The following is a 72,089-nucleotide window of genomic DNA, read 5'->3' as shown; positions in this document are numbered from 1 at the left end:
CCATAGCCTTGACTAGACAGACCTTTGTTGGCAAAGTAATGTCTCTGCTTTTGAATATGCTACCTAGGTTGGTCATAACTTTCCTTCCAAGGAGTAAGTGTCTTTTAATTTCATGGCTGCTGTCACCATCTGCAGTGATTTTGGACTTAAAAAACTGTAAATGATAATCTTGAATTAGATTTGTAAACCCCTTTTACTGCTTCACTAACATATAGTAAATTATTTGGAAGCAAAATCCTCAAATTTTTGGAGGTCTCTGATTTCCTAAATTCAACAATTTCTAATTATTTCAACTTTAGATAAAAAATAATGGAAACTTCTGTTACGAGGTATTGATGATTGTGTATGAAAACTGTCAGGTAGAAACTGATTTGTGATTTATCCAAACACACACTGTGGTTGATAGAATAATGGTTCCCAAAAATGTCTGTGTTGTAATCCCTGGAATCTGTAATATGACAAAAGGGACTTTGCAGATATGATGAAGTTAAAAATTTTGGTGTGGGAAGATGAGCTTGGATTATTTGAGCCCAAATAAGGGGTCCTTATAAGAGGGAAGCCAAAGGGTCAGGGTCTAAAAAGATGTGATGAGGTAAACAGAGGCTGGAGTGATGAATGATTAAAAAAAAACAATGACTCATGAGCACATTATCATTATGTATCTTTTTTGAATTCCTGCACAAGCTCACCAAATCTCTCAGATGCTATCAAATTGCATTATCCTAAAGGAAAAATATTTAGTTTATGTATTAATTGTTTTATAAAAAACAGAAATGTCATGATAGCCCAATACTTTGCAAACCCCTCAGAAGTTTTGAACTACCTTAGGGAATCCTGTTTTGTGCATATTCCTCTTATTATATAGATCATGTTGTATCATGAAATGTGAAAGTGTTAGTCTCTCAGCTGTGCCCAACTCTGAGACACCATGGATTGCAGCCCACCAGGCTTCTCTGTCCATGGGATTTTCCAGGCAAGGATACTGGAATGGGTTGCCATTTCCTTCTCCAGGGGATCTTCCCAATTGAAACACGGTCCCCTGCATTACAGGCAGATTCTTTACTGACTGAGCTACAAGGGAAGCCCTATGTTGTATCATAATAATCTTAAAATGTGCTGCTTCCCCCTAGTAGACTATGAACATAGTGATATGAGCTCCTGTATCTCATTATTCTTGTGATTTTTAGGATCTAGCAGAGTATCTGACACAAAAATAAGTGCTTAAACTTACATTTCTTGAATAAATTCATCAATGAGTGAAAAAACAAAATCTGTAGACTATTATGATCAAATTCATATCTTGGGATGTGAAGAGCTTTATTCATTTCTTTTAATATTTTTAGACATTGCGATTTTAATTCTTAAACAGCACACTAATTTTTTAAATAAAGACATAGACAGAAAACTACAAAGTTGCTTTCCAACGAAAGTTCTAAGAAAGAACAATACAATAGAGTAGTTTGAAAACAAAGTCCCGTCTGTGAGAAAAGTCTGGTGATTTTTAAGCATCAACCATCAGCGTGTTGGTTAGTGGCTAGGGATGAAGACAGCGATTTAAAAGAATATTGCTCTTATCATTTTATGTCATTACAAATTTTTTCCTATTGTTTTCCTTTACAAGCAAAACTTTGCAAAGCTTGAGATAGGAAAAAATAAGAGGTTATGTGAGAAGCTAAGAAAAAGTTTTTAGACATTTTCAACAATTATTATCTTTTATTAATGTACATGGATTCTCTCCTTGGCCAAGCTCTGGTCAGGCTCTCTGAACTTTCTTCTCAAGGAGACCCTGACTTTGAGTTTCCATGTTCATTTCTGCGTCTTCCAATTTTAGCAAGAATTCTGCTAAGGCAGTTTTTAGCTAGAATCCCACATCCTCCATATCTAATCACCCTTGAAATCTACTAGGGTTCCTCCTCATCTATTACCCCTAGTCCCTCCCCCCCATTTGTTCCCATCTGCCTGCTTTTAACAAGAACGCTGTCAAGTTAATTGGCCAGGATTTTTCATGGCTCCTAACATTTCCTTTTAGTAATTTACTTATCCTCTGGTCCTTGGCTATACATTCCCATTTTTCCTTGCTGCATCTTGAGTTGAATCCAACTTCTCTGTCCCCCTGTAAGACCCCAGGGCAGTGGTCCCTCCACCTAACCAATGGTCCGCCTTAAATGATGTCTGCCTTACCATTTTTTAACAAATATCATGAATACTTTTTCTTTAATGTGATAGAATTCTTTGTATCTCTATGGCATATGTTGAGTTCAAATATAATGATACTAATTAGAATCAACCTCCTTTTCATATTTCCTCTATTTTGTTGGAAAAATATTATCTTCACTCCCTCCCACATTGACAAACATGATATATATTAAATGAAATTATTTTGTCATAAATGTATAGATACCATGGTCACAGAAACTATGACAATTTGGCTTTAAGAAAGGAGATTAAAAGCATATGCTCTCCCACAGAGTTTACAGAGAATGAATTATAAGATTAATCTGGCTTGAGAAATAAAGTGAAATATTTGGGAATAACTATTTTCATTCTATCTATATTTTTAGGTATATAAAATCATTTATTTTTCTAACACAAAACTTTCAAATCTACAGCTTAAAATAAGCGCATAGATCACACATGGCATTTTCAGAGATACTTTCAAAGAGATTGTGAAAAGCTCTCTTCCATTTGCTTATGTGATTGAAATGGAAATGGGACTTACTTTTTTTTTTTGAATACCAGAAAGAAGAAAAAAACAAAAAAAAAAAAAACAGAAAGAGCAACTTAGTCTCCATGAACCAGCAGAAAGGAAGCGTTCTTGCTTTTCTTCCCTTCTTCCAATTCTACTCTGACTCCATTCCCCAAAACCTAAGCCACAGACATAAACACCATTTGGCCAGCTATGGCACTGGGCCATTTTGATTCCCAAAGAGGCAGTAGATACATCTCACCTTGAAAGTAGCACACGTTTACCCCACTGGAAAGCATACATGAGCCGGACAGTCCCTTGGAAGAACAACCATAGTTATTTATCAGCCACCTCTTATTTAATTTATTTCTTTAAGTATGGCATTAAATCAGTCATTGTTTTCTTGAGCTTATTTTTTTCTCTATCTAGGCTGTATAATAGTGATTTCTGCTTATTGAGGTCTTTCTCATTCTTCAATGCCCCCCTCCATGAAAATTTATTGAAAATAATCTTCAAAAATCCATATAGTTGTGATCAGAGAAATGTTTACATTGCACATTGGGATATGAAATTTTTAAAAGAGAAAATACAGAGACCATTATGTCGAAGTTGGCTTCTATTTTCTGAAGTCTGCAGGCTCTCCACATCCATGTTCATTACTTAAAAAAGAGAGCTTGCTATTAACAGCTGGATACCTCTCTGTTATGAAGCAACACAAAGATGCTAAAAGCAAGCCAGTGAAATCCTTGCCAGACACCCTCAGTGTGAATTAATCTCCTGCTCTCCTGTGACTTGAGAGTGTCTTAGCTTAATCCCTGGTTCATGACGATCCCACATGCCAAGGGGTAACTAAGCCCATGCACTGCACTACTGAGCTTGTGCTCTAGAGCCACAACTACCGAAGCCCACATGCCCTAGAGCCCATTCATAGGAACAACAGAAGCCGCCACAATGAGAAGCCCGTGTACCACAATGAACAGTAGCCCCCACTCACAACTAGAGAACGCCCGCATGCAGCAACAAAGACTGAGCACAATCAAAAATAAAATTAAAAAATAAATAGAAACAAAAAAGAAAAGAAAATAACATGCTAGGGATTAAGGCTGCACACAAGAAGTTATTAGTTGAAAGAAACTCAGAAAAAGAAAGAATAAAGTGGTGATGCAAGTGAAAGTCAAGGCCCTGGTTAATATTTATTAAAAAAAGGATTGAATGAATGAATGAGTGCAACCATGACCTCTTTTTTGCAATCTGGACTTGTCTTTAAGAGCCTAGCAGACACCACTGTAGAAATGTCTTACTTCAAAGGCAGCAGGTCTCAAAGTGAACTCATTGATTTTTTTCCTTTTCTGTTTTTTGATTTGGTTGTAAGTATCTCTTAGACTGGCTTCCCTGATGGCTTGACACTTAGAAAAATGCATCTGCAATGCAGGAGACACAGGTTGGATCCCTAGAGATCCAACAGTATCCCAGAGGAAGATCTCCTGGAGAAGGGAGGTGGCAACCCACTCCAGTATTCTTGCCTGGGAAATCCCATGAACAGAGGGCCCTGTGGGCCAAAATCCATGGGGCCACAAGGAGTCGGACATGACTGAGCACACAATACACATCTCTTAGACTGGAGATCACACACCATTTTGGCTTCTGCTCAACCTAACTTTGAGTTTGTATTTGCCAAAGTCCTGTGGCGCCACCTGTCCCGTTCTGCTCCATCCCACAGACAGAGGCTTTTCAAAGCTTGGTCACGTTGCTGGAGGGTCTTCATTGCTTCCTCTAAGTTTCCGGGCTGTTTGTGATTCATCGTCACCACCGTAACCAAAGTTAGAGTTCTCAACCCTACCTCATCAATTGTCCTTCTCATCTTCAGTGGCTGAATCTTCGTTCATGCTGCTGCTGCTGGTGCTGCTGTGCCCAGCCATGTCTGACCCTTGGCAATCCCATGGACTGTGGCCTGTTAGGCTCCTCTGTCCATGGGATTTCCTAGGCAAGAATATTGGAGTGGGTTGCCATTTCCTCCTCCAGGGTATCTTCCCAACCTAGGGATTGAACCCATGTATGTCTCTTGCATCTCTTGTTTGGCAAGTGGATTCTTTACCATTGAGTCACCTGGGAAGCCCTTTCCTTCATAATCCCAAACAGATTGTCAGTCTCAATTCATCTCCTGCCTACCTTCTATCATCTGCATTCAGGCCAAGACTTTACACAGAATCAGAACAATCTGAGACACTAGTTCTTGGACCCCGTTCCTACTCCCCTGGTCAGACTCTCTAGAGAAAATCTGGAAACTGCATTTGTAATAAGCTCTCAGGCACACAGAGGTTAGACTAGATTAGGTAAGAGTAGATTCTTTTAAATCAGAGTATAGTTGCTTTACAATGCCATGTTAGTTTCTGTTGTACATCAGTGTGAATCAGCTATATGTATACATACATGCCTTCCATTTTGAGCTTCCCTCCCACCCGCCCCGCCAACTCAATCCCACCCCTCTAGGTCACCACAGGGCACCAAGTTGAGCTCTCTGTCGCACTAGATGTTAAACTGCTCAAAGGAGCTGTCTGCTATTTCACTCTCCTGATCACACTTTCTTTCTGCCTAGAATGCCTCCCCAGCTCCACAGATCAAGATTAGTGTGTTTCTTTTTCCATTCCCATGACTTTCAGTTACAAAACAGACTCACAAACACAGAGAACAGATAGGAAGCAGACTTGGTTGGTCCTGTTTATTGATGAGAATATTGAGGCACAGGAGAGGAAGCAGCTTAACCGACTCTAGTTTATGCTATGCTATGCTATGCTAAGTCGCTTCAGTCGTGTCCGACTCTGTGCGACCCCATAGACGGCAGCCCACCAGGCTCCGCCATCCCTGGGATTCTCCAGGCAAGAATACTGGAGTGGGTTGCCATTTCCTTCTCCAATGCATGAAAGAGAAAAGTGAAAGTGAAGTCACTCAGTCGTGTCTGACTTTTAGTGACCCCATGGACTGCAGCCTACCAGGCTCCTCCGTCCATGGGATTTTCCAGGCAACAGTACTGGAGTGGGGTGCCATTGCCTTCTCCAAACTCTAGTTTACTTTGGGGCAATTTAGTAAAAGTGCCCCTCTCTCTTATTTGGGTATTTCATACTCAAGGCCTCACAATTAGACCATTAGAACATCTGAGTAACAGCATGAATTGATTGTTTTTGTCATTGTTGTTCAGTCTTTAAGTCGTATCTGACTCTTTGCGACCCCATGGACTGCAGTACACCAGACTTTCCCTGTCCTTCACTATCTCCCTTAGTTTGCTCAAACTCATGTCCATTGAGTCGATGGTGCCATCCAACCGTCTCACCCTACAAAGCCCCCTTCTCCTCCTGCCCTCAATCTTTCCTGGCATCAGGGTCTTTTCAAATCTTTCAGCTCTTCATCAGATGGCCAAAGTATTAGAACTTCAGCTTCAGTATCAGTCCTTCCAGTGAATATTCAGGGTTGATTTCCTTTAGGATTGACTGGTTTCATCTCTTTGCTGTCCCAGGGAATCTCAAGAATCTTCACCAGCATCACAGTTCAAACGCATGAGCTTTTCAGTGCTCAACCTTCTTTATGGTTCAACTCTCACATCTGTACATGACTACTGGAAAAACCTTGGTTTTGACTATATGATCTTTGTCAGCAAAGTGATGCCTCTGCTTTTTAATACACTGTCTAGATTTGTCTTTTCTTCCAAAGAGCAAGCGCCTTTTAATTTCATGGCTGCAGTCACCATTCACAGTGATTTTGGAGCCCAAGAAAAATAAAATCTGTCACTATTTCTATGTTTTCCCGATCTGTTCACCATGAGGTGTAATATTAAATATTATAAATGAAAAAGAAACTCCAAAGAATTTATTGAAACTTATAGGACATGTTGATCAAACTATGAAGAATAATTTTCACTCTAAGTTTGACTCAGTTTAAGCTACTTCTGCTGCCTGTAAACTTTGAAAATAGCTGTGCTTGTCATTTAGAGACTAAAACACATGGCAAATTTTTCAGTCCATTTTCCATCTTTTAAATTCTTCAGGAAAAATAGTCAACATTATTTCACTCTGTCACATCAGTGGCATTGGAGTAGAAGGAAATTTATGTTTATAGGATGATTTCATGCTCGGTGTATCTCAAAGTATGATTCAAAGTCATAAATTAAGTAGAAATTATACTCAATTTAAATAAAAGTAATCTTGTTTCTTCTAGAGAGAGCAATGAGTGAGAAGATTTTATTCCCTGAAGGATTTTGCATTTTACAATCATCGTGTTATCAGTTCTTAATTTGTTAAATTTATAGCACTGAGGAAGTTGACACTCTTAATAGTCAGAAACGTGTGCTTATTCAAGGAGCTTTATGCAGACCTGGTAATTTTTTTCAATTTACTCGTATTGAGTAAATTTAATATTTATTAGTCTAATAAATAATTATTTCTGTCACTATATAAATGTATATTTATCTACCTTTATATGTGTATGACACATCTTTAATATTTGTTTCAACAGGATGAAGCAATTGCCATTGCATAATTATTTAACTCATTGTATACTAACATCTACATAAATTATCAAGATGCCAACCTGGATTAATATATAGGAAGAATGAATCCTGAAATGACCAAAGGTCATTTCACAGAAAGGTATCCACCAACTGGCAAAGCTTTGCCATCCTTAAAAATGCAGAACCGTTTTTGAGATGTTCAGGGTAGTCACTAGTGCAGGTATTTTTGTACTGATGTGCACCATTCCATCACCCAACCGTGGTTCCTCTGACACAATGAATAACCCATGTAGAACACTGTGCTGTTTACAGAATGCTTTTACAATTCAAGATGCCAATCCTGTGAGCTAGGTAACACTACCAGTCTCTTTCACACGAGGAGTTTGATGTACAGAGAGAGATTGACAGATACATCTAGGGACCCATTCACGCTCCTAAGTCATAAACTGACATTGGCACCTGGGACCTCTGGCATCTGTGCTCTTTGCAAAGATTTTGCTGTTTATAAATGCTCTGTAACTGTACTGCCTTACATGTGTACCCAAACTAATGCTTGGCTTCAGGAGGAATAGTTCATAATATGAAAGTCTCCTGGTTGATTGCCTACAAATGGAGGCAGAGAGGAGCAAAGAACCTGGGATAAAGCAATATAGTGAAACTTGGAAATCTTTCAACAATGAGTAATTAAACAGTTTTTTCTTGCACAATTTCAGAATTGCTCACATGGTATTTTTGGCTAAAAAGATTAGCTGCAGACAAAGGGAATGCATATCATCAATGACTCAGAAAAATAAACTGCTCCAAAAATCTTTCCATTTTTACAGACCAGAGCTTATTGAATCAGCTTTTGTGGTCATTGATATCCATGCAATTACTTTCAGTTCTTCATCTTTCATAAGACTTCCTGTTTTCAGAACATTTACAGGATGTTCTTAAAGCATTCATGGCAGGAAAGACCCTGGGTTTAATTTCTTGTAGAGTCTTCAAGCTACAGTTGGCTTAAGTAGCTTGTTCTGGATGGTAAATTTCCAAATTTTGAAACATCTTTGGGTGAAACAAGAATTGAAAACTTTTAAATGAACATCTTCTGGTCAAGGGAATTTCCCTGGTACTGTCAGAAAGAGTTAGCTCCCCACAAGTCTGATACCAGAAGAGCTCTTTTCATTTATTTTCTATCATCTAGCCAGTGTCATATTCATTTGGCTCTTAGCGATAAGTGTGAATTAGCACTAGGTCCTCCACCTGTCTGACTATTCTGAAGTGTCAAATCTTATTTTATCATTTGGGTAGGTGTTAGAGACCAGTTCAATTATGTTATACATTTGGCAGTCTTGTCATGTCCTTTCTCATTCCCATGTGTAAAATTACTGAGAATAAAGCATTGAATACGAATATGGCTTTGTATGTACAGTTAATTTTGATAGTGCTCTGTTCTTGTGACTCACCCGTGGATACTGACCTGTAATTGTTAGTAGTGAGTTACAGACTACACTGCCATGCTTTATATATGACAGAAACATAACTTTTTCTAACTGAAAAACGCCATTTGACCATTAGGCCAGTGAATGGCCATTCCTGTAGAAGCACAGGTGACAACAATGATAGAAAATCATTAACAATGACATTTGGGTCTCAAACTGTGTACTTTATGAAATGTTCCCCTCAATTGAATAATTTCCTTCAAACAGAAAAAGACCAGCTAGGATGAACAGCCTTTAAATTTTCCTATTGTAGACTTAAAAATATGCACAGCCTAAAAGCTGAGAGTTCTGCTTTACTCCTTGGCAGTTTCTAGCACTTCAAGCCTGCTGCTGCTAAATCGCTTCAGTCGTGTCCGACTCTGTGCGACCCCATAGACGGCAGCCCACCAGGCTCCCCTGTCCCTGGGATTCTCCAGGCAAGAACACTGGAGTGGGTTGCCGTTTCCTTCTCCAGTGCATGAAAGTGAAAAGTGAAAGTGAAGTTGCTCAGCCCTGTCTTACTCCTAGCGACCCCATGGACTGCAGCCCACCAGGCTCCTCCGTCCATGGGATTTTCCAGGCAAGAGTACTGGAGTGGGGTGCCATTGCCTTCTCCGACTTCAAGCCTAGGAGGCGGTATCTCAAGTGACCCTGTGGAAATTATCTGAAGATGCTAAGTAGCACCCATGCATGGAGCTGCTTCTTCCAATTTTAAGGTCTTTTAGGTATGACGTAGAGATCTTTACCTGCATTTGAAACATATCTTTGCCACTCCTAGAACATAATGGGGCCATGATGGCTTAGTCATCCAATAAACAGAACTCTAAAAAAAGTGGAAGGTGTTGGAGGAAACCACAGACAGCATCTTCAGATGGCTCCTGAAAACAGTAATTCCCAGGTCTCACGGTTTGTTAAGGTCCAGGACCACACTCTTCAATTTGGCTTTCTTTTTTTAAAGCGTATTTTTTTTTTTAAATATTTATTTTAGGCTGCATTGGGTCTTACTTGTGGCTCTTCATTTTGGCACTCGGGCTTCTCTCCAGTTGCTATGGAAAGGTTTAATGGCTCTGAGGCATGTGGGACCGTAGTTCCCCAACCAGGATCAAACCTGCATCCCCTACACTAGGAGGAAGATTCTTAACCACTGGGCCACCACGGAAGTCCTTTGTGACTTAGCATGCATGCACACAGGATACAGTTAGCACATGGAAACTGGTCAGCTGTCTCTCGCCAGCAGACTGACCTACCTTGAACCCAGAGCCCAAGTCGTGAGTGTTTGAGGGAGTCACAGAGGATGGTGGCTCAACTGTGCTGCCAGGACAAAGCAGGGACACTTGTCATGTCTCTACCCCTTAACGCCCCCCCCAAATATTAATTAAACAGGAAAACATAAATCAAGCCAGTCTTTAACACAACTATTATCCATATATTTCCAGCTAAACCTCTACTAATAGACCAGTAGGGTCAGCCAAATTGTACATTAAACAACCACCTGTAGATGAGAAGACTGTTCAGGATGGAAGATCATTCTTAGGCTCAGAAATGGAGCCACTAAAGGAGTCACTTTAATGCCCTAGTCATCCTGTCTCTCTTCATGCCTTTCAATTTGGTGATGCCTCTCTACTAGTTATATGCTTTCTGTCTATCTTGCAGGCTTAATGAGTCATCATACAATTATTTAAACAGACTCTATTCTGATTTTCTCTCTAAATATAGGAGAACACATCTCTCTCAGTGACACAGTATTGCTCTGTCTTTACCATCTGCCAAAACCATTATTCAAATGACTCATTACTTTATTCATTGCTCATTTATAGGGTGTCATTAGTAATAATAAATATCATTTTACCTAATCAGTCTTTAATTATGGCCATGTCTATCCTAGAAATGAAGTAATATTCACAAACCCCTCAAAATTTATCTAGAACATTCACAAAAAGCCATTTTCTATGTTTTAACACAAATATTAAAAAAGTAACAGACTAAATGATGCCATCTTGCAGATGAAATCCTCAACTATGTGCATTTTGTTTACTGAGGTAAACAGGAGATCAAATCAGTCAATCCTAAAGGAAATCAACCCTGAATATTCATTGGAAGGACTGATGTAGAAGGTCCAATTTGTTGGTCATCTGATGCAAAGAGCCAAGCCATTGGGAAAAACCCTGATGCTGGGAAAGATTTAGTTCAGTTTGGTTGTTCAGTTGTGTCTGACTCTTTGCAAACCCACAGACTGCAGTACGCCAGGCTTCCCTGTCCATCACCAACTCCCAGAGCTTGCTCAAACTCATGTCCATTGAGTTGGTGATACCATCCAGCCATCTCATCCTCTGTCACGTCCTTCTCCTCCTGCCTTCAATCTTTCCCAGCATCAGGGTTTTTTCCCAGTGAGTCAGTGGCCAAAGTATTGGAGCTTCATCTTCAGCATTAGTCCTTCCAATGAATATTCAGGACTGATTTCCTTTAGGCTTAACTGATTTGATCTCCTTGCAATCCAAGGGACTCTCAGGAGTCTTCTCCAACGCCCCAGTTCAAAAGCATCAGTTCTTCAGCACCCCAACACCCCAGTTCAAAAGCATCAGTACTTCAGCCTTCTTTATGGGCCAACTTTCACATCCACACATGACTACTGGAAAAACCATAGCTTTGACTAGATGGACCTTTGTTGGCAAAGTGTCTCTGCTTTTCAATATGCTGTCTAGGTTGGTCATAACTTTTTTCCAAGGAGCAAGCGTCTTAATTTCATGGCTGTAGTCACCATCTGCAGGGATTTTGGAGCCCAAGAAAATAAAGTCTGTCACTGTCTCCATTGTTTCCCCATCTATTTGCTATGAAGTGATGGGACCAGATGCCATGATGCTTGTTTTTTGAATGTTGAGTTTTAAGTGGGCTATTTCACTCTCCCCTTTCACTTTCAACAAGAGACTCTTTTAAGGCAGGAGGAAAAGGGGGCAACAGAGAATGAAATGGTTGGATGGTATCACTGACTCAATGGACATGAGTTTGAGCAAACTCCAGGAAATAGTGAAGGGCAGGGGAAGCCTGACATGCTGCAGTCCATGGTGGTACAGAGTTAGACCTGACTGAGCATGTAGAGTCGGACATGACTGAGAGACTGAACTGAACTAAACTGAGCATGTGTTCATGCCCTGAGGTGAGTGAGACAGGAGTTATCCCACCACCCCCATCTTCTAGATGAGAAGAGGAAAGAATGCAGCCTGGCCAATGTCACACAGATGTGATGTGTTTGCCCCCATCTTATCCTGCTAAACTGAGACATCACCCACTTTAACAAGGCCTCAGATTCTGAAATTGCTGTTCTCCACCCTTTACTCCAGCCCTCTACCCACTGCTCAGAGTCTCATGCTTGTTCTAATTCTGCTTTGGACTAGAAGAAGACACAGAATATCTCCTCTGAAAGCACTGTACTTATTTTCCATAAACTGTTCTTCGTGATGGCCTCAACATTTTCTGCCAGTTTCCACTTTGTCATTGAGATCATTTCACTGGTCTACATGCTGCATGGTGCGTCTCTGTCTTCAACAGCTCGTGAGATCCCTGTGCCTATTGCGAGAAAAATAGAGTAGTCAAATTTCCTCACTGAAAATCCATAATTAAACCAGAAGATTTAATTTCCTGCTCATGATCAGTTGCCCTTGAGGTGACATTCTTTTGCAAAGGAAGGTCAGTGTCTGTTTCTGCACACTCCTGCTTCCATCAGATCTTTATTGCCCTCCTGTTAGACAAAGTACTGGCCACAAGTCAATATGTCCCAAGGTAGAGTTCAAGTAGGATAAAACTACTGCTTAAGTCTTCAGGCTTGAATAACTCCAAAAGCAAGTTTCATCTGATTTCATAATCCCCAAGTATATTTTATCTACTGGACTTGGACTTACTGATAGAGGGAGAAAAAAATTAACACACTCAAGGAATGTAATAAAGACCAATTTTGGCAACTCTGAGTAAAGAAAACACCATTAGTCATTGGTTTTCTGGAACAAAAGTTTGATTTATTTTATTTTTAAAAAGTCCATCTACATTCCACACAAGGCTTAGAACTCTTTTTCTATGAAACATGGGAAAAGCTATCTTGATTACAAAGGTGCTCTTTCTCAATGCTCCCAGGTCATAAAATTGTCACTCAAGTGAGAGCCATGTCATTGTATATATTTATATAAATATGTCATATACATAGAATGTCCCATATATATATGACATTGGACTTCCCTGGTGGTTAAAATGGTAAAGAATCTGCCTGCAATGCAGGAGACTTGGGTTCAATCCCTGGTTTGGGAAGATCTCCTGGAGAGGGGAATGGCTACCCACTCCAATATTCTTGCCAGGAGAATTCCATGGACAGAGAAGTCTGGGGACTACAGTCCATGGGGCCCCATAATGCAGGAGACACAGGTTTGATCCCTGAGTGGGGAAGATCCCCTGGAGAAGGAAATGACAACCCACTCCAGTATTCTTACCTGGAGAATCCCATGGACAGATGAACCTGGCAGGTCCTACAGTCCATGGGTTCGCAAGGAGTTGGACACGACTGAGCGACTGAACAACAGCTACCCTCAGTTAGGCATACATGAGGATCAATAAAACACTACAAGGCTTTCACAGCTCTACAAGGCCATGATAATATTTTCCATTCACTTTTTTTTTGTTCCTCAGACAGTAAAGTCTCAATTGTCCTATCTTCAAGTTCACTGATACTTTTCTTCTGACAGTTTAAATCTGCTGTTGCGCTCCTCTATTTTTTTTTATTTCAGTTATTTTACTTTCCAACTTCAAGATTTTATTAGTTCTTTTATGTCATTTCTATCTCTTTATTGATAGTCTCTATTTGGTGAGAAATTCTCATACTTTCCTTTAAATTTCTAGATGTGGTTTTCTTGATTTCACTGAATGTATTTATGATGGCTGAATTAAAGTCTTTGTTTAATAAATCAAATATCTGAGTTTCTGTTTTTTCTTTCCAGTTATGATCCATACCTTTCTGTTTCTTTTCACATCTTCCAGGTTTTATTTTTTTGCTAAAAATTGAATATTTTAAGAAAAGAATATGTCAAATCTGTACATTGGTTTTCCCCTCCTTCCTAGGATTCAGTGTTGCTGTTGTTGCTGTATATTTGCTTAGTAGTTTTTCTGGACTAATTTTATAAAGCCTGCATTTTTTGTTGTGTGCAGCCACTGGAGTCTCTGCTTGGTCCGTGGTCAGCTAAGTGCTTCCCTGGTGGCTTAGCCATTGAACAATCTTCCTGCAATGCGGGAGACCTGGGTTCAATCCTTGGGTTGGGAAGATCGCCTGGAGAAGGGAACGGCTACCCACTCCAGTATTCTTGCCTGGAGAATTCCATGGACAGAGGTACCTGGCAGGCTATAGTCCATGCAGTTGCAAACAGTCAGACACGACTGAGTGACTTTCACTCACTCAATGATTGAACAGAGATTTGCTTAAATGCCTTGTGCCAACAAGTCCTTCAGTCTTTGTCAAAGACACCTTCAAGGCGCCAGCTGTTTATAACCCTGTCTAAACCTTCCTTTCCTGCTTGCCCAGAGTCTCACAGTTAATCGGAGTCAAGAACATAGGGCTCTCTCAGGCCTTTCCTGGGCGTGCACTAACCTTGCTCATGTGCACGGACATCTAGATAGAATTCCAGGAATACGTCAACTTAAAAAAAAAAGCCTTATAAACACTTCATTTCCTAGGTTTTCCTTTTACAGTTTTTATCCAGTCTCTTGTTTGCTACAACTGGGACTGCTGCCTGGAATAGCTGCTCTGTTCAACAACTGCTGTTGATTATTTTAAACTAACGCCCTGGGGCTAGGACTGTTCACCCTGCTTGAACCCTGAATTAAATCAAATAAAATCAAGCTTAGAATGGGCCTTTCCCAGTGATTTGCCAGACAGTATGAATAGTGGCAATTCTCTGGGGATGGAGATTTGGGACAGCACCAAACCCATTTTTACCCTCTCTAGGAGCTTCCAGGCTGCTGGTTTTCATAGCTACCATCTTTGCAAGGCAGTTGGTTTCAAGACTATTGCAGAGAGGGAGAGGGAGATTGGAATAGGGCAAATAAGAATTGGACCATACAGATGAGCGCCAAAGAATTGATGCTTCTGAACTGTGGTGCTGGAGAAGACTCCGGAGAGTCCCAGGGACAGCAAGGAGATCCAACCAGTCCATCCTAAAGGAAACCAACTCTGAATATTCATTGGAAGGCTGATGTTGAAGCTGAAGCTCCAATACTTTGCCCACCTGATGCGAAGAGCCAACTCACTAGAAAAGACCTTGATGCTGGGAAATGTTGAGGGCAGGAGGAGAAGGGAGTGACAGAGGATCGGATAATTGGATGACATCATCACCGACTGAATGGATATGAGTTTGAGCAAAGTCCAGGAGAAAGTGGAGGAGAAGAAAGTCTCCAAAAGAGACTGGCCTGCTGCAGTCCATGGGGCCCCAAAGAGTCAGACACAGCTTAGCCACTGAACAACAATAGCAACTCACTTTCAGCTATATACATTGCTTATTTTCCCAAACAGGTTGTTGTAATGAGAAATCCTGAGGCCAGGAGTCACTGTTAGCCAGGGAAGGTAGCCCAGTGCTGCTCTGCCAGGAAAGATCCTCTTGTATACACATCACCCATCTTCAGATAAACCAGGGAAGTGGTCCTCTCATTGAGAGAAACAAGGAAATGGAAAGCGAGATGAAAGAATTTAATCTCAGGCTCAACCCATAGAGACTAAGTAGCTGAATAGGGAACTAAAGCTAATGTTTCCTCAAGTTCTCAAGAGTTCTTGGCCATAGACAGTTGAGAAGAAAGAAGATGAGGGGCAGACGGAATTCTGCAGCAACCAGCAGGACACTGTGGTCCCCATACCTTTGTGAGAGAATGGGGAAATGGAGGAGGAAGGAAGAGAAGAGAACTTCCTTCAAGAGTTCAGTTGAATACTTGATGTTTGCCCACAGAAAGCCACTTCCACCTAAGGGACACGGTTGGGTTGATTTTGTGTATGAAATTCTCCCACTAATTATCTTCAGACTTACTTTTCTTTTAATTCAATATATATTTTTTTTTTTTATATATGGGGTTCATTATACTATCTCTCTACTTTTGTGTATGCTGATATTTTTTTTTTTTTGTCTCTGCTGTGCTTTCTTTTTTTTTTTTTTTTTGCACATTTTTAATTTTTAATGTCAAGCTTAAAAAAAAGTTCCAAAAATAATACAAATAATATCCATATAACCTCTGCCCAGATTTTTCACTTGTTCTTATCATTTCACCCCATTTCTTTATTATTTGTCTGCTCCCCACCCAAAAAGTTTTTTTCTAAACTCTTGGAAGGCCTGCTGCAGATATCATGGTTTTTATTCCCATGAAGTATCCCACATACTTCAGTACATATTTCTGAATTTCCTAAGAATAGGGATATTCGGTTAATAACTGTAATAGTACAGTTGTCAGCTTCAGTAATTTAACATGGATAAAATACTTTTATTAAATCTACTGTCTGTATTCTAATACTGTTAACTGACCCTCAGTGTCCTTTTTTAGCACTTTTTCCCTTCTAGTACAAGATCTAGTCCAGGATCAGATATTGCATTTCATTGTCATGTTGATAAAGTCTCTTTTAATCTGGAACACTTTTACAGCCTTTCTTTGTTTTTTATGATATTGTCATTGTTAAAGAATACTGCCCCTACTTTGTTTTTTTTTTTTTTTGACAGCTTTAATTTTTCAGCACTTTATTTTTTTTTTTATTTGATAAATTTAACGCCTTTTATTGCCATACCTCATTTTACTGTGCTTTGCTTTAGTGAGCTTTATAGATACATGTTTTTTTTTTTTTTTTTTTCCTTGTTAATTTTCTGTTTAGTTGATCTATCCATAAGTGTGAGTGGGGTATTAAAGTCTCCCACTATTATTGTGTTATTGTTAATTTCTCCTTTCATACTTGTTAGGATTTGTCTTACATACTGCGGTGCTCCCATGTTGGGTGGATATATATTTATAATTGTTATATCTTCTTCTTGGATTGATCCTTTGATCATTATGTAGTGACCTTCTTTGTCTCTTTTCACAGCCTTTGTTTTAAAGTCTAATTTATCTGATACTGAGTATTGTGACTCCTGCTTTCTTTTGTCCCAATTTGCATGGAAAATCTTTTTCCAGCCCTTCACTTTCAGTCTGTATGTGTCCCTATTTTGAGGTGGGTCTCTTGTAGACAACATATGTAGGGTCTTGTTTTTGTATCCATTCAGCCAGTCTTTGTCTTTTTGGTTGGGGCATTCAACCCATTTACGTTTAAGGTAATTACTAATAAGTATGATCCCGTTGCCATTTACTTTATTGTTTTGGGTTTGAGTTTATACACCATTTTTGTGTTTCTGACTAGAGAATATCCTTTAGTATTTGTTGGAGAGCTGGTTTGGTGGTGCAGAATTCTCTCAGCTTTTGCTTGTCTGAAAAGCTTTTGATTTCTCCTTCATACTTGAATGAGATCCTTGCTGGGTACAATAATCTAGGCTGTAGGTTATTTTCTTTCATCATTTTAAGTATGTCTTGCCATTCCCTCCTGGCTTGAAGAGTTTCTATTGAAAGATCAGCTGTTATCCTTATGGGAATTCTCTTGTGTGTTATTTGTTGTTTTTCCCTTGCTGCTTTTAATATTTGTTCTTTGTGTTTGATCTTTGTTAATTTGATTAATATGTGTCTTGGGGTGTTTCTCCTTGGGTTTATCCTGTTTGGGACTCTCTGGGTTTCTTGGACTTGGGTGATTATTTCCTTCCCCATTTTAGGAAGTTTTCAACTATTATCTCCTCAAGTATTTTCTCATGGTCTTTCTTTTTGTCTTCTTCTTCTGGAACCCCTATGATTGAATGTTGTAGCGTTTAATATTGTCCTGGAGGTCTCTGAGATTGTCCTCATTTCTTTTAATTCGTTTTTCTTTTATCCTCTCTGATTCATTTATTTCTACCATTCTATCTTCTAATTCACTAATCCTATCTTCTGCCTCTGTTATTCTACTATTTGTTGGCTCCAGAGTGTTTTTAATTTCATTTATTGCATTATTCATTATATATTGACTCTTTTTTATTTCTTCTAGGTCCTTGTTAAACCTTTCTTGCATCTTCTCAATCCTTGTCTCCAGGCTATTTATCTGTGATTCCATTTTAATTTCAAGATTTTGGATCAATTTCACTATCATTATTTGGAATTCTTTATCAGGTAGATTCCCTATCTCTTCCTCTTTTGTTTGGTTTGGTGGGCATTTATCCTGTTCCTTTATCTGCTGGGTATTCCTCTGTCTCTTCATCTTGTTTAAATTGCTGAGTTTGGGAGTCCTTTCTGTATTCTGGCAGTTTGTGGAGTTCTCTTATATTGTGGCGTTTCCTCGCTGTGTGTGGGTATGTAGAGGTGGCTTGTCAAGGTTTCCTGGTTAGGGAAGCTTGTGTCGGTGTTCTGGTGGGTGGAGCTGTATTTCTTCTCTTTGTTCAGTCGCTATGGGGAGGGAGGGAGGGATGCTGCAAACAAATGACACTGGCGTCGCCGCAGTGCTTCAGCCACACTGGGTCTGCCCGCTCTCACGGCGCGTGTAGCCTCCCTGCCCACACTGCTCAGGCTCTAGGTTGTTCTGCCGGGAACAATCCGAGGCTGGGCCTGGGTTGCATGCACCTCCCAGGTCCAAGCCGCTCAGGTTCAGGCACTCAGGTAGTCCTCAGAGGCGCAGACTCAGTTGGGGCTGCGTTTTGTGCTCCTCCCAGGTCCGAGCAGCTCAGGTGATGAGGTGTTTGGCAAGCGCCAATGCTGCGACTTATCGCCTCCCCGCCACTTGGTTATCTGGGTGTAAAACCGGCACACCTTCTCAGGCAGATGTTGACCGTCCAGACCCCCAATAAGTTTTAGTTAGCAAAGAAGCCAGTTTTATAGATAATGTCTCTCTGGGGCTGCGATTGCCCACTTCCGGCTCTGGCTGCCTGTCACCGGAGGGGGAAGGTCTGCCGCCGGCTACCTCTGTTTAGTCCTTTGTTCCGTGCGCGGGTTGGCGGTGTCTTAGGTTAGGGCTGGCTTTTCGCATGGTAGATATCCCACAGTCTGGTTTGCTAGCCCAAATTATTTCGCTCAGATAGTGCTCAGGGTATTCAGGCCAGATTCTTACTCTCAGCGATGCAGCCCGCGCCGCGCCTCCCTGCCCAGCCCCTGCTTGCTAATGGCGGATGCAGGCGTCTGCGCTGCTTCTCCGCTGGAGGAGTTACCGTAGGGCTCGCAATCTGCGAGTTTTAATTGTTTATTTATTTTTTCTCCCTGTTATGTTGTCCTCTGTGCTTCCAAAGCTCGGCACGGATTCGGCAGTGAGAAGGTTTCCTGGTGTTTGGAAACTTCTCTCTTTTAAGACTCCCTTCCCGGGACGGAACTCCGTCCCTCCCTCTTTGTCTCTTTTATTGTCTTTAATATTTTTTCCTACCTCCTTTCGAGGAGTTGGGTTGCTTTTCTGGGTGCCTGATGTCCTCTGCCGGCATTCAGAAGTTGTTTTGTGGAATTTACTCGACGTTTAAATGCTCTTTTGATGAATTTGTGGGGGAGAAAGTGTTTTCCCCGTCCTACTTCTCCGCCATCTTGGCGCCTTCCCCTCAATATATTTTTAAGATTTATTTTTAATTGGAGAATTATTGCTTTACAATGTTGTGTTGGTTTTTGCTGTTAAACAATGTGAATCAGCGTAAGTATACACATATCGCCTTCCTCTTGAACCTCCCTCCCACCCACCTCCCACTCCACCCCTCTAGGTCATCACAGAGTACCTGGTTGAGCTCCCTGTGCTATACAGCAGCTTCCCACTAGTGATCTATTTTACACACAGTAATGTATATATTTCAATGCTACTCTCTCAATTCATCCCACTGTCTCCTTCCCCCACTGTGTGTGTGTGAGAGAGAGGGGGAGAGAGAGAGATGTGGACCATTTTTAAAGACTTTATTGAATTTTTTACAATGGTTTTTTGGCCAGGAGACACGTGAGATGAAACCCACATCCTCTGCACTGAAAGGTGAAGTCTCAACCACTGGAACACCAGCTCAGTTCAGTCTCTCAGTCATGTCAAACTGTGACCCCATGAATTGCAGCACGCCAGACCTCCCTGCCCATCACCAACTCCCAGAGTTCATTCAAACTCACGTCCATCGAGTCGGTGATGCCATCCAGCCATCTCGTCCTCTGTCATCCCCTTTTCCTCCTGCCCCCAATCCCTCCCAGCATCACAGTCTTTTCCAATGAGTCAACTCTTCGCATGAGGTGGCCAAAGTACTGGAGTTTCAGCTTTAGCATCATTCCTTCCAAAGAACACCCAAGACTGATCTCCTTTAGAAAGAACTGGTTGGATCTCCTTGCAGTCCAAGGGACTCTCAAGAGTCTTCTCCAACACCACAGTTCAAAAGCATCAATTCTTTGGTGCTCAGCTTTCTTCACAGTCCAACGCTCACATCCATACATGACTACTGGTAAAACAATAGCCTTGACTAGACAGACCTTTGTTGCCAAAGTAATATCTCTGCTTTTGAATATGCTACCTAGGTTGGTCATAACTTTCCTTCCAAGGAGTAAGAGTCTTTTAATTTCATGGCTGCAGTCACCATCTGGAGTGATTTTGGAACCCAGAAAAATAAAGTTTGACACTGTTTCCACTGTTTCCCCATCTATTTGCCATGAAGTGATGGGACCAGATGCCACAATCTTTGTTTTCTGAATGTTGAGCTTTAAGCCAACTTTTTCACTCTCCACTTTCACTTTCATCAAGAGGCTTTTTAGTTCCTCTTCACTTTCTGCCATAAGGGTGGTGTCATCTGCATATCTGAGGTTATTGATATTTCTCATGGCAATCTTGACTCAGCTTGTGCTTCTTCCAGTCCAGCGTTTCTCATGATGTACTCTGCATAGAAGTTAAATAAACAGGGTGACAATATACAGCCTTGACGTACTCCTTTTCCTATTTGGAACCAGTCTGTTGTTCCATTTCCAGTTAACTGTTGCTTCCTGACCTGCATATAGGTTTCTCAAGAGGCAGGTCAGGTGGTCTGCTATTCCCACCTCTTTCAGAATTTTCCACAGTTTATTGTGATCCACACAGTCAAAGGCTTTGGCATAGTCAATAAATCAGAAATAGATGTTTTTCAGCGGATGTTGGCAATTTGATCTCTGGTTCCTCTGCCTTTTCTAAAACCAGCTTGAACATCAGGAAGTTCACAGTTCACGTATTGCTGAAGCCCAGCTTGGAGAATTTTGAGCATTGCTTTACTAGCATGTGAGATGAGTACAATTGTGCAGTAGTTTGAGCATTCTTTGGCATTGCCTTTCTTAGGGATTGGAATGAAAACTGACCTTTTCCAGTCCTATGGCCACTGCTGAGTTTTCCAAATTTGCTGGCATATTGAGTGCAGCACTTTCACAGCATCATCTTTCAGGATTTGAAATAACTCAACTGGAATTCCATCACCTTCACTAGCTTTGTTCATAGTGATGCTTTCTAAGGCCCACTTGACTTAACATTCCAGGATGTCTGGCTCTAGGTGAGTGATCACACTATTGTGATTATCTTGGTTGTGCAGATCTTTTTTGTACAGTTCTTCTGTGTATTCTTGCCACCTCTTCTTAATATCTTCTGCTTCTGTTAGGTCCATACTATTTCTGTCTTTTATCGAGCCCATCTTTGCATGAAATGTTCCCTTGGTATCTCTAATTTTCTTGAAGAGATCTGTAGTCTTTCCCATTCTGTTGTTTTCCTCTATTTCTTTGCATTGATTGCTTGCTTATATCTTTCCTTTGCTCCTTTGCTTTTTGCTTCTCTTCTTTTCACAGCTATTTGTAAGGCCTCCCCAGACAGCCATTTTGCTTTTTTGCATTTCTTTTCCATGGGGATGGTCTTGATCCCTGTCTTCTGTACAATGTCATGAACCTCCATCAGGCTAGTTCACACTGTCTATCAGATCTAGTCCCTTAAATCTATTTCTCACTTCCATTGTATAATCGTAAGGGATTTGATTTAAGTCATACCTGAATGGTCTAGTGGTTTTCCCTACTTTCTTCAATTTAAGTCTGAATTTGGCAATAAGGAGTTCATGATCTGAGCCACAGTCAGCTCCCAGTCTTGTTTTTGCTGACTGTATAGAACTTCTCCATCTTTGGCTGCCAAGAATATAATCAATCTGATTTCAGTATTGACCATCTGGTGATGTCCATGTGTAGAGTCTTCTCTTGTGTTGCTGGAAGAGGGTGTTTGCTATGACCAGTGTGTTCTCTTGGCAAAACTCTATTAGCCTTTGCCCTACTTCATTCTGTATTCCAAGGCCAAATTTGCCTGTTACTCCAGGTGTTTCTTACACCAGAGAAATCCAAATTATTTCTTTTTATATGCAACTTTATCAGCATCATTTTCAAATGTCCAGTTGTCCATGTGAATTGAGAAAAAAAAATCTCTGGAAACTTGAATAACGCAACAGATACCTCCTTAAGTTATATTATTATAACTCAGAAATAGGTGAGCAAAACAGAGAATATTTCTCCAGTGTCAGAGTTGATTTAACTAACAGTTAACTAACACTTTGCAAATGGGGTGTGATTGCTTTTCATCCTTTAGTACACACTTGAAAGGGACTCCTGATGTTGATGTTGGTATAATTGTTGACTTTGTCCTGTGCAATTGATTTTCATGTGGATTTAAGCTGGCTGACAAGTGACATGACAAGATATACGGCTCACTTCATAAGAACTACTGATTAATGAGACTGATTAATGTTTGAATTTGATTTGTTTCAAAAAATTGGATCAGCAAGGGGTGACCAAAGACTTCTTAGTGTCAAGTGTTTAATTTTACAGCACCCTGGAAATGAGTGTATTTTATTTTGAGACTCTTGGTAAATATATCTACTGTAACCATAAGATAGAATACAGTTAATATTACTAAAGTCAAAGTGGAATGCAGGAAAGAGGGAGATGGATTTAAATTTTAAAGTTGTTTGTATCACTCAGATATAATGGGTAAAACATCTGTGACTGAAAAATGCTTGAGGATGAAATTCCTTTGGAAGATTCGTCCTCTTAAGACAGTCCCTCAGAGTCTGAGATTTATGCCAAAATCCATTCAGCCTGGAGTAAGGCAGTGAAAGAAATTTCACAGGAAACAGAGATACAAAAGCATTCTCTGATTTGGAAGTAAGGAATTTTTTCAAAGAGATCAATTTTGCACATTCTTTAAGGAAATGTCTTTAGGGAAGAGGAGTACAAATTTTTACCCAAAGACAAGGCATTTTGCCAAAGTATGGGAAGAAGCCTCTAATTTATAGAAACTTAAGATCCCAAGGGGTTTCTTAGATGAGAAGAAGGGCCAGCTTCAAAATGATAACTAAATGCAGAACATGAAGGTAACTATCTTTGTAGCCAGACCTAAGACCTATATACCTGGAGGAGGAATCGGGACAATTAGCAAATGTATATATTTTATTATAATTCTAAAATTATATATTTATAATTTTATATATTATATACAGTATAATTTTATACTACAAAATTATAATATAATTATAAAATTACATAGATATAATTTTATTTTAAGGAATATAATTTTTTTTAATGTGGAGAGGTATTTTGCAACTATGTCAATATCTTATTTCTCATGACACTTTCAAGTTATTCCTTTATGATTTAGAGTTATATGAACTCAAGTTTTCCTATTTTATTTAATGAGTTTGAATCCATTATTATCATTACTTATTTCTATACCTAACTGTCCCTGACTTGGACAGTGGAACATTGTTCTTTGAGTACTTCCTGGCATATGATATTCCAGGTTCGTCTTGTACTGTCTCCACCCCAGCTTTGGGTTCAACCATTTCTCCAAGGTGTCCTGTTTTCCTGGACTCATTAAGAAAATGTTGTATTGGAGTACAGCCAATTAACAATTTTGTGGTAGTTTCAAGTGAACAATGAAGGGACTCAGTCATACATTTACATGTATCCATTCTCCCCCAAACTTCCCTCCCATCCAGGCTGGCACATAACATTGAGCAGAGCAGTGCTGTACAATAGATCTTTGTTAATTATCCATTTTAAATATAGCAGTATGTCCATGACCTTTCCAAACTCCCTAACCATTTTTATATGTTATATACAATATAATTTTATATTATAAAATTATAAAATTATATGGATATAATTTTATTATAAGGAATATAATTTTATTGTAAGGAATTGGCTTGCATGATAATGCAGGCCGAGAAGTCCCACCACCTGCCATCTGCAAGCTGGAGAGAAGGCAGTTGCATGGTTGGACCACTCAAGGTAGCTGTCCTCTTCTTGCTCTCTGCCCTTCCCCTGCCCAACCAGTCTCTGCTTCACCCATGCCCCATGCACAGGACTCACCTTCCAACATACTTGCCCCTGGGGTGCGCCACTCTGCTGGTTTCCCTGGTAACTATTAGGCCAGCCTGACATCAGTTCCCCCTATGACGGGCAGGCTCCCCTCCCTCTTGGGATCGAGGACAGCCACCATGTCCTGCCAGTCTCTCTAGGACCCGCTTCAGACGTGTAGGCTTCCCAGTCTATTAAACCATTGATGTCTCTGTTGCTGACTCCAGGCTGTTTCTTCAGTCTTCAGGCTGGGCGAATGCAGGTTTCTAGGGCCTGTGCGGTGCAGGTCAACAGCAGTGGTGTGGTTTCAGCCAGTTCTAAGGCCGGAGAACAAAGAGGGCCGTGGTGTAAGTCCCAGCCTGAGGGCAAGAGAAGATCAGTGTTCCAGCTTACTGGCATGGAAGAGAGAGAATTCTCCCTTCTGGTCCCCTCTTTGCTCTACGCAGATGCTCAATGGATTGGATGATAGCTACCCACATGAGGAGGGGGAGAGGGAGATGTTGGCTCATGACAGGAGGGGTGCATACTCTAACCTGTGTGAGAGGCCTTGAGAATGATAATAGTAGTTAATAATCATTGCTAATTCATTGTTTATTGTTTAATCCACTGTTTGAGGGTAGTTTTTTGTGCAGCAGCACATTCTATCACCAGGTAGCCCAGTGGGAAAGAATCTGCCTGCCAGTGCAGATATGGGTTTGATCCTTGGGTCAGGAAGATCCCCTGAGAGATCTCTCCTCCCCTGAGAAGAGAGATGGCAACCTACTCCAGTATTCTTGCCTGGAAAAATCCCATGGATGGAGGAGCCTGGTGGGCCACAGTTCATCTGATCACAGAGTCAGACACGACTGAGCAACTGAGCAAGGATGATACACACAGACTAAGAACAATGAATTAGAGCAAGCTTGACATACAGAGAAGGAAAGGAGTCTTTGTCAAATGATACTGAAGGATACTTCTCTGCCTTAGATTTTGTTTCATCCACACAGCTCCTTGCCAGAAACACAGTAACAATGTAATATAACTTTAAACTAATGTGTCCAGGTTGTTGTTTAGTACTGAAATCTTTTGCTTTTTGATTCTTTGTTCTATAGGTTACAGCTGTGGCTTCCCAGGTAGCGCTAGTGGTAAAGGATCCGTCTGGCGATGCAGGAGACGCAAGAGACCCAGACTGGATCCCTGGGTCAGGAAGATGCCCTGGAGAAGGGAACGGCTACCCACTCCAGTACTCTTGCCTGGAGCATCCCATGGACAGAGGAGCCTAGCAGGCAACAGTCCATGAGGCCACAGAGAGTCAGACATGACTGAGCAACTAATACTTTCACTTCCGCTTTCCATTGTTTCCGTCTACACTGCAAGCTTTAATTGAGCACCAAATCCCCGAGATACCACCTCAAGGCTGGGAGTCCCTTGCCTTGAAAACATCTCTCCTTTTCTTTCTATCTTCATATACAATGTCTTTTTCTGAAAGTCACTTACTATCCAAGTCAAGATGCAGTGCAGATACCTAAATTCTTTATTCTCCTTAACACCTACAAATCTGAGGGCCGTTGGCTCTCCTGTGCTTCGTGCAAATCTGGAGTGAGTCAGCATTATGAATTGAGCGAGTCCAGGGCCTGGTCCCACATGTCCCACCTGAGCTGGAACACCCAGAGGAGGAAGCGGGGAAGACAGCCTCCTGTTTCACTGTGATGCCACCTCGCAGCCAACCATCCCCTCCTGAGATGCAGATTTCTTTGTGCTCTGATGACTAGCAAATATTGTGTTCCATGAGGCTGATGCATTTCTCAAACTCTGAATACCTCCCACTCTTCCAGGAATGACCATCCAGACTCTTCATTACGGACCTTATTTATATGTGCTCTGACAATATTGTTGATTCCTTTTTTAAATGAGTTTAAGTAGACAACTCGAGATGAAGTATTTGCCTTAGCAATGCATATGCCTGTGAGCCTCCTACGCACCTTATAGTGCATGCAGTTTTCCATGTGTGGGTATCTGAAATTAAAGCTTTCTGTCTGTTATTTTATTGAAATCTTCATTAACTTAAAATTTCTGTGGCCTCTTCACTCAAGAAATATTCATCAAAATACCAGAATGACAGAACATAATTCTATTGACACCTGTGTTTGCCTGATGAGATGTTCCTGGGACGACTGTCCAACTGGTTCTCTGCCTTCAGCTGGACCTACACAACTCTCCCTCCAGCCTCCTGCCCTGTGTTCTTGACCATGTGACATGCAAAGTCCCTTCCTGACACTATCACACACACTCTCTCTTAGCTTGGAATGTGCTTTACTGACACCTCCCTTAGCAATGTTGTTTAAAGTCATTTTAAAAATATTCACTTTTTGGCTGCATTGGGTCTTTGGTTGCAGCTTGTGGAATCTTTCACTGCGGCACGCGGACTCTAGTTGTGGTCTCATGAGCTAAGTAGTTGTGGAGTGTGGGCTTAGTTGCTCTGCAGCATGCGGGAACTTAGTTTCCTAACAAGGGATCAAACCCCTGTCCCCTGTGTTGGAAAGCAGATTCTTAACCACTAGACCACCAGGGAAGTCCTGCTCAAAATCATTTTGATTATTATCTTACACCCCTCAGAAAACAAAATGAATGTGCATTCCAGACACTGAACTTTCAAATCCAGAGGTGGACATATGCCTACTTTAAGTACATCCTATAAGACCAAAGAGAGACCTTGGAGTTAGTGAAGGCTTTGTGATTTGGATCTCTTCTTCAGGATGGATAAGTATCATGGGAAATTTACAGTTTCATCAGAGATATGACTACAATGATATGAACACACGAAAGCTTATCTAAACTCTGCCCAAATTAAAAAAAAAAAAGAAACTTTAAAAATTTGTAAATAAGCTTTATTTCTACTCATTTGGTTGCACAGTATTCAAGCAATATTAGATAAGTACTTCTCTGACTTAAATGGTTAAAGACGCAATCGTTTGAATGAGTGCAAATCAAAAAACAATTAAAACTGCTCTGCTAAATGATCTAATTCATAACTTAATAAAGTGTGGCTGCTGTTTTGATTTTTAAAATTACATGAGTAATTAAGAACAGTGCGTACTTGTCACACACACAGACATACACACAAACCACAGGGGTGATGCATTCCTCAAGCATAAATAATTCTCTCTAAGACTGGTAACCAACCACATATTCTTGTAGTAACTAAACCCTCTGCTTGGTGGCAGAGGGTGTCATTGGAGAAAGCAAACCACTGAACAGATCCTCAGTCTGGTGAGAACTTGTCCGAGAGTGGACTGATTTTACCAAATCAGTAAAGAGGACTGGACACTGAACAAAAACGTATGTCTTACAAAGTCAGAAGCCTTCATTGCAGACAAATGGAAGGCTCAGATGATTTCAGGTGAAAGTGAGATTGGGAAGGAGTGCGATGCTGGAAAAGTAGGGTGATATGATAAGGATTTATGAGGCAGAATATGTGAATAGATGAATAGCTACCACCAAGAACTTGAAGGGAGATGTCTCAGAGACACTGGGCGAGGTGGCATAAGTTCATAAGCGCTCCTTGGTGTGGTACATCAGGAACTCAGGCCTCCGGGTTTGGCTTTAGTGGCATCTCAGTCAGAGATCAGTATCTAGTAATTCAGCTCCTGTTCCTTTCACAGCCTTTCTTTTCAGAACTCAACTGGTTCACATTCTAATTATGAAACTATTGAGACTATCGATAGGGGTGTCATTTTTATGAACTATGGAAAATAATAATAATTCCTGCCTTCAGCCTGTTACATCCCATCTGGAATTGCCTCCTGAAAACCGCTCAAGACTGGCGACCAGAATCTCATAAATTTACCCCGGAGGAGGCAGGCTTCATTATTCCTAATTTAAAATGGTAAGATTTTACACATTTGCAATTCTTATTCCACTAATCTTCACAGAAATTGGCAACAAACTCAACTGCAGCATCCAAGAAATCTAAATGCATGTGACTTCTGTAGTTGTTGTGAATAAGAGTGTGGTGGAGCCTTGCTGACACTGTCCTGGGATGCACACTGAGGTCACATAAGCCAGTAATCAGCAAGAACAGTACTGACAAAGATGCGCTTGACTCTCATAACTTCAGAACTGTTATGTCTTGATGAGCAACTTCTGAGAAATCAGGTTTATGAACTAATACTAATTCAGAAAAAAAAAGTAAAAGAAAAAAAAAAACGAAACTTATTCAGGAGTCTTCGTTTATCAGCTGTGTACCCAGACTATGATTTGGAGCTTCAAAATCATTAATTGGAAAAAAAGAAAGAAAGAATGGATGAAGGAGAGAAAAAGAAGTCTGTTGTTTTCTAATCATCATCATTATCATCATTGAGGAAATAATTGCTAGTATTTGAGATTTAGATACAAATACATTTAGATAGGGGCTTCCCAGGTGGCGCTATTGGTAAAGAACCTGCCTGCCAATGCAGAAGATGTTAGAGAACTGGGTTCGATCCCTGGGTCGGGAAGATTGTTCTGGAAGAGGATATGGCAACCCCATGTATTCTTGCCTGGAGAATTCCATGGACAAGGGAGCCTGGCAGGTATAGTCCACAGGGTCGCAAAGAGTTAGACAGGACTGAATTGACTGAGCACACACACACTCACATTAAGATACAGAGGGGAAAATTAAGGCATAGAACACCGCCACTGAATGGTCTGGGACTCCATGTTTAGGAGGAGTGTGGACCTCTAGGGACGCTAGGAAGCCATCCAGACAGAAGTGAACAAGGGCCCAGTAGTACATCACCGACTGTTGCAAAGAAGAGCGCTCTCCCTCTGGCATCAGAAAAGAAGTCCTTGGAAGCTTACTTACCCTGTGTTCTGATGCTGCCCCCTAAAAAGAATGATGTCTTTTGAGTCAAGGAGAAGGAAATGCAAATTCTGTTGCTAAGAAATGAGATGATACACTTAACATGTTGACTCTTCATCACCTCATTGGGAAGAGCAATGCCATCCTAACAGGACTGCAGTGAAGACTGAATCAGATAAGGATTAAGAAGCATCTTCCAATTCCCTGGCTCACAGCCAATACTCAGTGCATGTGTTTCCTCTGCAAAAGTAATCTACTTAAGGGCAAATGCTTCTCATTAGCTATACCATTACTTTAGAGATAAAGGGTATCTCGATAAGTAATACTGATGATTATATAAATCCAGATCTTAAAAACTCTGAAGGTGAGGTCTAAAAAATTACTCAAATAAGAATATTAGATCATCTCTGAAAACAGTCTTCACTGTGCTATTGTTGTTGGTGTTCAGTTGCCAGTCATGTCCGACTCTTTTCGATCCCTTGGACTGCAGCAGGCCAGGCCTCCCTGTACCTCACCATCTCCCAGAGTTTGCCCAAGTTCATGATCACTGCATCAGTGATGCCATCCAGCTGTCTCATCCTCTGATGCCCTCTTCTCCCTCTGCCCTTGATCTTTCCCAGCATCAGGGACTTTTTCAATGAGTCATCTGTTCACATCAGATGACCAACACACTATGCTATACTTCCTGCTTAATTAAGATATTGCTGTTGTTGGGTTTTAAGATTGCTTTACTTCCAGGAATAAGATATTTGGCATAAACTTTGTTTTCATAATGTGAGAGATCCTGCCTGGCACACAGACACAGACTCTGAATTTTTAAAAGTCATCCTAGCAAATGCTTCAACCATTGAAACAAACTTGAAATTCTCCAGACTATTAATATCTTAATTCTGTGTGTATGTGTTAGTTGCTAAGTCATGTCCAACTCTTTGCAACCCCATGGACTGCAGCATGCCAGGCTCCCCTGTCCCTCACTATCTCCTGGAGTTTGCTCAAACTCATGTCCATTGAGTTGGTGATGCCATCCAACTTCTCATCCTCTGTTGTCCCCTTCTCCCCCTGCCTTCAATCTTTCCCAGCACCAACATCAACAGAAATGCCACTGGAACCAGTGCTACTGTTGTTTTTAATACAGGTCCTAGAAAATGACCTGACACAGAAATGCAAGCATCTCACAAAATAGAATGGATGACCACAGATACAGATACTATGTCATGATAGCTACTGTTTTTAATAGCAACAGGGTTTAACTGTTGTGTACATCTGAGGCTGTGCCTCTGTGTCCACACGAGATTATTGGAATAAATCCAGAGACCAACATATTTACCTGAGGGCACAGGGTTTGTAATGCATGCCATCTCAACCCCAGAGATTCCTTGGTATATTGATCTTGCCTCCTTTCCTCTACTCACTATTGATGCAAACCAAAACTAGAGAATTAAAGATGGAAGGAGCCATGGTGTCCTCCCCATCCCTTCTCTAATTGTTGGAGGTTGAATACGTGTTTTGGCTGAGGTCACGCAAGGTTTTCCAGCACTCAGTCTCCCAGGACTTCTATGCCCATGAGTGAGTTACCTGCTGGGCAGTGAGATCTTCCCAGTCTCCAGGGTGGGTTCCTCTTCCTTCATGGGCCTTCTCCAAGAATAAAAATGTTCCCTTCTCTGAAGTGCTTATCCTTACCAGCACAACCCTATTTCTTAACTCAAAGTGAGTGGCTCTAACTCAGAAAACTGCTTTCAAATTTTAAATATCTTCCATGTAGCTCCAAACTTCCTATTGGGAGATAATTCTCCAAGAGTCTCTTGTGCTTCTTCTTGTCTTACAATCAGAAACACTGACTGTATTGGTTTCATACCATCTTTTAAATTATTTGTATAGTGAAGAACCTTAGAATATTGAGATTGTGTCTTCCTCTAGGCAAAGGGCTGGGTTCTTTACCATAAGAAAAATACTGTCTCCCTCCCAGGACAAAGTTCCAGCAGGTTTATTGCCCATTATCAAAGATTTAGGTTTCCCAAGCTTGGAGTTTTTCCCCCCATAATGTGCCCTGTGGCATGTGCAGGGTCGCCTGACCTTCTTCATAGCTGAGAAACTGATGGGAATGCTGATGCGTCATCTATTGCTCTTACTATGAGTAATACTACATAGTTTTTGTCTCTGAGTCAGAATCCTGTGTCATTTACCAGCATCCATGAAACTTGTTGGCTGACAAGTCAGATAAAATTTCAGACCTTTCATAGTTATTGACTTGACTTTGTCATGACTTAAAGTTATCTAAGTTACAAATGCCTTCATTAGGACATTTGGTTGCATATTTTTTGTAGAAATAAGAATGACTTATTTGATGTCAAATTCTAGCCTTGGATTTATTGATTTGGGATTGGATGTAGTATAAATAATTCTGTTTGATAATTACCCTTCCAAGGGCTTCCTTGGTGTAAATTCTGTAAAGAACCCACCTGCAATGTAGGAGACCTGGGTTTGATCCCTGGATTGGGAAGATCCGCTGGAGAAGAAATGGCAACCCATCCAGTATTCTTGCCTGGAGAATTGCACGGACATAGGAGTCTGGTGGGCTGCAGTCCATGGGGTTGCAAAGAGTTGGAAACACCTGAAGGACTAAGCACACAGCACGGGTCCTTACAAGGGGGAGGATGAGGGATAGTTAGGGAGTGTGGGATCAACACACATAGATAGGATTTTTAAAATGGATAACCAACAAGGACCCACTATACAGCACATGGAACTCTGCTCAGTGTTGTGTGGCAGCCTGGATGGGAGTTTGGGGGAGAACAGACGCATGTTTATGTATGACTGAGTCCCTTTGCAGTTCACCTGAAGCTATCACAACATTATTAATTGGCTATACTCCAATACAAAATAAAAAGTTAAAAATAAAGTCTACCCCCACTGAAATTTTCTTTGAAACTTTCTCCCTCATCATTTCTAATAGGCTGTTCCCCAAATACTTGTCACCTCCATTACACAAACATATTCACCTCACTACTAGTTTATATGGAAAAAGCTTGACTTATAGCCTATTTCAGAGACTGAATCATTTTTAGCTTATTGCCTTGTCAAAGTCCCATTGAGGTTGTGAGTATTAAATCCACTTGTTCCCATCTCTGGGGACTTATGTAGTGGAAGCCACCTGGGTAATATTTTCTTCCCAATTAAATTCATTTACTTTATCCAGCATGAAAAATTTTTATTATAAGTAGTCAGAGACTTATATGCTATCAAGACACTCAAGGGACTTACAAAAAGTGTCAAGAAAAAAATGCCTCCTTTGAAAAACATTAGTTGGGGAAGCTTTATGACCCTTTTATATTTTGCCAGCCAGAAGTTCTGGCAGTTTTCCCATTAACTTATGGAGCCCAAGGCAAGTGGAGCCTGGAGATGCCTAGATCTAATCACTGCAGGGTTCAGTTTGTGCCCAATTAACATGAACAGTGTTAAAGGCTGGCCCTCGGCTGTACCAAAGTTGCAGTGTCACTGAACTGACCAGCACTGCACCAGTCCCCAGAGGGGACGTAGTCAGCCATGTGTGAATGGAGCTCTGTTTCTGGGTAGGATTATGCGTTGTTCCTGTGTTTTCATTGTGAACACGGAACTGGATAATGGCAGCAGTCTTTGTGCAAAGGGTAGGTTATAAAATTGGACTTTAATTTCCATTTTCCAGGTAACTGAGGCAAAAGTAGATCTAACTTATCCAGTTGTGATGGAGTAGACAGAGCAAAATTATCTCAGGAAAACAAATCACTATCTTGTTTTGAAAAGATTTCCAGAGAAAGAAATCCATCCATCTCCCTGGGAGTTGGCACTGCCTTATATAAGCAATCAAACTATCTTCTGTCTATTCGTTAATTTTCTAGTAACAAACACATCGTAGTGACATGTTTGTGACATTAAAACTGGTTCACCAAAAAGCATTTCAGCACATCCCCCAAATAAATGAAGGGGCTTCCCAGTGGTGAATTGGTAAAGAATCCTCCTGCAATGCAGGAGATCCAGGTTCAATCCCTGGGTCAGGAAGATCCCTGGAGAAGGAAATGGCAACAAATGCCAGTATTGTTGCCTGGGAAACTCCATGGACAGAGGAGACCAGCAAGCTACAGTCTATGGGGTCACAGAGTTTAACACAGGTACAAATGAAATGAAATGTTAAATATTAAATCCAATTACCATTGACAGAAGTAGTTTTGCCTGAGGCAAATGCAGACCAGCTATCCATTTACACTTCCTTGACTTAACCATTCTTTACATGATCCTGTACAAGACTAGTACACTAAGGAGGTTTTTATTTTTATTTTTTGTGAGTCACTGGTGCATCGGAGAAGGCAATGGCACCCCACTCCAGTACTCTTGCCTGGAAAATCCCATGGACGGAGGAGCCTGGTGGGCTGCAGTCCATGGGGTCACTAGGAGTTGGACACGACTGAGCAACTTCACTTTCACTTTTCACTTTCATGCATTGGAGAAGGAAATGGCAACCCACTCCAGTGTTCTTGCCTGGAGAATCCCAGGGATGGAGAAGCCTGGTGGGCTGCCGTCTATGGGGTCACACAGAGTCGGACACGACTGAAGTGACTTAGCAATAGCAATAAGTGCATAGTTATTCTTCCCTGCCTAGCTCAATCTTGCAAAAGTCTGAAAAAAATTCATTAATAAATCTATTAATCAATAAATATCTACCCAATGCACATGGTGTGCTGGATTCTGGGGACAAATGATGAACCGTATTGAAATGATTGCTGCACTCAGGCAGTAGTCAGTCTTACAGAGTAACAGTTGTCAGTGACCGAGCCCCTGTTAGGTGCCTCATTGGGTACCATGTTTACATCCCAGGCATTGAGGAAAGCTATCTGCCATCACCCCCATTTTATAGGTGGAAAAACTGAGGCCCTGAATTTACACGACCTTTCTAAGATTTCCCAGCTATTAAATATCAAAGCCTGGCTTTGAATTCTATTCTGTCTGTCTCACTGGGTGCTTTTCAATATTTTGATCCAGATGAAATAGTACATAAACTAAATATTAGTAAGCTACTCATTACCCCTACATTTAAGTAGATTATTTACTCTAGAGTCCTTTGTCTGTGTTCTTTTTTACAGAAAAAGTCACTGAACTTTTATAAAGTCGACTTCAGTCTCCAACAGTTCTTTCCTTAAATTATTGTTCTCCCTCCAACAAAGGACACAAACAAAAGGAAGGGAAAACAAAAACCAAAATTATCATTATGAGAAAATATATTTTCTAGTTTAACATCTTTCCTGTGCATCAACTCGAAAGATAGCCTCATGATTCACTTGTAGCTAAAACACTATTAATTTTATTGTGTTGTGTTTGTGACATTGGAATTTCCATGAAATTTTACATCATACACTTCTAGACAAAGAAGTAGCCATAATAAACACAGAGCAAGAATTTTTATGAGACAAACACTTTTGAAAGCAATTAGTATTCATCTGACTGAGGTTTAATTTAGAATATATTTCTTTCATCAAACATCATTTTCTTCAATATTTAGCCAAATTTATTTTCTCATGTAATTCATGAACATATTTTCTCCCCATCACAATTTTTCTTCTTCAAAACAATTTTTTCCCAAATGAAAGATTATTTTGTGGATGATGCCATTTTGGTTGTTATTTACTGGAGAATCCATGGCTTCCTTAGTAGTGATGAGTAGTGACATTTCACAGACATTTAATATATGACATCTTCTACTAATGATTATTAAGTAATGATGATGATTGAGATGCTTGCTTTTAGATGTCAAGTCCTCTAGTCCATGGAATGCCCAGATATTTGGTTAAGTATTATTCCAGGTGTTTGAGTGAGGGCATTTGGGATAAAATTAATATTTAAATCAATTAAATATTGTAAAATTAAGTGAAGCAGATTGCTCTCCCTAATGCTGGTAGGCCTCATCCAATCAGTTGAATGCCTGAATAAAACAAAAAAGTTGACCCTTCTCCAGATAAGAGAGAATGTCTCCTGTCTGACTGCTTTTTGAGACAACAGTGTTTTCCCACCTTTGAACTTGACTGAAGCATTAGTTCCTCATGCGTCTCAAGCCTGTTGTCTTTCAAAACTGGATTACATCATCTGTCATCCTGATTGTCAAAACTCTGGACTCAAGCTGGAACTGCACCACCTTAACATAAAGCTGGAGACTCAGGAACCCTGGTGATGTAGTTCCAGTCTCAGTACAAAGGCCTGAAAAATAGGAGAACTGAGACTGAGGAAGAGTCAATGTTTCAGTCCAAGTCCAAAGGCAAGAATATGAATATCTTTATTCAGTTCAGTTCAGTCGTTCAGTCATATCCAACTCTTTGTGACCCCATGGATTGCAGCATGCCAGGCCTCCCTGTCCATCACCAACTCCCGGAGTTTACTCTGACTCATGTCCATTGAGTCGGTGATGCCATCCAACCATCTCATCCTCTGTTTTTCCCTTCTTCTCCTGCCTTCAATCCTTCCAATCATCGGGGTCTTTTCAAATGAGTCAGCTCTTCACATTAGGTGGCCAAAGTACAGGAGTTTCAGCTTCAGCATCAGTCCTTCCAATGAATATTCAGGACTGATTTCCTTCAGGATGAACTGGTTGGATCTCCTTGCAGTCCAAGGGAATCTCAAGAGTTGTCCCCAACACCACAGTTCAAAAGCATCAATTCTTCGGCATTCAGCTTTCTTTATAGCCCAAATTTCACATCAATACATAACTACTGAAAAAAACATAGCCTTGACTAGATGGACCTTTGTTGGCAAACTAATGTCTCTGCTTTTTAATATGCTGTCTATGTTGGTCATAATTTTTCTTCCAAGGAGTAAGCTTTTTTTTTTTAATTTCATGGCTGCAGTCGCCATCTCCAGTAATTTTGGAGCCCAGAAAAATTTTCCACTGTTTCCCCATCTATTTCTCATGAAGTGATGGGATTGGATGCCATGATCTTAGTTTTCTGAATGTTGAGCTTTAAGCCAACTTTTTCACTCTCCTCTTTCACTTTCAAGAGGCTCCTTAGTTTCTCTGCTTTCTTCCATAAAGGATGGTGTCATCTGCATATCTGAGGTTATTGATGTTTCTCCCGGCAATCTTGATTCCAGCTTGTGCTTCTTGCAGCCCAGAGTTTCTCATCATGTATTCTGCATAGAAGTTAAATAAGCAGGGTGACAATATACAGCCTTGACGTACTCCTTTCCCTATTTGGAACCAGTCTGTTGTTCCATGTCTGCTTCTAACTTGTTGCTTCTTGACCTGCATACAGATTTCTCAGGAGGCAGGTCAGGTGATCTGGTATTCCCACCTCTTTCAGAATTTTCCAGTTTATTGTGATCCACACAGTCAAAGGGTTTGGCATAATCAATAAAACAGAAATTGATGTTTTTCTGGTATTCTCTTGCTTTTTCAATGATCCATCAGATGTTGGGATTTGATCTCTGGTTCCTCTGCCTTTTCTAAATCCAGCTTGAGCATCTGAAGTTCATGGTTCATGTACTGTGGAAGCCTGGCTTAGAGAATTTTGAGCATGACTTTGCTAGCATGTGAGATGAGTGCAATTGTGCAGTAGTTTTGGCTTCCCTGGTGGCTCAGACGGTAAAGCATCTGCCTGCAATGCGGGAGACCCGGGTTCGATTCCTGGGTCTGGAAGATCCCCTGGAGAAGGAAATGGCAATCCACTCCAGCACTCTTGCCTGGAAAATCCCATGAATGGAGGAGCCTGATAGGCTACAGTCCATGGGGTCGCAAAGAGTCAGACATGACTGAGTGACTTCACTTTGAACATTGTTTGGCATTGCCCTTCTTTGGGAGTGTGATGAAAACTGACATTTTCGAGTCCTGTGGTCACTGCTGAGTTTTCCAAATTTGCTGGCATATTGAGTGCAGCACTTTCACAGCATCATCTTCTAGGATTTGCAATAGCTTAACTGGAATTCCATCACCTCCACCAGCTTTGTTCATAGTGATGCTTACTAAAGCCCACTTGACTTTACATTCCAGGATGTCTGGCTCTAGGTGAGTGATCACACCATTATGCTTATCTGGGTCATGAAGATCTTTCTTGTATAGTTCTGTGTATTCTTGCCAACTCTTCCTAATATCTTCTGAATCTGTTAGGTTCAAACAATTTCTGTCCTATATTGAGCCCATCTTTGATTGAAATGTTGACTTGGGATCTCTACTTTTCTTGAAGAGATCTCTAGTCTTTACCATTTTATTGTTTTCCTCTATTTTTTTGCACTGATCACTGAGGAAGGCTTTCTTATCTCTTCTTGCTATTCTTTGGAACTCTGCATTCCAATGGGTATATCTTTCCTTTTCTTCTTTGCTTTTCACTTCTCTTCTTTTCACAGCTATTTGTGAGGCCTCCTCAGATAGCCATTTTTCTTTTTTGCATTTCTTTTTCTTGGGAAAGATCTTGATCCCTGTCTCCTGTACAATGTCACGAACCTCTGGCCATAGTTTTTCAGACACTATCAGATCTAATCCCTTAAATCTATTTCTCACTTTCACTGTATAATCATAAGGGATTTGATTTAGGTCATACCTAAATGGTCTAGTGGTTTTCCCTACTTACTTGAATTTAAGTCTGAATTTGGCAATAAGGAGTTCATGATCTGAGCCACAGTCAGCTCCCAGTCTTGTTTTTGCTGACTGTATAGAGCTTCTTCATCTTTGGCTGCAAAGAATATAATCAATCTGATTTTCGTTTTGACCATCTGGTGATGTCCATGTGTAGAGTCTTCTCTTGGTGTTGTTGGAAGAGGGTGTTTGCTATGACCAGTACGTTCTATTGGCAAAACACTATTAGTCTTTGCCCTGCTTCATTCTGTAGTCCAAGGCCAAAATGCCTGTTACTCTAGGTATCTCTTGACTTCCTACTTTTGTATTCCAGCCCCCTATAATGAAAAAGACATCTTTTTTGGGGTGTTAATTCTAGGAGGTCTTGTAGGTCTTCATAGAACCATTCAATTTCAGCTACTTCAGCATTATTGGTCAGGGCATAGACTTGGATTACTATGATATTAAATGGTTTGCCTTGGAAACGAACAGAGATCATTCTGTCATTTTTGAGATTGCATCCAAGTACTGCATTTCAGACTCTTTTGTTGACCATGATGGCCACTCCATTTCTTCTAAGGTATTCCTGCCCACAGTAGTAGATATAATGGTCATCTGAGTTAAATTCACCCATTCCAGTCCATTTTAGTTCGCTGATTCCTAGAAGGTCGACATTCACTCTTGCCGTCTCCTGTTTGACCACTTCCAATTTCCCTTGATTCATGAACCTAACATTCCAGGTTCCTATGCAGTATTGGTCTTTACAGCATTGGACCTTGCTTCCATCACCAGTCACATCCACAACTGGGTGTTGTTTTTGCTTTGGCTCCGTCTTTTCATTCTTTCTGGAGTTATATCTCCACTGGTCTCCAGTAGCATATTGGGCACCTGCTGACCTGGGGAGTTCATCTTTCAGTGTCCTATGTTTTTGTTTTTTCATACTGTTCATGGGGTTCTCAAGGCAAGAATATTGAAGTGGTTTGCTATTCCCTTCTCTATCTTTATGACTATATCCTATTGATTCTGCCTTTCTAATACAATGATGAGATAAGCAAGATAAGAATGTATTTGTACTGGGGTGATAACAGTAGTTGATTTGGGCTCATTAGACAAGTAAATTTTTAACCAAAATTTTCAGTTTTTTAACTTCTTGCCTCCTGGGAAAAAGTGATTAAGATGCTTACATTTGAGTTCTTGTAACCATCTTTCATCAATTCAACCGTATCTGTTACTAATCTACTCTTTAAAAGACATTTTTGCCAGATCTTTATATATGAGAATCTTTGCCTGCAGGTAGTATGCATTCAACAAAAATAAATAATACATTACACAGGAAAGCAACATCAAATAAGTAGTAGCTGAATTAAACAGTGTATATAGCAGTTGAATTAAAATGTGAATAAAGAAAAAGAAACAAGTGATCATATATAAAGAAACAAGAAATTTTTATTAGTGTAGACATCATTTGAGAACTGGGTAGGGCCAAGTGAAGAGCTATGAACATGTATGAATGTATACAAGATAAGATCGATTTCTCAGTAACCCTAGTTCTTTTAAGATGAAACTGTAAAACTCATATTGAAGTCTTCACAAGTTTATGGCTTCTGAAATGATGTATTATAAATTCAAAGGCAAGACAGTTTGCTTTTACCCTGGAAAATAAGGAGAGTTGACCTATTTGTCACGCATTCCTTCGTCACAGGAGTTGCACTCTTTTTAAGCTGTCAAAGTCTTTTTTTTTTTTTTAATCGTCTACAGCTAAGGATTCAAGGAGATGCAAGAGGTGTATACATCTTCATTTCAAGCTTGCACAGCCATTTTCCTGGTCAATACAACCGAAAACGCACAGTTTGCAGACCCTGATGGACTATATCCACCAGGCTTCTCTGTCCACAGGACTTTTCCCGCCAAGAATACTGGAGTGGGTTGCAATTTCCTCCTCCAGGGGATCTTCCTGACACAGGGATGAAATTCACATCTCCTACAACTCCTGCATTGCAGGCAGATTCTTTACCACTGAGCCATCTGGGAAGCCAAAAGTATACAATGTTTCATTTAATAAACTTATCTTGCCAGAATTTCCAGGAACTTGCCCAGTGACAAAATAAATCTTTTATCATTGCCCCCTTGGCACTTCTTACAATACATCACCAACTTCATGTGTGTAAGAGGCAGTTTGCAGCAAACTCTCTGGATCATTCAATATCTAAGAAGCTTCTTTTCTTAAATTTTTTTAAAAAACTTTAAAAATTATTTAATTTTAAAATTAAAATATTGTTTTAATTTAAATTTTTTTTAAAAAATGGGTTCCTTCTGTTTTTAAAAGTACTAACAAGCAAATGGTTTTTGAAAATTCTCTGAAAATTCTCTGCAATTTATAAAATTGCTCATAACCTTTGGAATGTATGTGCTATCACCATAGATGATTAAACCAATGTGATGTAGAATGCCCCTTAAAGGTAATCCTTAAACTCTCCCTTAATTTAATCCTAGTGTTTATTCAATAATGACGTTTGTAAACTTCTAGATTTCAAGAAAATTTTTTTAAAGGTCTGGAGTGTTCAGAAAATGTATTCTGTATCACATTGGTTTAATCATCTATGGTAATAGCACATACATTCCAAAGGTTATGAGCAATTTTATAAATTGCAGAGAATTTTCAGAAAATTTTCAAAAACCATTTGCTTGTTAGTGCTTTTAAAAACGGAAGGAATCCATTTTTTAAAAAGTTTAAATTAAAAAATATTTTAATTTAAAATTAAATAATTTTTAAGTTTTTTAAAAAATTAAGAAATGAAGCTTCTAGATATTGAGTCTTTACGTTCAAAATTGAAGCGGCAGAAGAAACTGTTCCTAGGATGCAGCGTGATACATACTAAAATAAAGATATGCACAAAGACATGTGTTCTGGAAGGCTAAAGAAAGAGCAGGGAGAATGATCGAATAATAGCCCAGTGGGAAAAAAACAGGGAAGGCTTCTAGAAAGGGTTCAGTTCAGTTCAGTCGCTCAGTCGTGTCCAGCTCTTCGCAACCCCATGGACTGCAGCACGCCAGGCTTCCCTGTCTATCACCAACTCCTGGAGCTTGCTCAAACTCATATTCATTGAGTTGTTGATGCCATCCAACCATCTCATCCTCTCATCTCATCTCTCCCCTCTAATCCTCTGTCACTCCCCTCTCCTGCCTTTAATCTTGCCCAGCATCCGGGTCTTTTCCAATGAGTCACTTCTCTGCATCAGATGGCCAAAGTATTGGAGCTTCAGCTTGAGCATCAGTTCTTCCAATGAATATTCAGGACCGATCTCCTTTAGGATGGACTGGTTGGATCTCCTTACGGTCCAAGGGACTCTCAAGAGTCTTCTCCAACACCACAGTTCAAAAGCATCAGTTCTTCAGCACTTAGCTTTCTTTATGGTCCAACTCTCACATCCATACGTGACTACTGGAAAAACCATAGCTTTGACTAGACAGACCTTTTTCACTTTGCCAACAAAGGTCTAGAAAGTGTTAGTGCTTAAGAAAAGATGCAGGAGATAAATGAGAAATGATGGAAGTACCAGCATTTTAGACAGGAGCAAGAGAAGTTAAATATATGAGCAAGTTGGCCCATCCAGCATAACCAGTTCCCCTTCATAACACCCTGATGTGTTATCGTGGTCTTCTTTTTCCAGCTCTGCACAAGTTCCCAGGTAGCACCATTTACATACTGCACAAGAAGCATGCAGGAAAGGCCACTCGATGTTGTCCAAAAATCTTGAACAATGTGTATACATCAAGTAAGTCAAGTGTTCTCCATCATTTAGGCACATGGGAAGTTACCCAATGAAGAGTCCAGACAATTGGAAAGCACTGGCGATAACTGCATGGCATCAATTCCCCAGTGTTAAGAGGACTGGTCCTCCTCTTTCACAGACAGCCTTCTTCCGATAATATCTGAAATAACATTGTCTCAGCTTTGTCATTGCTTATAAAGTTTATTCATTTTGAAATTAAAATACTTGTCACATGGATTATAAATTCACATTTTAGTATAAGTTATTTTAAGATTCTTCTCTCTTAACAGCATTTGTGGAATTTTATGGTTTTTAATATTTATTTTTTTGGCTACATCAGGTTTTATTTGTGGGTGCAGGCTTGTCTTTAGTTGCAGCACGTGTGGAGTTGCCCAGTGGCAAGTGGGATCTTTGTTCCCCAGCCAGGGATCCAACCCATATCCCTGGCAGTGGAAGGTGGATTCTTAACCACTGGACCACCAGGGAAGACCTAGAAAATGTTTTTAAAGACATACAATTTAATAGCCATAAGTGATTTTAAAACAATTTCATCTTAGATTTTTGTCTTAACAGAAAATTTGAAAATACTCCTTAGAGAGTAAAATCTTTCTCTCCTGGCCCAATTTCTCATCTTTCTTTCTTCTCACTACTTTTAGTGTGTGGATCATCTTAACTTCTTCCAAAAAAAAAAACTATTCTGAAACTCTTTTCAGATGTAATAGACAGTAAAGTATAATTTCCTCCAGGATTGAAGTCCTCATCTCCTTGACAATTTGGTCTGTGTTTAAAACAAAATAAAAGAAAAGGTTATAATTTAAACCTTTAAAGATTTATGAGAAGCGTACTGTCTGTTTGGAAAAACTGAAAGCTGGAAAACCAGATGAATTGAGGAAGGTGTTTTTATACCTCATATTTGTGCTTTCCAAACCCCCCAGGTTTGCCAGCTTGCGTGGAACTTCTCCTAACAAGCTTTGTGGTGAGAATTTTGACACTTTCACTCTGGTTCTTATTGGAAATACCACAGTATAAGCCTTCTGTGCAATATTTCAGCAATTGTCCTGCCAATTCAGGAATTATAGAATGAAAAAGTTAGCCAAACACTTCCAGAATGTTAAAAGGCTTTAGTATGAAAGTAATAGTCAAGCTGTAACTGCTCTCCAAAATCCCTAAATTGAAGATAAATATATCAGGAAAGAATGCTTTTAGCTGAAAGTAACAGAAAAATGGACTAACACAGACTTAAACAGGAGACATTTGCTGTTTACTTAACTTCCAAATTAGGTAATATTAGTAAATCATCCAGAACTGGGAGGGCTATTCTACAACGTTGATGCTATCAGTCTCTCCTCTCTGTCACTTTAAGCATCTGAAGCTTTCATGGAGACTGACTATAAATTTGTTGTCTAATTCAGAGCACTTTTGAGTGTGGAAGGGGGTCAATTATCAGTAATTACAATGAGGTGAAGAAGTGAAAGTCATTCAGTCATGTCCGACTCTTTGCCACCCCTTTGGAATTCTCCAGGCCAGAATACTGGAGTGGGTACCCTTTCCCTTCTCCAGGGGATCTTCCCAACCCAGGGATCAAACACAGGTCTCTCGCACTGCAGGCAGATTCTTTACCAGATGAGCCACAAGGGAAGCTCATTACAAGGGAACTAATTACAATACTGATATTCTAATAATCAGTCATTACATTGTGCAGCACGATTCACTTGGGACTGCCTTAGGCAAATCAGAACACATGATTACACATACCCCTGCCCGCTTCGGGCCAGTTCCCTCATTGTCTCAAAGTGGCTGCCACTGTTTCAAACACTGGTCCTCTCACCATATTTAAATGCAAGAAGCAAGGGGTAGAAGACATAATAGCAAGCTTGCTTTCCAGGCTGGCTCCTTTTTCAGAAAGAAGCTGCTTTCTTAGAGGAGCTCAGTAGATATATATACTTAACATCTCTTGTATCACCATCAGATACAAAGCTCCTGGCCCAGAGGGCGCCTCCCCTGGAGGGTCCACAAGAGGTCAAGGTGGGGATTAGCTTTCAGATGCACTGCTGTTTCTATGTGGTCTTAACAAAAGGCCTCACACTCCCAAACTCCATCCTGGCTGGGGGAGCGGGGGTCAGGAGTCGGGGAGGGCAGCCTTCTTTATAGTCAAGAGCCAGGTGAAGGTGCTATTTCACTGCACTAAGAAACACCTACAACGACGGCCTATCTCAAGTAGTTCCGCAATGCAAGCCCTTGCAGAGGCAGCAGGTGACCACAGAGCTTTCTCCTTAAAAAAGCTAAAAAATTAATATGAAAAAGAATGGCAATATCAACAGAAGTTTTAAGCACTGGTCCTAAAGTGCTTAAAAGCCAGAGCCTTAAAAGTCGAAGGAGCGTCCGGGGCTGTGCACGCATCTTCCTCTGCATCTCTGCGCTCCTGGTGCCAGGCTCGTGGCCTGGATGCTGCAGAACCACACAGTGTCTGCAAGCCTCTTCCAGACGCCGGCCTGCTGGCGAGTCCCTCAGTTCCGGAGACAGTCTCCCAGCAGTGCTGACCATGGCAGAAAAATGTAAGAAGAGCATCTCTGCCCACGTAACAGGAGAAAAAGATATCAACTGAGATGGGTCTCTCCAGCAACACGGGTGTCCTGGAGCCAGCGTGCACCTGCATCTCCAGAGCTCCAAAGCCACTGTGCAGACTTAAGAGTGGGAAGCGCTGCTTGACTTCACCTTCTGTGAGTCGTGCCCTGCATCCCAGAGGACAGACAGCTGTTTTCCTAAATCTACAGCAAAGGGGCTTGAATGGTCCTGCTGCAAAATCCAGAAAGAAAATACTGCACAGCTAGGGTTGACAAAACACCTAGGCTTAGCCCAATAAGAAAACTAATAATTAATTTAAATGATCAATTAATTAATTAAATGGAAGCCAACATAGATGTCTGTTATTGTCTAGTCTGGTTATAGCATTGTACGTTAAAATGATCACATTCAAGGTGAGACAACCTTACTATTTTCAACTTGTGATACTTAGCTCATTATCTGATAAAAAATAATCTCAATAATAAGCTGTTATGAGGTCTGTGCTTGGTGATTCTTCAGGAAACAAAATGTTTACTAGACATTTATTCTGTGACTCACAAACCTCTCTCTGTGCTTTAGATTTTGTCTCATTTTATTATCATAACACTCACTATTCTTTAGGGTTTACTAGATTCCACACCCTGCATTAAAGTCTCTAGATGTATTATTAATTGATTTAATTATTATCGTAACCCAGTAAGACTGTTATATTAGTATCCCACTTTTTCAAAGTGAGCATATTGGGCACAGAGAAGTTAAGTAACTTGCCCAAGGTCACACAGTAAGTTCAGAGGCAGAACATTCATAGGAATCTGACTCCAGGGTGTGTTTGTTCCAACCACAGCTGCCTTCCCAATAAACCCCTAACACCATGCTCCCAATTCCTCCCACCCTCCCCTTCCTCACTGTGTCCACAAGTTATCTGTGTCTGCAGAGTAACATCTATATAAATACACTACCATGTGTAAAACAGTTAAGCTAGTGGGAAGCTGCCGTGTAGCACAGGGAGCTCAGCTCCAGTGTTTGCTGATGACCTAGAGGAGTCGGGTAGGAGGAGGTGAGAGAGAGGCCCAAGAGGGAAGGGATATATGTATACATATAGCTGATTCATTTACACATGGCACCACTGACTCAATGAACATGAGTTTGAGCAAACTCCAAGAAACAGTGAAAGACAGGGAATCCTGGTGTGCTGCAATCCATGGGGTCACAAACAGCCAGACAGGACTGAGTGACTGAACAACAACAATGCAACTGATTCACATTGTTGTACAGCAGCAACTAACACAACCTTGTATAGCAACTATGCTGCTGCTGCTAAGTCGCGTCAGTCGTGTCCGACTCTGTGCGACCCCATAGACGGCAGCCCACCAGGCTCCCCCGTCCCTGGGATTCTCCAGGCAAGAACACTGGAGTGGGTTGCCATTTCCTTCTCCAATGCATGAAAGTGAAAAGTGAAAGGGAAGTCGCTCAGTCATGTATGACCCTCAGCGACCCCATGAACTGCAGCCTTCCAGGCTCCTCCATCCATGGGATTTTCCAGGCAAGAGTACTGGAGTGGGATGCCATTGCCTTCTCGAAATAAAACAGTGAGAAACATCCCAAAAGAAGCAGCTAATATAGTATTGTAAAGCAGCTGTCTTCTGTGAACAGAACATAGACTAGATGGGTGAACAAACTACTAATTTTTAGCAAAGGATTTCAAATATAAATATAATATTAAATTATATATTTTAAAAAAAGTTTTTCATAAAGCCCTAATAAATTTTCACCACGAAAAAAAAAAGTTGTCACCACAGCCTCTGAGAAAGGTGACAGACCTTTACACCTTCCCACCAGAAGGATGTGCTGCTTCCTGTGCCCTCTTATTCTGTCCCCGCGTCCAAAGACGACAGTGTCTAGTAGACGTTACCTGAATAAATAAAATGTGAAAGTGAAAGTGGTAGTCACTCAGTCGTGTCCCACTCTTTGCAACCCCATGGACTGTAGCCTGCCAGGCTCCTCTGTGCATGAAATTTTCCAGGCAAGAATACCAGAGTGGCTTGCCATGCCCTCCTGCAGGGGATCTTCCCTACCCAGGGGTCGAACTCAGATCTTCTACATTGCAGGCAGATTCTTTACCATCTGAGCCACCAGGGAAGCCCAAATAAAGTATAAGTATTATTATTTTAATAATAATAAGGAAAAGTAGAAGCTGAGTCAGGCAGAACCACTCAGGAGGCAGTTGACTCTGTCTGCTTCTAAAGTCCAGACACTTGCCCATGTGTTGTGGGCAACATGGAATCCATGACTGCACTGTGCATTTTTCCAGCCTGCACTGCTGGGAGTGAGATTTCAAGACATTCTCCTCAATTCATCTAAGAGCTTCTTTGGAGGGAAAGGGGTGGGTGCTGGGGGAGAACTGACTGGGGGAGTGGGAAGGGTCATTTTATTCTCCTTGGCATCTCCAGCTCCCCACTGTTTGTAACAAACAAAGTACACCCGGGAAAGTTGGTTGGCAGCCTTATAATAGAAACTCCATGGTTTTTTTTTGTTGTTGTTGTTTTTTATAGAAGTTTACCAAGATGAGATCATTTTTATTCTACCACTATAACTTTTGTTTGAGAAAAACACTAGCAAGTATCTCCTTCCAGAAACCTTGCAAATCAATTTGTGGAGTCGCCGAGGCCCTGTGGCCATCTGTTACGCAGATGCAAGAGTTGTTTATTCATACTTTCCCATTCATCTGTCTTGTGTTTCCTCTTGTCCATGTCTCACTTAAGGTAAACAAAAACCTGTCAGAGTGTGACAAAAGCCAAGACCTGAATCTGCCTGTGCCCAGAAGGAGAGTATCTGTCAAGAGAGGGAGGGAGCACAGAGTATGCTGGGCTTAGTCACTCAGTCATGTCCGACTCTTTGTGACCCTATAGACTGTAGCCCACCAGGCTCCTCTGTCCATGGAATTCTCCGGGCGAAAATGCTGAAGCCAGTTTCCATGCCCTCCTCCAGGGATCTTCCAGACCCAGGGATCAAATCCAAGTCTCCCACATTGCAGGCAGATTCTTTACTGTCTGAGCCACCAGGGAAGCCCAGCACAGAGGGTGAAGGCAAGAAAACCCCCTTCTTACTCTTCCAAGACAGAAGGTCATTTAAAATTTCTGATTACATAGTCCTCCATGTCTGACCTTCAAAATGCCCTTTGGATGGCAAAAAAAAATTAGGAGTGTCATGCAAAGATTTCCAACACTATATTACTTTTTCTATTATTTAAAGAATTGCTAGTTCTTTTACCTAGGCAAAAAGGTTTGCTTCTCTAATTCAGAGAATGAGTTCATGGAAATGCATAGGATATCCAGGTCCCATCCCTAGGTTGGGAAGATCCCCTGGAGATGGAAATGGAAAACCACTCCAGTATTCTTGTCTGGAGAATTCCATGGACAGAGGAGCCTGGTGGGCTATAGTCCATGAGGTCACCAAGAGTCAGACATGACTGAGTAACTAACACTTTCACTTCACTTTTACCTAGGCAAAAAGTTTTGCTTCTCTAATTCAGAGAATGAGTTCATGGAAATGCATAGGTTTTCTAATAAAAGAAATTCTCTTATCAGCCCAGAAACCCTGGAGAAGATATTCTTAGTAATTTTCACCATCTTTTCCTAACGATAATTTGAATCCATTCCCTCCAGTTAAATATCATTAGTGACAGAATAACCAAAGCAAATTGAGTTAATCAAAGTGAAATTAATTATTCCACATACCTTAAAAATTTAGAACTTCTGTGATGGCCCAGAAGGTAGAGAATCTGCCTACAATGTAGGAGACCTACGTTGGTTTGATCCCTGGGTCAGGAAGATCCACTAGACAGGGGATGGCAACATGCCCAGTATTCTTGCCTGGGGAATTCCATGGACAGAGGAGCGTGGCAGGTCACAAAGAGTCAGATGTGACTGAGCAACTAACACTTTCACTTTTTCAAAAACTTTAGAGGAAGGACTGAATTCAGGAAAGGCTTGATCAGGACTTAAGCAAAATTACTATGTTATGGCTTCTTCTGCCTTTCACCCCTGCTGCCCTCTGCGTGCATCTCGTTCTCATGTGTCTCATACATTAGCCAGATGCACTCTGCAGAGGAAGAGGATGGCCCCTTTCCCATCCAGAAGACTCAGCAAATATCTGACTTTATATATATTCATTAACTCTGTTGGTGATACATTCATTCTCCAACCAACCACTGCGGCCAGAGGAAGCCAAGTCTCTGACTGACCAAGCCTGAATCACTCAAAATTTCTAGAGATCAAGCTGGGGATGGAGAGGTAAGTCTATCTGCTGGAACCACTAGTAGATCCCCAGGGGAAAAAAAATATCTGGAGCTATATGGTACTGGAGAAGACACTAGAGAGTCCCTTGATAGCAAGGAGATCAAATCAGTCAATCCTAAAGGAAATCAATCCTGAATATTCATTGAAAAGACTGATACTGAGGCTGAAGGAAATAAATTTCTATTTTTTAAGCACCCCTAGTCTGTGGTTCTTTGTTAATAGCAGCTCTACTTAATTCATCCAAGACAATAGAGCAATGGTGCAGCTTTTGCAGAATGCAAACATATACAGTCCTATGGGATGGCAAGATATAGAGGGTCATCTGGAAGAATCAGAGAGCTGAGCTGACAGCTAGCAAGGAAATGGGGCTTTAAGAAAATGGATTTTGCCAACAACCTGAATATGGGCTTCCCAGGTGGCACAGTGGTAAAGAACCCATCGCCTGATGCAGGAGACATCAGAGATGTGGGTTTGATCCCTGGGTGGGGAAGATCCCTTGGAGGAGGACATGGCAACCCACTCCAGTATTCTTGCCTGGAGAATCCCATGGACAGAGGAGTTTGGCAGGCTGCAGCCTATGAGGTCACAGAGTCAGACACCCCTGAAGTGACTTAGCAAGCACATGACAACCTGAATAAGCCTGCAAGTGGGTTCCTCCCCAGAGCATTCAGAAAGGAACCCAGCCCTACCAGCACCTACTGTTAGCCTTCGGAAACTCTAAGCAGACGAGGCCCCTGGGATGCGCTCTGTCAGGCTTCTGGCATAACTGGGAGATAAGAGCTAGATATTTGAAAATATTATGTTTGGGCTAATTTGTTATGGCAGCAATGAAAAATGACTCTCCCTCCATCTCTCATCACCGCCTGCTTTTCCTCTGCACACCATGCACCCTGCCCTGTACGGCTCCCAGAAACAGATGTTCTCTCTAGTGTCTTGGGTTTGATTGCTTTGCCTGGAATGTTCTTTCCTTTGTTTCTGTTCTTTCCAAGGTGCAGCTTCTAATCTGCACCTCTTACCGCACATGCTCAGGGAGTCCTGACTGCGAACTCCATCAGGGTTTCATCTAGGCATCGTTTACTCCAGCACTGTGTGGTGTTCATGTAGGAGCGTGTAGTCCCCTCTTTACTTGCTCAGCTGTCCCTTGAGAATAAGGGGGGAGGCAGATTGGTGGAGTAGAAGGACATGCTCTCATTTCTCCTGCCAGGGCAGCTAAATTGCAACTAGCTGTTGAATGACTATCGACAGGAAGACAATGGGACTCACACACACAAAAAAAAAGATACCACACATTCAAGACAAAGGAGAAGCTACAACGAAACAGTAGGAGGGGCACAATTATGATAAAATCAAATCCTTTACTGGACAGGTGGGTGACTCACAAACTGGAGAACAATTATACCAAAGCAGCTCTCACACTGTTGTGAAGTTTCTAGGCCCCACATCAGGCTCCCCAGCCTGGGGATCTGGCCAAGGGACTGGGAATCCCCAGGGAATCTGATTTTGAAAGCCAGTGGGATTTGATTACAGAGCTTCCATAGGACTCGGGGAAACAGAGAACGAGGGGTGAAATTAATTGAACAAGGAGGCCATCAGATGGAAGCGGTCAAATGCTAGGTCAGCTTATTTAGGTTAATTCAGAACCTAAGCCTGCACCTGCCTCAAGGTTACAAAATCAAAACCCGAGGTCACTCAGTCAAAAGCAGCCGACTTGGACTGTAGCTTTAGCTGATCAATAATTTCCTTACTTTGCTTCTGTCTTTTCTCTATAAAGTTTCCCAGCTCCTGTCCTTGGAACATTCTGGACCACTTTCTGTTCATCACTGTCTGATTGAAATCAATTTTTGCTCAAATAAACTTTTAAATGGAAAAGACCCTGATGTTGAGAAAGATTGAGGGCAAGAGGAGAAGGTGGCAACAGAGGATGAGATGGTTGGATGGCATCACCAACTCAATGAATATGAATTTGAGCAAACTCCAGGACACAGTGAAAGACAGGAAGCCTGGTGTGCTGCGGTCCATGGGGTCTCAAAGAGCTGGACATGGCTTAGCAGCTGAACAACAACAACTGTTTATCTTTGACAAAGGACACTATCTTATTCATCTTTTCATCTCCAGTATTAGTCTCCTATACGGAAGGTGAGCAGTAAATGGGTAGAACTGACGGATCCAGACAGATAAAACTAGTCAAAAGCTTTCATTACAGGACTGAATCTAAAAAAAGATGAAGGCTGGAAACAGAGCTCTAGAGCCCCCTGAAGTGTGTAGACAGCACAGCTCACCCAGCACGGAGGTGGGGATAAGATCTCCAAAAATATATTGAAAAGTGTTCTCAAAAATATTTTCAGTCCCTGCAAATTCCTTTGCTCTAAGATTCCCTTCTGACTTAATAAGTCATTCATTTCTTCAGGAGAGGGAAAATACAGCCTAGAACAAACTACACTGCCTTGACTCTGAAATTCTTATTAGACTTCTTTTCTTTTTTTTCCCCCAATGAGACAATAGAATTGAAATCTGGGCTCTGGAAAGAGGAAAGGGAATTTTCTATATTCCAAAGGCTTTTCATATTAAGAGCAATGTTTCAAGCCTGCTGCTGCTGCTAAGTCGCTTCAGTCGTGTCTGACTCTGCACAACCCCATAGACGGCAGCCCACCAGGCTCCACCATCCCTGGGATTCTCCAGGCAAGAACACTGGAGTGGGTTGCCATTTCCTTCTCCAATGCATGAAAGTGAAAAGTGAAAGTGAAGTCACTCAGTCATCTCCGACTCTTAGCGAGCCCATGGACTGCAGCCTACCAGGCTCCTCCATCCATGGGATTCTCCAGGCAAGAGTACTGGAGTGGGGTGCCATCGCCTTCTCCGTTCAAGCCTGAGCATACACTTTTAACATAAGCTACAGTGTAGCCACGGAGAAGGCGATGGCACCCCACTCCAGTACTCTTGCCTGGAGAATCCCAGGGACGGAGGGGAGCCTCGTGGGCTGCCGTCTCTGGGGTCACACAGAGTCAGACACGACTGAAGCGACTTAGCAGCAGCAGTGTAGCCAATAGAGACATTTTAGTAACCTATCTAATGTCTAAATCCAGTGATTTACAAGAAGGGAAGTTCAACCCAAATGTAGGTGACCTCCAAACCCATGCTTTCTCCTGCTAGAGCATTTTGCATCAAAAGAATTTACTGCTTTTGAAAATAGTGATTTCCCTGTAATTGGCCATATGCAAACAAGGCTTCATGACCTCCTGGCTTCAGTGACGCAGAGCAGATTCTGACATAAACAGGTGGCTTGTCAGGTTACCTTTCAAGTGAGATCTGACACTTAGGACTCCAGAAAGCTATGAAAATGTTGGTTTTCTTATTTAAAAATTAGTTGCAAATGTTGTATCTGTCTCATAGTTTAAAATAAAATCTAAAGCTGAACCACTCTGAATAATTCAATCACACATGTGTGTTTACATGCTAAGTTCCTTCAGTTCAGTTCAGTTCAGTCTCTCAGTCGTGTCTGACTTTTTGCAACCCCAAGGACTTCAGCACACCAGGCTTCCCTGTCCATCACCAACTCCCAGAGCTTGCTCAAATTCATGTCCATCAAGTTGGTGATGCCATTCAATCCTCTGTTGTCCGCTTCTTTTCCTGCCTTCAATATTCCCAAGCATCAAGGTCTTTTCCAGTGAGTCAGTTCTTCATATCAGATGGCCAAAGTATTAGGGCTTCAGCTTGACCATCAGTCCTTCCAATGAATATTCAGGACTGATTTCCTTTAAGATTGCCTGGTTTGATCTCCTTGCTGTCCAAGGGACTCTCAAGAACCTTCTCCAACACCACAGTTCAAAAGCATCAACTCTTCAGCACTCAGCTTTCTTTATGGTCCAACTCTCACATCCATACACAACTACTGGAAAAACCATAGCCTTGACTAGACGGACCTTTGTTGGCAAAGTAATGTCTCTGCTTTTTAATATGCTATCTAGGTTGGTCCTAGCTTTTCTTCCAAGGAGCAAGCGTCTTTTAATTTCATGGCTGCAGTCACCATCTCCAGTGATTTTGGAGCCCCCAAAAATAAAGTCTCTCTTCGCTTCCATTGTTTCCCCAACTATTTGCCATGTAGTGATGGGACCAAATGCCATGATCTTTGTTTTTTTGAATGTTGAGCTTTAAGCCAACTTTTTCACTCTCCTCTTTGACTTTCATCAAGAGGCTTTTCAGTTCCTCTTCACTTTCTGCCATAAGGGTGGTGTCATCTGCATATCTGAGGTTATTGATATTTCTCCCTGCAATCTTGATTCCAATTTGTGCTTCATCCAGTCCAGCATTTTGCATGATAAGAGTACATAAATAAGCAGGGTGACAATATACAGCCCTGACGTACTCCTCCAATTTGGAACCTGTCCTTTGTTTCATGTCCAGTTCTAACTGTTGCTTCTTGACCTGCATGCAGATTTCTCAGGAGGCAGGTAAAGTGGTCTGGTATTCCAATCTCTTTAAGAATTTTCCACAGTTTGCTATAATACACACAGTCAAAGGCTTTACTGTAGTTAGTGAAGCAGAAGTAGATATTTTTCTGGAATTCTCTTGCTTTTTCTATGATCCAATAAATGTTGGCAGTTTGATCTCTGGTTCTTCTACCTTTCCAAATCCAGCTTGAACATCTTGGAGTTCTTGGTTCACATACTATTGAAGTCTAGCTTCAGTCGTGTCCAACTCTTTGTGACCCTATGGACTGTCGCCCACCAGGCTCCTCTGTTCATGAGGATTCTCCAGGCAAGAATACTGGAATGGATTGCCATGCCCTCCTCCAGGGGATCGTCCCAACACAGGGATCAAACCCACGTCTCTTACATTTCCTGCAGTGGCAGGCAGGTTCTTCACTACTACTACCTGGGAAGCCAAATCCATTCAACTAACTGGGAAAACTATATTAGGAATATGAGTTTTTTGACTGAAGAGTAGCAATTTAGTTCAAAGCAAGAAATGTTTTATGTGCTTACTCCTTCCTCAATAGAAAAAATGAAATGTGGACATGGAAATACCATATGCATTGGAATTCCATATAGGTACTTAAATATGTAGTATAAATATCTACATTGTGAAATATCCATGATCAGCATGACAAATACAAGCAGACAAGCAGTATGTGAGGTGTTATTCTGTTTTTATTTGAAGTTATTTCTCATTATATAGAATATAAAAGCCTGAAGGTAGGTGCATGCATGCCTACAATAAATGCTTAGCTTAAGTGTGGTTGTTTTAAAAAAGTGGGAGTAGATTGGGAAAAGGAAAAAATTAGGCATATAATACATAGATAGATAGATATAAGGATATCAATTTAGTTCAGTTCAGTGGCTCAGTCGTGTCCGACTCTTTGTGACCCCATGAATCAAAGCACGCCAGGCCTCCCTGTCCATCACCAACTCCCAGAGTTCACTCAAACTCATGTCCATATGGTCAGTGATGCCATCCAGCCATCTCATCCTCTGTCATCCCCTTCTCCTCCTGCCCCCAATCCCTCCCAGCATCAGGGTCTTTTCCAATGAGTCAACTCTTCACATGAAGTGGCCAAAGTACTGGAGTTTCAGCTTTAGCATCATTCCTTCAAAGAACACCCAGGGCTGATCTCCTTCAGAATGGACTGGTTGGATCTCCTTGCAGTCCAAGGTATTCTCAAAAGTCTTCTCCAACACCAAAGTTCAAAAGCATTATATTACCATTTTTTTTAAGGTTTTAGCCATAAGCTATTGATGCCCTAATTTATTTAACTAAAAATACATGTCATTAGCTTATATAGCTAGCAGACTTCTAGAAGAAGCAAGAGTCCTGATAAACGTCTCGCACACTCTAGAGCTGCAAACTCTGACAGCAGTATCTCTGTGATCTCTCCCCAAGCCTGCTCCAAAGCTACTTGGATCGCTAATCTTTCTTGTCAAAGATCCTCCAAGTTTCACAGGGAGAAGATCTTGGTGATTCCTGGTCTGTGTCTTTGGTCTCAGCTACTCAACATGAGTAGCTTATTTAACTTCTATGCAGAGTACATCATGAGAAATGCTGGACTGGAAGAAACACAAGCTGGAATCAAGATTTCCGGGAGAAATATCAATAACCTCAGATATGCAGATAACACCACCCTTATGGCAGAAAGAGGAACTCAAAAGCCTCTTGATGAAAGTGAAAGTGGAGAGTGAAAAAGTTGGCTTAAAGCTCAACATTCAGAAAACGAAGATCATGGCATCTGGTCCCATCACTTCATGGCAAATAGATGGGGAAACAGTGGAAACAGTGTCAGACTTTATTTCTGGGGGCTCCAAAATCACTGCAGATGGTGACTGCAGCCATGAAATTAAAAGATGCTTACTCCTTGGAAGAAAAGTTATGACCAACCTAGATAGCATATTAAAAAGCAGAGACATTACTTTGCCAACAAAGGTTCGTCTAGTCAAGGCTATGGTTTTTCCTGTGGTCATGTATGGATGTGAGAGTTGGATTGTGAAGAAGGCTGAGCGCCGAAGAATTGATGCTTTTGAACTGTGGTGTTGGAAAAGACTCTTGAGAGTCCCTTGGACTGCAAGGAGATCCAACCAGTCCATTCTGAAGGAGATCAGCCCTGGGATTTCTTTGGAAAGAATGATGCTAAAGCTGAAACTCCAGTACTTTGGCCACCTCATGCGAAGAGTTGACTCATTGGAAAAGACTTTGATGCTGGGAGGGATTGGGGGCAGGAGGAGAAGAGGATGACAGAGGATGAGACGGCTGGATGGCATCACTGACTCGATGGACATGAGTCTGAGTGAACTCCGGGAGTTGGTGATAGACAGGGAGGCCTGGCGTGCTGCGATTCATGGGGTCGCAAAGAGTCGGACACGACTGAACTGAACTGAACTCAACACGAGTTCAGCAAACACTTTCCATGAAAATGAAAACTCAAGGGAAGGCAGGAAGTCGGGGAAAGTTGTCCACAGGACCCCAGGGCAGGCAGGGGGATGCAGACAGAAACTTGAGTTTGTTTCGGTCCAGGCGGGGTGTGTTCAAGGCCTTGGGCAAGCTACTTGAATAAATAAGGTGGAGATTCCAGGCTTGGAGCAAAGCAGAGAAATCAAACGGGGTGCCCAAGGAGAGGGTAATCCGACCAGAGGGGAGTAGTGTTTTCTCTCTTTCAGGCAAGAAAACCTGGAGGGCATTCAACTCAGTAAGGACACGTCAGGAGGAAAGCAGAGAGTTGGAACCTGTGGCAGAAAGAGACTGCGGTAAAAAGAAAGAGTCCAGGAAAAGCAGGGAGTACTTTCGGCAGTGATGCTCATGATCCCGGAGGCAAGGGGAGGGGAGGTGAGCAGAGGGATGTCAGGGAGGATAAGAGGAGAGAACGCTAAGCTTCCATCTTCTTGAAAGATGTGGATAGGGAGCTTGATAGCTCTAGAAACGCAATTATTCTTACTAATATGAAAAGCTATTTCAGATGATCTCCAGGAAGTCAAAAATAAAATATTCAAAGGCAATCAAATATACCACCATAATACTCAGTTAACCTATCATTACTTAAAGTTGTCGGTGCTAGCCCATAATGAACATTATTTTCTATCCCAGAGAAATACCTGTCAGTGTACTGAGGATAAGGGGAAAACCCTTAATCATGCTTTCCTTTGTCCTGGCTGAAACTGTTTTCCACCTGCTCCCTTGCTCTTCTGATTTATCTCAGAGATAATGTGAGCTATTTCACCATGACAATGGGAAGCATTCAGTGTGGTTATCTGTTTGGGATCACCTGATAGTAAACAGTGGTTTCAGAGCTTACCTGCTGGCCCCTGGTACAGACAGCAGAGGGGCCCACGTGGTCATGACATGGTTTGTCCTGAGAACCAGGAATAGATGTCTCACTTGTGAATCATTTTCAACAATGATGAATGAAATGACCCATCTATTCCAGTACTGTCAGAAAAGAGTCATCTTACTTCTTCACCCAAACCATCTTTTCTAAGTCTCTCAGTTCAGTTCAATTCAGTCGTTCAGTCATGTCCAACTCTTTGTGACCCCATGGACTGCAGCATGCCAGGCTTCCCTGTCCATCACCACCTCCCAGAGCTTGCTCAAACTCATGTCCATCTAGTTGGTGATGCCATCCAATCATATCATCCCCTGTCATCCCCTTCTCCTCCTGCCATCAATCTTCCCCAGCATCAGGGTCTTTTCCAATGAGTCATTTCTTCACATCAGGTGGCCAAAGTATTGGAGCTTTAGTTTAGCATCAGTCCTTCCAATGAATATTCTGGACCGATTTCCTGTCTGTAAAACATATAAAATCAGAAAAATTAGTACAAACAGGTATATGTCCTTTTAATTAGATTTATTTTTTTTTATAAAGAAAAATACTTAATCACTCCTTGACCATCTCTGCAACTGATTCCTCTGCAATGTTTCTGAAAGAGAACATACTGAAAAGCTCACTTGAGAAGGGATCCTGAAATAAGGAGTTTGTGTGTTAGTCGCTCAGTCATATCTGACTCTTTGTGAGCCCATGGGCTGTAGCTCGCCAGGCTCCTCTGTCCATGGGATTCTCCAGGCAAGAATATGGAGTGGGTTGCCATGCCCTTTTCCAGGGGACCTTCCTGACCCAGGGAACGAACACAGATCTTCCACATTGCAGGCAGATTCTTTACCATCTGAGCTACCAGGGAATAAGGAGAGAACAGGGTAAGTGGGAGAGAAGCACAGGCAGGAAGGTGAAGAGGGCAGAGGTTTTGCATCCATGAAGGCAGGCAGGCCTCATGATAGTAAAAACCAAACAGAGCAAATCCTGCCTTTGGTACGCCTACCTCCCTTCCTACCACTCTCCTTTCCTGTTTTCTGGTACCTGCTTCTCAGGGTGGTTCTATTCCAGTGGGCCTCAGCCTGGGTGAGCTTGCCCAGTTTACATGGGAAGCAAAGAATGCATACTAAATTTTTTTAAAGTTTTTATTGGAATATAGTTGCTCTACAATGTTGTGTTATTTTCTACTGTACAGCAAAGTGAATCAGCCATACTGTTACTAGACCTAGAGATTGTCATACAGAGTAAAGTCAGAGAGAGAAAAACAAACATATGTGGAATCTAGAAAAATGGTGCAGATGAACCTATCTGCAAAGCAGAAATAGAGACACAGGTATAGAGAACAAACGTATGGACACCAAGGGGAAAAAGGGGAGTGGGATTAATTGGGAGACTGGGATTGACACATATACACTACTGTGTATGAATTAAGGGCCTCCCAGGCGGTGCTGGTGATAAGGAATCTGCCTGCCAATGCAGGAAATGCAAGAAACTTGGGCAGGTTACAGTCAACAGGGTCCCAAAGAGTCGGACACAATAGATCGACTGATACACTACTGTGTATAAAATAGCTAACTAATGCACATGATATTTAAATTCCCTTTTCCTTCCATTTCTGTTCCTTTTCCTCCCTCCCTAAAGGTCAGCTTCTACTCTGAATTTTTATGGTATGATTGTATATGGATTTTGTTTTTGAAATTTACTTCTTCATTTACCATTTTTTTCTTCGAGGGAAATATAGATCTATTTCATTCCTTTTAACTGCTGTATAAAAACCTGTGGCATGAATATAAAACAATATCTAACCATGGACTCCTGTTCATCTCCCTAGTGAGAGATGTTTAGGTTAGTCCCATTTTTCACTGCTGTGAACAGTGCTACTATGAATATTCATTTTCTTGTTTCCTATGCACATATTTGAGTGCTTCTCTGGGAAATGTACCTAGCAGCATAAGGAACGACATCCTAGGAATGACATGAGGATGTGCATTTGCAGTTGTACTGCATATTGCCAAATTGCTCCTTAAGTGTTTGGACCAGTTTTCACTCCCTCCAGCATCACATGAGAATTCTATTTCTACGCATCTTTCCATTCACTTGGTATTGTCATCCTTTTAATTTTTGTCAAATATATGTGAAGTGATAGCCTCATATTTTAAATTACATTTCCCTGAATAAGAAGGCACCCTTCCATGTGGCTTAACCTTAAAAAAAATGCATTTATTTCTGTAAAAATCTCTTCCCCTGTTGCTGCCCCATCTTCACTCAGTTCCCACGGTGATTTCTGCAAGTCGCTGCTACAGCAGTGGTCACTTTACACTCAAGTGCTTCCTGATGCGTCTGCCTCTCACTGCCCGAGTCTCCAGGATAGCAACTGTCTAGCAGCCTTCTCTCTAGATCCTGGCTGAAGCTCAGGAAATACTTAGAGAATTTAAATGCATACTAAATGTTTTCCTTTGCTTTTAAAATTGTATGTAATTTTTATTATTTTCATTACTTTTCTTACAAGTTGCATGTATTGTTTTGCCCTATAATTTTTCAATTTTTAAAATAAAATAAGTTAACACCTCTTATGATATATTTGATATGATATGTTAAATTTTGTATGTCTTCTTTTTGGAATTATCTTCTGCAACATATGTGAGGATTTAATGTAATGAAAGTAATGGCCTTGAGAAGTCATCATTAAAGTGGAAGTCAATAAAAGAGAAATGCATAGGGACTTCCTTGAAGGTCCAGTGTTTAAGACTCCACATTTCCACTGCAGAGATCACAAGTTTGACCCCTTGTTGGGGAACTAAGATTCTACATGTGGAATGGGAAGAGAAAAAGAGAAAAAAAAAAAGGAGGGGGGAAAAAAAGAAATGTAAATTATGGTTAAAAAGAAAATGCAACTTTTCGGAATAGAAACAGTACCTATTCAACAGCCTATTTTCGTAAGCTGAAGTATCTTAAGGTTAAATCATGGGAAGTGATATCTTTGAAGTATGTGTTTAGCAATAGTAATCAACGCTTATGGAGAATATACTGCAGTGTACTTCTTCAGTGCTGTACATGCATTTCATCCTTATAACAAGCTTGGATGTTACGCTTTCGTCAGCACCATCCCAACACTCTAGATTGTGAATCAAGGCAGAGCATGGTGAAGTGATCTGTCCAAGCTGTAGGGCTGGGTTTTCACCCACATGTCATTTCTCCAGGAGGAGCTGAGACATGAGTGATCAGCTAAGGCCACGACAGACCATAAGAGAAAACACCTGTGCACTGCTCTAACCTACCACATACCTGCTTTGTCTTTTGTTTGATTTTGATTATGATGGATTAGATATAGTGAAGCTCTATCTACGGAGGAAAAAAACCAAGTAGCGTATTGTGTGGTAAGGAATATTCACAAATTCAGGGATTTGAAGAAAGACTAGGATATATTAACAAAATCTTCCAGTGGCTTCTTCTGAGTTGCATCCTTAGAACACCATGTGCCTTTATGGAATGCATTTCAAGCTGAAAATCTACTTTCAAGCTAGAGCTATTCTCTAATATTTTTTAAATGAGCTTTTCTGAAGGAATCACTGTTCCAGGAATACATAGGAGTCCACACCTCAGTGAAGTAGCTGTGGAAGATTATCTCCAGCGGAGAATGAGCAATGATAACACACAGGTCAGCAGAGAGTGTCCACCGGCGGGAAACATGGCTGGGGAGTCTGCCCGGGGCCACAATACCTGGGCACCTGAGAGAATGGAGTGGAGTTGGGTGGGGGAGAAAGCTTAATTTTTTTTATAAATAGAGTTTCATAATGAAATATTCAAGGAACAGCTCCTCTGGCAGCTGCTGGCCTCATATGCTGAACTGGAATTAACCCAGTGCAAAATCTCAACAGTTGCCTTCAAGTTAATTCACCCCATGACTGCACATCTGGGTGCCTGGGCAGAATTAATGTGTTCATGTACACCCTAGATTTTACAAAAGTGAAGTGTTTGAGCACATGTGGCAATCTAACAGACATCCCCCCCTAAATTCCAAGGCATCTGATTCTCCTTTGCTGGTGTTTAAGGGCATAGGCACAGGAAACAGACCAAGAAATGGCCATTAATTGAGCTCTAGCAAGTGAGGACTGTTCGCACATTTGACCTATTTACATCTGAGAAAATGGGGAGGGATTTTTTTCTCTTTCTATTTTATGTTTTAAATTATGAAAGTATGATAACACATTTACAGGAGACTTCGAAAATACAGAACAAAGTTACATATAGTTCCACTACATGTTACAGTTATTTTTTAAGTGGATAAATTAGGATTTTTAGTTGGAGTTTCAATGACAAACTCTCAAAAATTAATAGAATCAATATACAGCAAAACAGAAGGATGTAGTACACATGGAAAGCACCATGAACCAATTCAAAACAATTAGATTTATACAGTTTCACACAACAGTAAGATAGGAGGGAAGATTATGTTACCCCATTTTACTAGTTAAAAATATACAGGCTCAGAAAGATTCTCATTTATAATACGTCTCTTTCCATTTTAGACTCTCTTTCCAAAGTGACTCACACATGCAAATAAATGCTGCCGTGTTCTAAGCCCTGCATTCTGCAGTCTTCACCTTCTCACTCATCCCTCCAGGAAAGACGAAAACAAAACAAGTGAGGTGTACTTAGAAGCCACTCTTAGAAGGACTTTGGAGCTGTCGGAGAGGCAGAGGAAAGAAAGAAGCCAGAGAAGCACAGAGAGGTCCCAATCGGCCATCCGGAAAGTTCTCCAAACCCCAATTTACCCCTCTTTAGCCCTGAGACTTTTATTTCCTTTTATTTTTCAGTTCAGAATTAGAATCAGAGTCCTGTAAATTTCACAGTTTCAAATCCATCATAAATCCATGGGGTTTTATATACCTGTATATTCATAGATCTCCTCCTCCAAAGAGCAAACAAACTTCGTCATTATTTTATAATATTGAATAAGCTCTTATTTCCTCTGATGAAAATGCAGAGAGACAAGTAGAAAAAGATCTACTAGTTTAGGAGAAGGATTTTAAAGTGCAATGCTCATGTTTATCAAGAATTATCACGAAGGAGGAATTGTTACAATCTTGTAGAATGTTAACCTGAAAGTTATCTGCCCCCAATCACTGTTCTCTACACTCACATTTTTATAAAAATTTGATTAGTTGTATAGCTCTATAAAGTCATTCATTATACTTAGTTTTCTAAGTACTTCAGCATTCTGGTCATATTTTATATTGAAATTCATCTATTAACTTGATTATCTAGAGAGAATTATTTTCCAAAAGTATAGCAAAGTAAAATCCATTTGCAAAACATACAAGCAGAAATAGATGAACCTTCTGAAAGCATTATTAAATATTGTTGGGGACGGGCAGAAAATGGAAAACTTAATGTTCAGACTGGATTGCTGAATTATTTTTAACCAAGTAGGGGTAGCATAAAAGCATGAAAGATGTTTTTATGAAGTGACTGGCTGGGGCTTGCCTTCTTCTGTGTCTGTAAGTCCCTGGGGCAGATGGATGGAAGGACTCTTCTCTTTCAAACATGTAACTGCCAGACAATGAGAGATATCAAAAGGATCTTTGGGGTCTTATATCAGGGTCCCCAGATATTAATACATACCTCAAGACAAGGCTTTGTCTATAAGTGGTCTATGAACCAGAAGAACCCAGCGCAAGAGGGGAAGAAGCAGGCAGGAGAAAGGAAAGAGAGTCTGATTCCAGGCACAGTTCCTGCGATGGCCCCACTAGCACAAATAGGAACATATAGGTACATTGCCTTACACAGTATCTCAAGCACATAATGATTGATTTTATAAGTGGATTTTAAAATTTTTATTTTTTATACATGTTAGACCACTTTCCTTCTACTGAATGGTCTTTGGCAATATGTATAAAATTGAAGGACAGAATATAGGAAGACAGCAGTAAGTAGGTTGAGTGCATAAATCCCAGGGACTTTTAATGTGATTCATCTATCTTATTTGTTTCTTGGGTCTGAATTTTCAAGATTAATTTTAACCTGACATCTCACTTATTCAGAATACACTGGGAATAAGAGTTCTAATTCAATTCAGAACTTTTGAGAAGGTGAATTTGAGCAAGACACTTATTGCCTTACAAGCCAAGAGCAAATTTATTGATCACCGTGCCCTCCAAACTCCTCATTAAATTCTATTATAGGCTCTTCTGCCGTTCCATGTGGGAGAACTGAAAAGACTGAATCATCAAATCACACTAAATAAACTGTCTGGCTTGTATGCAAACTTATACATTGGCTTCTTCTGCATAATCCAGTGAAGATCTGAACTGAAAACATAATTTCTCCTCTCCAGTTTTAGTGATTACGTTTTCAATTACCACCTGTTTTCAGGCACACTGTGAAATCTGAGGATTGATAGACCTGGAAAATCCACCTTGCCTGTTGTGGCAGGGGATTCAGCTTCAGTTCACACAATGGTCTATGATGCATTACGGATCTCTGCTACCCCTGATAAAATCACTAATCTTAGCTCTTGCTCAGCAGAGCATGCTGCTACTGCTTGTCATTATCAAAAACAATGAGTTTAGGTGAATTTTGTGACTAGTCACAGAGACCGATCCCTTCCAGGGACAATCAAGGACTTTTGATGGCCGTGTTAAAATAGTCCAGCCCAACTGCTATTCTCTAGCTTAGTGACAAAATTAATATATTTCAGAATCACTCTTAATTATTACCCAGAGACAGCTGTTCACTAAATTCCTTATTCCCTTGTCTTAATTTATTTCTCTGTAGTTAGCGCTCATAAATTATTGATTTCAATATACAGGAGAGTTCATCTGACCTAGTCAAGTATCTGGAAAATTGTTTTAAAAATAAAAATAAGCCCGATGTTTCTCTTTGTTTTTTAATTTCTAAAGTCACCACTTTTGTATTTGCAGCAGGTTATTTGAAAACAAATAACCATCTCCAACTTGTTACATATTCATCCAAACAAGGTTTAGAACTGTTGACAGAACAATTACTCAGAACATTAGAGCCTGTGGCTGAGCAATTACTAAAATAAATGTCCAAAGAGAAATAAGGTAAAGATTTATAATGCTTTTGTCACAACTGTAAAATTAAAATGGGCACCCCCTGTTTTCACCATGGTGTAGTGGCAACATTAGAAAATAGTGGAACAAGAAAAATGGTTTTTATTTTCCCGTAGGAACAGTGTTGATATTAGGTGTTGTGTTGTTTAATCAAGAATCTAATAGGAAGTAAATCACAAATGATAAATTGTCCTTTCTAAAGGTTTATATATGACTCTAAACATCTATGATAATTCATATATTATTACAATTCTGGGTCTACAAAATATATGTAACTATTTCTCCACTTCCATTATACACTGTGTTTCAGTATCCTAAAAATGTGTATAAAGAGTTTTTAAATTATGCAAGTTTACTGCATAACACTTTGAGAAACATTAATAAATGTTCTCCTGGCATATTAAAGATAGCTTGAAGTCCTTTTATCAGTATTCCATTGAGAGATGGGACAGTTTTCCTTCCCTTTGCACCCAGATGATGCTACACCAGTTTAGGACTCATCCTTTAAAAGAGCTCACAACTTCTGCCTCCATCTCTTGGAAACTTGAGCCGCCTTATAAGAAGACTGACTACCTGCGGGAAAAATCCCATGGGAAATTCTGGAGAATACTCAGAGAAGCAGAGAATACTCAGAGAATACTTAGTGAGACCAGCCTTCCAGACAATTCCAGCAAGGCGGTTCGCATGAAAGCAAAGATATTATGGTGTCTCTAGCAACCTGTGCAATCCAGTACGGCAGCCACCATCCACAAGTGTCAACAGTCCAAACCGAGATGCACTGTGAGATAAAATGCACATTGGATTTCAAAAAACATACCACAAATAGCTCATTAAAATTTGCATATTGATTAGATGCTTGAATAATAATATTTGATTGATTAGATTAAAATAAAATATGCTACTAAAATTCATTCTACTTATTTAAACTTTTTAAATATGGCTATAAGAAACCTTTCAAATTTATAAGAAAACTTGAAATTATATGCACACATGTAATTGGACAGCTCAAAGCCACCTCCAACATCAGCTGACAATTGCTGGGTGGCTGGAGGCAATGTCACATGAAGCAGAAGACCAAGTCAGCTGAGCTATTTCTGAATATTTAACTCACAAAAGCTGTGAGATATTATACGGTAGTTGTTGCATTGTGACTAAATTTTGGAGTAGTTTGTTCCATAGCAATAAATATTATAATAATTGGAGTTACACATAAGAAATATTAAGTAATTGATAGTAATTATACTCAGTCTTTTAGAATTTAGAAGGAAGAAGTGTGGCTGATTCAAGGAACATTTTCACAATTATTCTCAATGCATTTTAATCTAATGCCTTACTTTTTCTCTAAGTTATTTGTATCAAGAATGGAGCCTCATATATATTGATTTAAGATTTTCTCTTTGAAAAACAAACAGCTCACATCCTCTTTTGTTAGCTACTGAAGAGATCATATAGGTGGAGAAAGAGTGCAGAAAATGAAAACCAATATTTTAATTAAACATCCTCAAATGAACAAAGTAGGGATTCTCACTGCTTCACTTGTTAGTTTCATTCTCCATATTAGTACTTACAATTATCAACTGAAATATCAAAAAAAAAATCATTGCTCAGGATTCTAAAGCCAGGAAGACTAAGATTTAAAGATCAGTTATACTATTTTCTAGCAACTCACATAGCTCCTATGAACCTCAGTTTTCTCAATTGTACAATGAGAATGACTACACTAATTACGTATTGGGATTATTATGCAGATTAAGTGAGTTAATGTGTGTAAAGCACTTATCTCAAAGACTGGCACAAAGTGACACTCTAACGTGGAGCTTCTAATAATGACACATGTAAAGCTTATATACAAAATGTTAAATATTACATATTGGGGTATGGTGTCACCATGATAGGGCTTCCCAGGTGGCTCAGTGGTAAAGAACCTGCCTGCCAGTGCAGGAGATGCAAGAGATGTGGGTTGGATCCCTGGATCAGGAACATCCCCTGAAGAAGGGAATGGCAAGCCACTTCAGTATTCTTGCCTGGAAAATTCCATGGACAGAGGAGCCTTGCTACCTGTGATCTAGAGGGTTGCAAAGAGTCACCATGACAACTCCAGGTATTATGAAAAATATCATAAACTTTATTACCTCTTATTTATCTCTGAGGTGCACAGATGAGTATCAGGCCTGGTTCCCACATGATCAACAGATATCCAGCAATGAACAGTCATCAGACCTCTGGAACATACAGACCAGAGCATCCCAGGGGCAGGAGAAGATGAAGTCACTTAACTGTGGTGATCTCTCTCTCGCAAACCCAGATGTTTGGCATCTCACCAACATCATCCAAGACACTCTGGACTGGGAACAAAATGAGTGCAGAGAAAGAGGAAGCAGTTTTAGTGAAAGCACCACAGGGAACAACCCAATAAAAAAGCAGGAAACTCAGCACAAGCCTGATTTATGTCACTGCATTTTCTGAGCTCTTAGCCTGTTCCCCCAACACACACACACACACATACAAGCCTCCCCCCAATGACCTTCCTTTCCCGTTCTTGCTCTCCCTTTTCTTTTCAAAGCATTTGGTAAAATCCTCTTTCATTTCACTCTCCTCCCTCTCTCTCTGGAAGGGCTGCAGAAGGGGAGTCAGAACAAGTGAGCTGAGGGCTCCTGAATATGAATCAGGAAGTTCTGACTCCTCGTCATTTCCCCAATGGTCACTTTCTCTTTTAAACAATCAAGAAAACGTGGATTTAGCCTCCACTGTAGTGTCTCTTTCTAGACATAAAAAAAAAAAAAAAAAAATTAGGAGGAAAGAAACAGAGATATATATAGAGAGAGATGCAAAGAAGGCAGGCAGGAAGGAGGAAAATCAGCCTATTAACATAGACATATTATCCTGACCTACCCTTTACCAGGGCCTTCGGCGCATCTTGTTTTACTTTGTTTTGTTCTGCTCCTCTCTAGAAGCAGATGGTTGTCTCGGTGGAAACACAAGAGAAGCAAGTTGAGAGTGGATGTTTGGGGACCCGAAAGGACAGGCAGGTTGGTAGCCAGAAGCAGATTTTGATTAGAAACAGAATTTCTTCTACGAAATTGCTTTATCATTGTAGTGTCCTGTCAACTGCAAAGTAAATCAAAGGATGTGCTGAACACTGCCTTTTGGAAAGAAAGAACAGATTGTTCACCTCAACTCTTTTCCTGAAGCAGACCGTTGAAGGCTGCACATCAGCCATCAGTGATGGCCACACCTCCGCCTTCCCAGGGCCTGGGGACCAGGGGCACATCAGTCAGCAGCTTCCGTGGATGCCCTTGCATCCTGGATCTGAGTGATGACAGCTGACCTCAGCAGCGTCTGTCCTCAAAGGGCATCTGATTCCAGCATCATTGAGTGAGCAGGGGACAGTGGAGCCATCCAGGCAAGTGTTAACTCACAATAACAAGGGCACTGCGATGTCACAAAGCCATATACACAAAATAAGTCCAAAAGACTAATTCCAATAAACTGTCACCATAGAATGTGCCCAAGATGGATTTCATGAAAGAGGGGACATTTTTAAGTTTAAAAAAATACAATACTAAATCTCTATGGGCAGCTGTTGAGCTCCACAGACCTAAAATCTGTACTTGTTAAAAGATATTCTAGGGACTTCCCTGGCAGTCCAGTGGTTAAGACTCCACACTTGCAGTGCAGAGGGTACAGTTTCGATCCCTGAGCTAGGAGTTACCCCTGGGCCAGGAGCTATGATCCCACATGCCAGCCTGTCAAAAAACCAAAACATAAAACAGAAGCTATATTGTAACAAATTCAATAAAGACTTTTTAAAATGGTCAGCATCAAAAAAAAAAAAAAAAGAATCTTAAAAGATACTCTGGAGCAGACCAAACCTGAGGGTCAGAGTTAACTTGCTTTGCATCGTGTGTTTGGTGACCCTTTGAGACTTTCTTTGTGAACTTTATATTAATTTAGGGTTTAGGCCAATAATATTAATACATCCAATCTCAGCTTTTCATGTTTCAATAAACTGCAACATTTGGTTTCATGAAATATTGTAAGTAGCTGAGCACCCTTCAGGGGATGGGATAAAATGCTTTTTACCATGACCACAGAAGACAGCTATGTCTTCCTAAAACCATAAAAATGTTCTGATGATTGAAAGCTGTTACCATGTAGTGATGAGTCTTAGCAATCAAAGAAGCTCCACTTACACCGTTTTGTCGGGTCCTCCTGCTCTCTGCTTTTGTCAGGGGAGATCTTCTTGTGACCTGGAAGGAGGATTCTCCCTCTACAAGGTTGATCTCTCTCTAGCCAACTTTTGCTGCTTTCTCTAGTGCAGTCAGAATTGCCTGGGAATAATTGACCAACCAACCACTCATCTGCTCCCTAGAGAACATTTTCCCACTATATAGATGCTGAAGTGGGAGTGGGGACTCAGGTGAGCTCCCAAGTGCTCCTGGGAAAATCCTTGCCTTGCTGTTTCAACCCAGGAAAGTAAACGTCAGGACTGCACCAGATAAGCAGGAAAAGGCTGAGAAGTCACAGGGCCAAACAAGTATGGGTTCATCTTCAAATCTTTTAGTCTACAAGAGCAAGTACCTCTTTTCCTTTCTTTAAACTTCCTGTGCAAAAAGTTATATTATCTCTAACACTGAGCTATGTGTTCTTAACCACACACACACAAAATACATCCCATATCTAAATATACATCCTGCCCAAACACACAAGAAATGGAGCTAAAATTTCTTTTTTTAGTAAATTACAGGCTCTGGCTCTCTATGACTAAGCCTGGGGAGATTGTATTGCCATCTCACAAGGCAGCTTTCTGCCCTTTGCACTGTAGCATATGGGGTGGCAAGTGCTGTGCGTCCAGAAGGAAATGCTGTGATGCTGTGGGTGCTAGTCTCCTCACCCTGGCATCAGCGCTGCTCTCCCGGCCTTAGTAGAGCTCCGTGCCACATGGTGTGCGGCTCCCCTGGGCTCTGAGCGCAAGGATAGAGGACCTTAGGACCTGGGAACCTGTTAACAGGCATTGCAGGGTGATGACAAGGTTACAGATGCCTACAGCTTTGAATGTGGTGATGACAGATGGTTCTTGAAAGGATCCTGAAGGAAACAAAAGATACCCATATTCCCTGGCTCCCTGAAGTCTTCCCCTGAGGGCTTTTGTGAACACCTATTTTTCTCTCTCCTTCATTACCCACTTTTAATCTGGCATCATATTTTTTTTGGCCAATTCCCTTTTCTAGCATTGCACTGCTCAATACAGTAAGCACCAGCTCCACTTGCCTATTTCAATTTCAATTTAAAATCAAATAAACTTTAGGTTCGGCTCCATCATGCTAACCACATTTCAAGTGTTTAGTAACCACATGTGGCCAGTCGCTGCTGTACGGGACAGAAAAACTTGTGCTGTTCTGAAATATGACTCTCCGCTTCTATACCTTCAGTTATAATCCACACCAGGATCATTGAAATCATTGACCCAGTGTCTTATTCCTGCTCTCCAATTTAGAGTCCCTGTCTTTACTTCCACTCACACCCCCCAACTGACTAATCCAGACCACACATGTTTTTAAGTTTTGAACTGTCACTATTCATAGCATTTCATTTTTCAACATCCTGCAGTGTCCCTCAAGATCAAGATCTTGGGCAATAATTCAAAAAACTTTACCCATTGTTTCAAAGACCACAATGTTGAGCCAGATAGCTCAAGAATTTGAGAGATGCTTTTTTGCCAAAAAGAGTGATTATAGTTATTCAATATTTAATAAAGAACCTACTACATTTAGATTCTGCAACATTAAGCTATTTAAGGTCAATGTCCCTTTAATTTCCTTTGAGAAGTGATTAAGTTTTTGCAGCATGGCCACTCCAGGAAGGAGCAAATATCAGACAAATAACAGCCAGTGTTTATTGAACATATCAGAGAAGTGGTCATATCAGATGACCACTAAGTGTGTCATCAAATTATCTCATTTCCTGTGGCAGATTCATTATGATATTTGGCAAAACTAATACAATTATGTAAAGTTTAAAAATAAAATAAAATTTAAAAAAATAAAAAAATAAATTCACAGCAATCTTTTGATGTGGGCATCACCTCCACTTGACAGTTTAAGAAACTAATACCCAGATACACTAGGGAACATACTCAAAAATAACAGAATTTACTGACATGATTTAAATGCACCTCTTTCTCACTCCACAGACCAACTCCTTAAGTTCTATGCAGTTTTCACACCTCAACGGAGTATGTTCTGCCGATCTAGTTATTTTGCATTTTTATCTCCTTTGATTCTCCCCAGCTGTCTTATGAAGTCATCTGGGCCTCATATAAGTGCCTGGCGCATAGTGTCTGCTGAATGAAAGTGTATTAATGCTGTTTTTTCCAACTTGCCGATGAGCAAACTGAAACTCAGAGAAGTTAAAGGCCCAGAGAAATAGAGATGTTAACTGCTAGTGTCGGCGTTGAACTTCAATAAATCTCTGGACCTCACTAGTGCTAACTCTGCTGTCATTTTTCTCGAAAATAAACAAATGAATGTATAAAATGAGAAGTGCTATCTCAGGAATTTTCTCCTAAATTTAATAGGATTTTTAGTGCTAGAGAAGACAGTAAGCTTGTGTGAGCTGCTGGCATCTTCTTCTGAAGCCACTCGGGAGAGAACACAAAAATGAGGTGGTTAAGGGACTTCCCTGGTGGTCCAGTGGTTAAGACTTTGCCTTCCAGTGCAGGGGGCACAGGTTTGATCCCTGGTCAAGGAGATTAATTAATGTCTGAATATATCAATATTCATAGCAAAGGTCACCCCTGGAATCCTCTCCTCCCTCCATCCCTCTAACACCACTGTGTGGATTAAAAAGTTATCAGAGGATGACCTCATGTAGAAGAGCAGTACATGGCAGAGCTACCAGGGTTTCTCTAGGGAAAAAAAGGTCCTCAGAGGAGGAGGAGAGGAAATGGGGATTGGTGGAGTTTAGATTGCAAGTCCAGGGGGGCCTCTGTCCTGAGACCCCACGCCCCAAACCCAAACATCCTAGGAGAAAGAGCAAGCTAAGATTTCAGATTTCTTCCTTTTTCCCAGACCCATATCACTGGCTCTGGGTAACAGAGAATTCCAAGGGGAATAAGAACTCAAAAGGAAAAAGTAATAATACTTGAGAAGCGGCAGCACTTTGAAGAGCAAGAAAGTATACCTGGCAAGGGTCACTGAACTGACCAACTGGAGCAGGAGTTTCAGGTAAGCACAAGTACATATCTTCAGGGATCTAAGAAGGACACTGGAAACTTGAGTTCAAAGTAACAATGTTCAGCTGGGGGTATTGTTGTGAAGAACACAAACATTAGAATAAAGAATGTGATCAATGAGTTGAATAATAGACGATACCCAGAAAGCAGCATATTATCCCATGCTGGGAGGTACAGCCGGAGAAGGCAATGGCACCCCACTCCAATACTTTTGCCTAGAAAATCCCATGGACGGAGGAGCCTGGTAGGCTGCAGTCCATGGGGTCGCTAGAGTCGGACACGACTGAGCGACTTCACTTTCACTTTTCACTTTCATGCATTGGAGAAGGAAATGGCAACCCACTCCAGTGTTCTTGCCTGGAGAATCCCAGGGACGGGAAGCCTAGTAGGCTGCCGTCTATGGGGTCGCACAGAGTCGGACACGACTGAAGCGACTTAGCAGGCAGGCAGCAGGGAGGTACAGCTGAGGAAGTCTTAGGCGTCAGAAAAGGATTAAGGGCTAGAAGGAAGGAGGGAAACCTCAAGAGATAAGGGTAAAAGTATGAGTGTCAGTGGGTACCTAGCAGGAGTCCCAGAACAAAAGAATTGGCAAGTGGTCTGGGCAGGGGGACGGGGAATACAAGAAAACATTTCCTACAAATGTTCCTACATTTCCATACAAAAAACTTCCCAGGTTCAAACAAAGAATGCCCAACAGGAGAGATAAGAAAACCTCAACTGCCAGACCCATTAGGGTAATGTTCAACGAAATCAATGACAGAGAGCATTCTACAATCTTCTGGAAGGGAACAGGAGAGTACTTCAAAAGGGCATCAGATTTCAAAACAGTAACACAGGATAGAAGAAAGAACAGAGCGATAGTTTCAAAACAGAGAAGACACAGAGCTAAACTCTTATCTAAAGTGAGGACAAAATGAAGATTTTATCGGATGTACTAAGCTTCACACAGTTAATCACACGGAGACTCTGGGAGGATTCTTGTCAGAGTTCTTCAGAAAGAGGAGGAAGCCGTGTGCAGTAAAACATGAGTGACTAGAAATTTCATTTCACAATTATCTAAGTCACCAATGGCTAACATATATGTCTGTGTGTGCATCCTGAGTCGTGTCTGAGTCTTTGCAATCCCGTGAACTACAGCCCACCAGGCTCCTCTGTCCATGGGACTTCCCAGGCAAGAATACCGAAGTGGATTGCCATTTGCTTCTCCAGGGATCTTCCCGAACCAGGGATAGAATCTGAGCCTCCTGCATTGACAGGCAGATTCTTTACCACTTTAGTGCCATGTGGGAAGCCCCACTTTAAATTAAATAAAATAATAAATGTCCTCAAATAATTAAGAAATCTTTTCAGAAATAAGAGTAATAAGGTTAGTCCAGCACAAGAACATATAGATAAATGGAACAAGATTGTGATCCCAGAAATAGACTTGGAAACATGGTACATGTTCTATATGTCATTGTAAATATCAGGGAAAATATGAATTATTAAGCAGATGGTGTTAGTAACAACAGCTGATATATAATATCAAAATAAAGCTGGATTCTTACCTTAAAAAATCATTCAAAAATGTATGGTTTCTAAATATGAAAGGTAAAACAATAAGAGCTAAACAATAAGAGGATAGAATCTAAATAATAAGAAAAGAGGAAAAACAGATAAACTACTTTAGAATATATGAAATATTTTATAACTTTTACTTTGAAGGATATTTTAAAGTGAGGTTTAAAAATATATTGGTCAATTTACTCATGTATCTACTATGTATTACAATGATATATTTATGAATCAGTACAATAGTTTGATACGTTCTTAACTTGACTTTTGAAAAATATTAAGTTATTTCCCTCCAAGAGTCTATCACAACATACCATCAGCAAGAAGATCCATGCACAGTACAATTCAAGTAATTTTTTAAAGCAC

The sequence above is a fragment of the Bos mutus genome, chromosome 14, assembly GCF_027580195.1.
Source record: "Bos mutus isolate GX-2022 chromosome 14, NWIPB_WYAK_1.1, whole genome shotgun sequence".
Lineage (NCBI taxonomy): Eukaryota > Metazoa > Chordata > Mammalia > Artiodactyla > Bovidae > Bos > Bos mutus.
Note: the sequence above shows the minus strand (reverse complement) of the source record.